This window comes from Colossoma macropomum, unplaced genomic scaffold (assembly GCF_904425465.1).
Source record: "Colossoma macropomum unplaced genomic scaffold, Colossoma_macropomum, whole genome shotgun sequence".
In the NCBI taxonomy this organism is placed as follows: Eukaryota; Metazoa; Chordata; class Actinopteri; order Characiformes; family Serrasalmidae; genus Colossoma; species Colossoma macropomum.
Genome location: NW_023494802.1, coordinates 32526164 through 32598252, shown reverse-complemented (window position 1 = coordinate 32598252; position 72089 = coordinate 32526164). Strand labels below are relative to the sequence as shown.

Below are 72089 nucleotides of genomic sequence, written 5' to 3'. Positions count from 1 at the left end.
AGAGCTCCATTTCAGCACTGATTGAAATTGCAGTAAAGTGCAGCTGATAGTGTAGTGCTGTCTGTCTCGGGGTGTTGGGTGCATAAGGTGCTTTCCTGCCAACGTTTTAGACAGAATTAGTTAAATGAGTCAACAGGTAATGCGGTGATCTGCTGTGTCCCCCAGGGTTCAGTTCTTGGGCCACTTCTATTTCATTTATGCATGCTCCTCCTGGGTCAAATCATACAACACTATAGAGTATTCTCACAGATTTATCTGTCCCTTTCATCTCAAGATGATGGTCCAGTTGGCTCATTATGTCTGTGCCTTGAAAAGTCATTATTATCGAATGAATACAGACAAAACTGAAACGATTTTATTTGGAAACGAAGATGAAAGATGTAGACCTGCTGCTGGACTCTAGAGCCCTAATATTTAAAGAACAGGTTTGCAACCTTCATGTCCTTGTGGACTCTGACCTCTGCTTTAGCAGTCACAGTAGTGCAGTTGTGAAGTCAGGTTTTTATCACCTCGAATATACCAAAAATTTTAGATTTTTGACAAAACAAGACCTTAAGAAACTAAACCCAGAACACTTCAGCTAACTCAAAATGTAGCTGACCTGAACCAAAAAAGGGAACACATTACCACAATTAAATCCCTCCACTGGGGCTTCAAGTCAGTACTTTCCTGATGCCAAAACAGGAAATATTTAATGAACATTGATATATATGGAATGAACTTTGATATATATGGAATTAACATTGATATATATTGAATGAACATTGATGTACATGGATCGAACATCGAGATGAAAAAATGAATAATATAATTCATAAAATGTTTTGTTTAGACAGAGAGGGACTTTTGGGGTTGCGTGTGTTGTAGCCTTGCACCCCAAACTCCACCCATCTGTGTCTTCACATCATATATCAGCCACTCTCAGGTCACTCTGTCCACGGGATCACTGTGTATAGATACTGGTCACTTTATCAGAATTCCCTTCCTTTAAGCTCCACCTGGAGTGCCCATTTATTGATGTACAGTTTTTCTTGGCCATCCTCAACCCTTCAACAGTGACTTTCATTCAATATATATCAATGTTCATTCCATATATATCAATGTTCGTTGTATATATATCAATGTTCATTCCATATATATCAATGTTCATTAAATATTTCCTGTTTGGCTTGCTATAACACACACACACACACACACACACACACACACACATATATATATATATATATATATATATATATATATATATATAAAAGAGATGTCTCTCTTTTTATATATTAAAAAGAGAGACATCCTGTATTTTACTGTATTTGATTTGAAGACACGGATTTAAAAACAAAAAAATGAGACAAGAATAAGTCTTAATATGTAATAAGCCTGGGATTATAAGGGGTTAAACATTAAAAGGTTCTTTACACTCACATTTACCATTTACAAAAATTGTTTTTTAAAGAGCCATTCATTGAATTGTTTTTAGGGAAAAAGTGGTGCTTCTTGCAAAGAATCTTTTAGGCACTATTATTATTAAGAGTATAGTGGCTGTCTTTAGGCTTGTGGAGTTTTATTCTGCCTCCGGTTGGGTCAGGTTTGGGTCAGGTTCCAACAGAATTTTGATGGACTCTATTTTATCCCATAGTAACCTGGTGGCCAGTAGAAATTAAACAGAACTGGAGTTTGAAAAAATTAGAAAGGAAGAAATAAATGTTATGGTATGTGTAATTTAATTAATAAGAAAAACACAACTCATCACTTGATTCTTACTATCCTCATGGTGAAGTATGGTGGGGACAGTATCTTCAAGCATGAGGGTGTGGTGAATGGAGCTTTAGCTAAGGAGAAATGGCAACACATTTAACCAACAGTGAATACTGAACCCATAAGAAACAGACAAAGAAAATAAAGAAAAAAACAAACAATTATGGAGTCCCTGTACCTTCCTGAAACCACTGATTGGACATGACTTTCTTCAGATTAAAAAAGAGATATCCTGTTTTATGGTATTAAGACAAGAATAATTCACTTCCTAAAGAGGATACCATTCCACAAGTGTGAGATGCTGCACTCATAATGTGAGAAAGAGCTCCATTTGAGCACTTTGAAATTGGCTCAAAGTGCAGCTGAAGTGTAGTGCTGTCTGTTTGGGGTGTTGAGGGCATTAAGTGTTTTTGCCAACCTTTCAGACAGAACTAGTTAAATGAGTTAACAGGTAATGCGGTGACCTGCAGTGTCCACTTCTATTTAATGGTCCTCCTGGGTCAGATCATACAATACTATGGATTATCCTACCACAGTTACGCAGGTGATACTTAACCCCAAATGCCATCAGCCTACAGCAGCAATGATTTTATGAATTTCTTCAATAATAAAATTGAATGCAAAAAATTCAAAATGCACAGTTAACCTCTGCAAACCTGCTGCCTTACAAAACCAACCCAGATCTTGAAAATAGTGTAACTGCTACAAAAAGGCTGAAATCGTTTACCTTGCTTCAACAAACTGAGCTAGTTAAAATGATTTCCTCCTCAAAATTGTCCACTTGTATACTATTCCACTTGTGTAGATCCAATTCCTACAAGATTTCCCAAAGAAATTTTGCCAGAAATAACCAAGCCTATTTTGTCAAAAATAAACTCCTCTCTTAGCCTTGGCTATATTCCAACTCTTAAACTAGCAGTAATTAGACTTCTGATTAAAAAACCTAGTTTATAGTACGTTTCAGAACGTTGATAGTAGGGGTGCAGGAAAAAATTGATTCTTAGATGCATCGCGATACAGACGTGGACGATTCTGAATTCGGTTCACAAATGTCAAAAATATTTAATTTATAACGTAATGTTGACGGAATGCAAAGGGCGGAACTTGGAAGTGGGTAAGTGCAGCGCCCAGACACTCTGTGGCGGCACATGACAAAAACACAACTGGATGAGTGAGAAATCCGACCGGCTCCCTCTGCATTAAAGCCAGGTTAGGTCTGTAAAAAGTCTTGGTGTCACGATTGATCCCAGTCTGGCCTTCGATGAGCATATTACCAATATTACCAGAATAGCTTTCCTCCACCTGCGTAACATCGCTAAATTAAGAAATGTACTGTCGCTACAGGATGCAGAAACGTTAGTTCACGCCTTCATCACGTCCAGGTTAGATTACTGTAACGCTCTGCTTTCTGGTTGTTCCAGCCAAAACCTTAACAAGCTTCAGTTAGTCCAGAACGCTGCCGCCAGAGTTCTCAGCAAAACCAGGAAATTTGACCACATTAGCCCAATTTTGTGTACCCTACATTGGTTGCCAGTTAAATTCCGCATTGAGTACAAAATTCTTCTACTGACATATAAAGCTCTGAATGGCCTTGCTCCTCAGTACCTCAGTGACCTTATTTCCTATTATCAACCGACACGCCCACTTAGATCACAAGGTGCGGGCTCATTATTAGTACCCAGAATAAATAAAGTTATGTCAGGGGGAAGAGCCTTTTCATACAAAGCCCCCCAGCTTTGGAATAACCTACCAGTCTGTGTTCGGGACTCAGACACAGCCTCCATCTTTAAGTCTAGGCTAAAAACTTACCTGTTTAGTCGAGCTTTTGGTTAATTTGTTTTTCTAACTATGTCCCTCTCATCCCCCCTCCCCCCTACCCTCCCCCTCTCTTTCCCTGAGCTGAGCGGCTGCCTGTCCTAAGAGGGTCTGACCTGAGATGCGGCCGGCGCACTGCAAAGTGGTGTTAAACTGTATCCACTTATACTGTTTTGTGTCTGTCCTCTTATCCGGTGTCGACCAGAGGAGGATGGGTTCCCCTTTTGAGTCTGGTTCCTCTCAAGGTTTCTTCCTCCTTTTGAGGGAGTTTTTCCTTGCCACTGTCGCCAAGGCTTGCTCACTGGGGGCGTGGACCCAGATTCTTTGTAAAGCTGCTTTGTGACAACATCTGTTGTAAAAGGCGCTATATAAATAAATTTGACTTGACTTGACTTGACTAGGTCAGGAGTCACAACCCAAATGTTAAGAAGAGACATTTGCCTTTCAACAAAAATCAAACCACCTTGGCAGCCACAACATTTATGTCCAGTATGTCTCAATATGTGTTAGTGTCCTAGTTTAGGCTAAACAATATAAACGAAAACACAGACTTACTCTGCTTTAAGCTTCAGCTCAGCTACAGCCGCTTTCCTCCCATCTCCGCTCGAAAACTTTTCCTCAAAAGTTGAATAGTTTCTTGTAAAATGTCTCTCAGCTTTCGGCTGTTTTACGAGGCTGAAGTCGCTTCTCACTTGCCAGCTTCTTGCTGTACTTTCCGGTTCCACCTTAAATTCTGACTGAGACGCCAAATGTAATTGCGGCACCATTTAAGGTGGAACGGGAAAATACGAAAGAGAAGCGACTTCATCTTCGCAACTTTTTAGTTAGTGTGTGACAGTCTCTCGTTGCAGATTTAACGTACCAGGAAACCAAGTGCGCTGCTTATAAATGCGAATAAGTCCATTCATCTCCAAATGTTTGTCTGTCTTTCTCTTTTCCCTTTTCGTTCGCTATTCGCTCGGCGAAACCTCGTTGCTATGTGACCTGCAGTCTTTTGCATGCTTCAGGTAGTCCAGAACGCTGCAGCCAGAGCTCAGTTTTATCAAACCTACACTGGTTGCCATTTATTTCTTATTATGAACCATCAGGACTACATAGATCACAAGGTGCTGGCTTAATATTAGTAACTAGAATTAATAAAGCTATATCGGGGGGAGAGCCTTCTCACAGCCCCCCAACTTTGGGATAATCTTCCATTCAGTGTTAGGGACTCAGACACAGCCTCAGTCTTTAAGTCTAGCCTAAAAACTTACTTGTTTAGTCGAGTCTTGGGTAATTAGTTTTCCCTGTTAGATAAAAGGTGCAGATCTGGGGACTCATGGACGTTGAGTAGTATGGTAAACTGGGAGTGTTGGTGCTGTCGTCCCGCTGCTCACACATGTTCACTCAGGTTTGCTGACTGTGGAGCGGAGGGGCGCTGACATCTCAGGGAGCCCTCATGTCTCTGTTACCTTTCTGGTTTCTCCCTTTTAGTTAGGCTGTAATAACTAGACCTGCTGGAGTCTGTGCTTCACTCTGTTAACACTGTATACTGTAATCAGTCTGTATTAACAGAACTAACTCTGTGTGTTTTCTTTGCCGAGTTGAACAGCTGCCTGATGCTGTTGCTTCTTCTGCCTTGATCGGATGCCCACTGCTCACCTGTCTTCCGGACCAGTTTGACAACCATGTAGCTTCCCGCTGTACAACGATGTGCAAACCTAACCTGCATGCCACCGACGATTACCTGTTTTTCCCCTTTTCTGCATTTTAATATTTTTACTAACATTGAAACCTTATCCTGTGTTCATATTGCTCTTGTGTTACCAGAGGAGTCTTGGTTCCTCTCAAGGTTTCTTCTTCTTGCTCTTAGGGAGTTTTTCCTTGCCACTGTCGCCATTGGTGACGCTCATGGGGGCTTGGACCCGGATTTTTCTGTAAAGGTGCTTTGCAACAATACCTGTTGTAAAAAGTGCTATATAAATAAACTTTGACTTGACTTGACTTGAGGTTTGGAACCTTTGTGTCTTTGTGGACTCATCTTTAGCAGTCACTTTAGTGCAGTCAAGAAGTCAGCTTTTTAATCACCTCAAGAATATACCAAAAATTAGAGATTTTTTGACAAAACAAGACCTTGAGAAACTCATACATGGTTTTATTTCTAGCAGGATGGACCACCGCAATGATATTCTGTCTGAGCTTCCCAAAATGACAGAACATTTCAGCTAATTCAAAATGCAGCTGACCTGAATCAAAAAGGGGAACATATTACCCCAATTCTTAAATCCCTACTCTGGCTTCCAGTATCCTATAATATTGTCATTAAACTGTTATTGCTAGACTATAAATCATTGAATGGTTTGTGACCATCCTATTTATCTAACATGCTTAAGCAATATAAGCTTAGCAGAACACCACCAAACATGGAGAGGCAGCTGCTGGCTTTCTTTTATTTCATTTGTATTTGTGTAATGCACCTTGAGTTGCCTTTGTGTATGAAAAGTGCTATATAGATAGAACTTGAATTTAAACTTGATTGTGGAGACATTGTATTTGTTGTGGTTTGCAGACGTTTCTGCTACAGTGATGTATTGTTTTCAGACGACTCAGTTTTTGAGATGGCACTTTTAGATTTTTAGATCTTGGGAGATGACAGCTGCCATGGGTGCGCTGCTCACTTCCTCATAGTGGTCACAATTTCCTGGCTTTCTGAAGGGCTTGCTAAATATATATATCTTCCGCAGAACTACTGGGACTTGAGAAGCTGACAAGGTAGAGAGACCTTACGACTTGAAGCTTGGCCTTTTTGGCTTTAACTAGGTGAGTGAAACAACATAAGCATTAACAGAATCTCCCATGGTTAGCCAGTAACTTAGCTAGACACGTTAGATTGTATGTTCCTCCAGCACAACTCCTAAATAGTTAGTAAAAGAAGATATGTGGCAAGTTTATCTAAAATGTTTTGCAATGTTTTGTGACAATTTAGATATGGCGCCAACTAGGTTAATGTTAGTTAGTGAGGCAAGCGTTTTCATGGAGCATTAACAGGAAAGTGTTGTACAGCTTGTAACTATTCATCGGTTAAACTTGTCTTTCTAAGTTAGATAGTTGCTGCATCATAAACAAAAGTGTCAGTTCCACCGATGTGAATGTTATAATAAAATTACATTTAGTTGTTTTGATGCTATATGTCCATATCTGATAATTATGATTTCATATTTGGCACTGGCTTACTAACTTTAGCCATCGTTACCTCAGCAACCAACTGTTTTTTCCCTTTACCTAGGTGACCACACAATATTGCTGACCCTGTTGCTGTGTCATTGAACTTGAAAAGTTGACAGATTAAATTACAAAATGACCTTGAAGGCAGACTGCTGCAGTCTGATCATCTTTTTCATGTGTCTCTTGAATGTTGTAAAGATGAGAGGTGAGTTCTTTTTAATCCATAATGTACTATTTTGATGAACTCATTATCTACAACCCCATTTCCAAAAGGGTTGGGACAATGTGTAAAATGTAAATAAATGTAAATTAAAACAGGATGCAATGATTTGCATTCCAGCAATTGGTCTCCTCATTCCCACAGACTGTTGTTAAAAGAAGAGGGGATGCTACTCAATGGTAGACATGGCCCTGTCCCAACTTTTTGGAGATGCGCTGCTGCCATCAAGTTCTAAAAAGTTCATGTTTTTTCATGAAATGGTAAAATGTCTCACTTTCAACATCTGATATGTGTTCTATGTTCTGTTGTGAATAAAATATGTGTCTGTGAGATTTGCAAATCATTGCATTCTGTTTTAATTTACATTTATTTACATTTTACACAGCGTCCCAACGTTTTTGGAATTGAGGTTGCAATATGTGGTGACAGGCCCAGGATTATGTCTAATTTAAAGCCTATTTAGATAGTTCAAGCAGATGTGCATAAATGTGTTGGGCCATATAAGTTAAGGTAAACTTTATTAATTTCTGTAGTTAATTAAAGAACTAAGCTGTTACTCTTGTGTGTTTTCTAAGATGGCTATTCTAAATATGTATTTTTTTCTTTTCCTTTTAAATTTTGCTTACTTTTCTTTCATATTGCAGTAGGACTGAATGACTTTGGGGGAATATATCTAATTGCAGTTTTTCAGAAGAATAATGTGATTGCGATTTAAACTGCTATTATTTTCTATAAATTAAGGTCCAGGCCTTTTTTTTTTCAAGAAGACCCCCAAATCCACTTTTTCTGGGTTAAAGTCAATGTGAATCAGAAAAATAGGCCATTTGTACACGAAAACAGAAGTATGTAAAAACCGGGTAAAACAAATTCCTCCATTGCCTGTTCATATCATCTCAGCTCACCATGGGAAGGTATGTCACTTCATCTTTGTCACAGTTGACAAGATTGAAACAAACTCCTTCTATTGGAGTAGTTACCCAACATCTACATAAAACCACTATAACCAAAAAGCTAGATTAGGCATGTTAGCTGAATATGTTGAACCAGCTTGCTAGCAATAAACTAGTTAGCAAACAGCTAAACATGCATACATTCCCTCAGAGGGAATGCTGTGTTGCCAGTGTAGTGCTACTGTTGACGTTTTTCCACAACTGCCAGTTCCCTGCCAAGCACTTGCTCTCGTAAAAGCCAACAGCTTTTGACAGGGAACATGAAAATTGTTCCACTGAAAGCGGCTAGGAACAGCACCAACAGCACCAAAAGCGTGAACTGCTTGTCAGGAGCGGTGAAATGAACAAAGATCTTCATAGTGCACTACATAGAGAGTAGGGAACCATTTGTGATTCAACCTAAGTGATCATGAAATGAAAAGAAGTTTGTGGTGCAGGCAAGCTGGAGAGATAAGCTGTGAGTGGAATGAGCAGTAAAGATTTATATCTGTGCATGCTTAACGACAGCCTGCAGCACAGAAACATGCTTTAGCACTGAAAGAATCAAAAATGTCACTATAAAAACAGATTGTCTGTTAAGTAGTTTCTCTAGTTTCTTTCATCTAATAAGAGTAATGTAGTAGAAGTTCAATTCACCACTTACTCCTGTACTCATGAGAGTTGATGGTGCAGCTGCAGTTCCAAAACAGAGGCTTAGGGAGCTGAAAGTATGGGTCTGAAAGTGCGGGCCGTAAAGTTGAGGTACTGTAACTCTGCAGATGGATACTAGCACCAGCACTAACCCCACACCAAACATGGGCAGCTGAACAGTTCTGAGAGCGTCCTCTCTACTGGTGCACCAGAGAGAAGAAACTGACCACTGTGTCCTCCTCCTGGGTCCAGCAACTCCTCACAGCTCACAGCATCAAGTCCGGTCTGTATGTTTGAGCTGTCAAAAATGGAAACTGAGCAGAGCAGAATCTTTTGTATAGCTCTCAGCAGAAAAGGACATCAATGGAAATGCCTTAATTTACCTTAAGATTATAGCCTGGTGAATACCAGGAAGAAATCAGTTAAACCCGCATCAATAAGCTACATATTTAATATTGCAGTGTGAAACAAATAAACGTTAATGTTAATCTACATATGAAACTTCCTGAAATAAAAGAGAGGCCTAACTGACTGTAATCTGCCTAGCGACAGTCTCTGATTAGGCACTGTTTACACTGGAATGGAACAGAATGTTTATGAGCAAAGCTGAATTATATTAAACCAAAGAGAGTATACAGGCTTTGAGAAAAATCATGCTCTTTAAAACAGTCCAGCATAAAGCCTCAAGCATTTTCTTTCTTTTTACACAGACAGATAAACTAGTCATCACTGTGAGTCACTACCAGATTTGAAGTTTAACTTTTTTTTAAAGACCTACATAAGACAGCTCAATTTGAGCAACTCACCCTTCCTTAATGGACATACAGTTTTAAAAAGGTTCACATCATCAGAGTCTCACTCTCTCAGGCTGGGATTTTTTTGAACACTGTGACGTCATCAGGCAGGCCTGGCTGCTGGGCTGTCTTTTTGTTCTGCTCAAACTGCAGCTTACACTCTAACAACATTGACAGATCACAACAGGGTGGAGGAAGTAGAATGAGAAAGAAACCGCCTCTCTTACAGCTCCGCTCCTCCAGATCCAAAACAAGTGTCTAGAACCTCAGTCCCTGCACATCAGGCCTTATTTCCACATCGAAGATGTGGCTTAGCTGTAGAAAGAATGGTTATAATGGACTGTGCCATGTTGTTACGTGGTGACACAATAACGTAAAGACAGAGAATGGAGAGGAGGCTTTTTTGAGTGGAGTGAGGGGAAAATCAAATAAAGCTCTCCAAGCTTTATTCTCACAGAAACGCGAAAAGAGGGAAGCAAGCATGCAAAGCTAATTTGTTTTTTTTTTCAGTCAGAACTGAAGAGGCTCAGCAAATCACACATACAGCTAATGTTGCTTTGTTACTCTGTACCTAATTATCTCACCACATTGGCCTCTATTGCATATTCCTTAAAACGAGCTAAATTTTCTGCTGATATGGGAAGATAATTTAACTTAATAAAATTACAAACAAACAAAAATGTCTAGTAGTTACATAATGATATATCTATTTGTTCTTATATTAAAATTGTTATATCAACTAGATTTAAGATTACTTCACTTGACAAGACACTGTTTGCAGTGTAAATAAATGGTCGCATCTCTTGGGTTAACTAATTTACAAATTTGCTTCCAAATTTGCTTTCATAGTCTTTTCCCTAGAGCTCCAGAATCTTCCAAAAACCAAAAATAAATATGATCTTCAATGAGAACAAAAACAACAGGGGTATAAGAAAGCCAGCCATTGTCAGGTTTCAAACTGATTTCCGTAATCACGTAAGCTTCCTTTTATCTATACTGCAACCTTTCAGCTTTCTCTTGGGCCCAATATATCACACTTTTCCTAACTTTGTCGTATTTTATGATTATTAACCAATTGCCACCCGGCTGCAATGTTGCACCACTTCAAATACTTGGAGGGAGAAAATTCACAAGGTAACCTATGTGGCAACTTAACTGAGCCTTTCGCTCCTCACTGATTAATGTGGCTGAAACTGGGCCTTCTGTCCCTTGCTCATTAAGATGACCGAAAACACCAACTTTACTCCTCCCTGTTGACCTCCCATTGCAAGCACATTTTTGTTATTACTGCAAATGAAAGCAGGCCTATCTTACATAGATGATCACAAATGTCCATGAATGACCTCTCCTGTAAACCAAGCTTCGCTAACCAGACGGGAACACCAAAAGCTTTTGGGTAATATAAGGAAAACACTCTATCATAATTTCTGTAATGCAATATAAAATAATCTCAACAGGTTGACAAATTTGCACAAACACACATAACCACACACTCAAAGAAGAAAGAAAAATCAGCAGGCTAAAACTCTGAGAGGAGAGAGAAAGAGAGGGAGGTAGGGGTTGAGAGGCATCATCTGATTCATCATTACAGATCAAAGCTATTATAATGCAGGCATTAATTCAGAAACATTAATGAAAACAGTGTGATTGGTGAGATTCAGTCAACAAAGATAGTGTCCCTCGCGTGCATTCTATTGACATCACTCTCAATCAGGCAGAGGGCTTTGAAGGTTCCCACATGGTCAGCTTTCACCTATATGCTGCTTATATGATGATGATAATGCCCAGTTCCAGCTCCTGTACCTGTGCCATCACCATGTCTGGTAGGACAGATTGGAGCAGGGGTCCAATAACGATAATTGGTGATCCGGGACACCGATAACCAATATTTGAGGCCAGTATTCCTTTATCATAAATTTTGTGTTATAGTATGAAAATTTACAAGAATGTAACTCTTACTCACAACTTACATTATATGAATATTAGAACACTGTAAGAAGTAAAGTGCTTTGAGCTTTAGACACTATAAGTTGCAAAAATATTAACTAACATTTTAAAGCTATCTTGTTTACAAGAAAAATGGAGCTCAAAACAGGAGCTCAAAAACTTCAAATTCCAAACTTTTTACAAATATATTGTATTTACACAATCTTTATACAAAAAACAAATACATAGTATGAGTCACTGACAGCACTGAGAGGGCACAGGAGTGGAGCTTGCCTTTTCAGTATAGGGGTGCAAGCGAGAAAGCCTAAATACAGGCTACAAACTGTATAAAGCCTACACTAACCAAATACATAGAACTGTAAATGTAACCCCAGTAAAAATATTACAGAAAAACATTTGAGCAATCATGCACTAAAAATTGTCCTGTTTTGTAAAAAGCGACAACAGTGAGGGTATAGGAAGGTTAACATGATTATATAATTTTTTTTATTCAACTAAAAATGTACTTTATGCAATAATAACAAGCAGTAGTTGGACATGTTGAATGTATCAGATGTATTCTGATTGGCTCTTACAAATGCGGTGGAATCTTTAGAAGCAGTGAGCCGAGATGTCTGTACTTTTAATGAGCGAAAACAGAAATGAAAATGAGCAGAAATTGTGTATAACTTTTATTAATTTATTATTTATTATTAATTTATTATTTTATTACTTTTATTATTATTTAACATTTATTAAACGTTAAACAATATGCCATGATTTTACAACAATTTACTACTTTCTGGAGGCTTGTCTGCATAGTTGGCCCACTGAAGCTCCACTGTATGCACATATATGTCGAACATGTTCAAAATCCTACAGAAGCGATATGGGCCAATACCCATGTCTGCTCCCACACACAGAAACCTCACCAAACAAATGTGATGTTTCAGGCAGGGCATGTCAGTGATGGGGAGCCGAGTCCAAAATAATCCATTCTTCGACTCCAACACATCTGGGAATCGAGGTTGACTCTTGGCCAATGCAAGTTGAAGTGCTTGGAGTCGACTCAATGTTTTTTCATTGTAATTGGCTCGACTGATATTTAACTTAAGCACGTGTAACTTTAAAGCAGAAAAGTGTTTGAGCAGTATGAGTTCAATTACCCGCCTTTAAACAACACCACCACTTAACTGTACCCTAACTCTGCTATGGAAAACCAAGCTCCTTGTTTTCTTCATGATTAGGATCGTAATGAACAAATATCAGAAATGATGAAATCCAAAAATAAACAACATTTTTTCACTGAACTTTGTGGGAAAGAGGATAAAACTGAAGTTTTAATCCAAATTATTTTGTCCCACCTTAAAAGATGCTGCAGTTACATTCTGGTGCCTGTGCAATTGCTGCGCCTGGAGTAAAAACTTTATTTTAAATCCGGGTTAACCGGTTAGTATTAATTCACTTTCAAAGAATTATGACTGCTCTGAGTTTTCCCTCATCCTCTTGCCTGCTCAAGGTCCCTTCAGCAACCTCATTATGTGAAATAGGCTGATGGTAAGATGTGTTGAAACATTAGTCAACTGTAATCATTTGACAAGCCACCTAACGCTGCTTGGTATGATCTTCGAGCTTTTATCATATTACTATAATCTGTACGTACCCCAAAATACTGGGTAAACTGCATTTAAGATAGTTTAATCTCTGCTCTGGGCTGTCTTGACTAAAATTAAGTGGAGTTGAGGTGTTGACTCCATCGATTCCAGCGGCAGGAGTTGAGAGTCGCAATCAACTCCAGAAAAGTCAGAGTGGTGCATCATTAACCTGTGTCTCTCACAAACACTGAAAAGCACGTTTGATTGAATTTACTTAACACATTTCTGTCAGTACAGTTGTGCTGCAGGCAGGACATAGTGACAGACAACAGAATTCGTTTGGTTGTATTCGATCTGTCATCCACATATCAAGCAATCCAATAACGCTCTGGGCAGAACTTTGGGCCAGACAACAAAAGTGTGTTTCTCTGATCATGGTTTCGTCAGCTACGCACAAAAATAACAAAAATCGTTCTTATCGGCAAGAAGCAAGTTCAAGTGCTGATTCCGATAATCTGAAAAATGCTGAATATCGTCGAGCCAGTAATCGGTTGACCCCTGCATGAACAGGTCCTCATCTCATGGCACAGTGTCCTTCTCAAGAACATACCAAAAACCACAGAACTGTATTCCTAGGTATAAGAAATATATTTAAAAAGATGCTAATTTGATTACAGGAGATAATCTAGATCCTTCATATTCCTGATCCAGCTAAATGTGTACATTTTTTCCCCTTTAGCGGTCAAGTGTCCACCACCTCCTGAGATACCGAATGGACAGCCTGAAGAACCACTTGATTTAAGAATATGAATACAGACAGGTGGTCACATATGTTTGTAATGCAGGTTTTACTCTTTTTGGAGAATCAACAGTATCATGCTCTGAAAATGGAACCTTTCAGCCTTCTCCTCCTCGAAGTACAAGTAAGCGGTGCTGGAGTAAATAGGACATATGTATATTTTTTGCATTAAAGGGGAATTCCTCTGCATAACTCGATTGTTTAGACGTCAACAAAGTCATTCAGAGTTGTCTGATGGAACCAGTGAACCTACATTTGTCTTCTGATTTTTCATATGTAATGTTGATAATAGTAAAATAGTGGTTCATCTGAAAAAATATATTTCCTTTAGGGACTATTTGTTCAATTGAACCCAAAGTATTGATTGATCAAATAACTTCCACATGAACAAAATAAATCTAAAAAACATGACGGAAGTGTCACAAAGCTTTGAGCACTGTATCATAAGACAATGTCTCAGGCATCAGGCAGTGTATTTCATGCAATAGCTTTTTGTGAGGTATTAAACACTTCAGACATCTGGTCCTTATCACCTCCTCTGGGAACAATGCTGATTTGTTAAGTTTCACTAGAATGGCTCATTTCACACCAAACTTCTTTGAATTACTTTGTTAAAAGTTGGGACGCTGGGCAAAATGTAACTAAAAGCAAAATGCAGCGATGTGCAGATCATTTAAACCCTATATTTCATTGAAAACAGTACAAAGACAAGAGATCAAATATTGAAACTGAAATATTTTATTGTTTTTTGAAAAATATATGCCCATTTTGGATCTGATGCCAACAATACGTTTCAAAAAAGTTGGGACGGGGGTATGTTTACTACTGTGTTTCATCACCTCTTCTTTTGACAACACTCGTTTTAACAACTAAGCGTTTAGGAACTGAGGAGACCAATTGCTGTAGTTTTGAAAGTAAATGTTTTCTCGATCTTCTTTGATATAGCTCAACGGTTCGGATTTCATAATGCGCCAAATGTGTTCAGTGAGTGACAGGTATGGACTGCAGGCAGGTCAGTTTAGCACCTGGACTCTTTTAATATGAAGCTATGCTGTGGTAAGACATGCAGAATGTGGTTTGGCTCTGTCTTGCTGAAATAAGAAAAGCCTTCTCTAAAAAAGACATCATTTCGATGGCAGCCTATGTTGCCAAAATCTGTATATATCGTTCAGCACTAGTACCTGGTTTTATTATTACATTACTATGATGTCGATTCAAAGAGTTCAGTCAATTATAGAAGGTAATTCATTCCAGAATCGTTACTTATCAGACTTGTAAAAACTTAGCAGGACATGGCAGATTCATACTGGATTAAAATCGTGAATCTCATTAGTAATCACTCATATTAGAGCTACTCAACAGATAAAACTAATCCAGCTGAATAGGGCTATAGCTAGCTAATGCATGTCAAATAAAACAGCTAGATTTTGATTACTTAACTTACTGTTAAGGTGCATTGCACTCATTTACACTAACAACTACTTCATTCTAAGTAAGTAATTCAGTATGATATCAGACTTGATATCATCAAATACTAAAAAATATGTACTCATACTTTTTCTTGGTCTGACTGAAAAAAATGTTATGGATGCATCCCTAATTGTAACTGCAGCTTTTGCACATGACTCTGCCCAATATACCCAATAAGTTTTCACTTCTTAGTAGGTAATAATCCTGTAACGAAAAGGGTTCATAGGCAGGCTGCATGTGCAGAGTAGTTTTATCATTACTCCTAAAAGGCTCCAGTGATATTCAGAGACAAAGTTTGAGCTTAAATCTTCCAAACTGTACATCCACAGCAAAATATATGTCACTTGAATGTCTGTAACAAACTCCAAATATCTGTGCTTAATTAAGAGAGCTGCTATAAACTGTAAATATACTCCACCATTAGCTTGAGGCTAACACAACTTTGAATCATTCTCAGCACTGTGACAAGGTGATGGCATTAGTTTGTGTTGTGCTGGTATGACTGGATCAGACAGTGCTGCTGGACTTTTTAAACAATGTGTCCACTCACTGTCCACTCTATTAGACACTTCTATCTTGTTGGTCCAAGTCAGAGACAGTAGCTGCAAACTGTTGCACAGTTTGTGTGGGTCATCGTCTAGTTCTTCATTAGTGGTTACAGGACGCTGCCCAAAGGACGCTGTTGGCTGGATACTCTTTGGTTGGTGGACTATTCTCAGTACAGCAGCAACACTGAGGAGTTTAAATTATACAAAGGCTGAATTAACTTCTTTTATGATTTTAATTATTGTTTTGAAAACACCAACAGCAACATCTTCTCTTTTTTCAGAGATCACATGTCCAAAACCTTCCTGTATAAAGAATGGATAACTTAAAGACAACTTAAATAAGTTCTGAATGCACACAAGTTTTAAGTACACTTGAACTCTGTTCAGGTTTTTCTTAGTAAACTCTTCTTTTTATCCAGAAATGATGAACAGCCATTTCAAATGCTGGTAGAATCAAAAATAGCTGTAACATAGCTAGTGGATAGCAAAATGGATGGAATTCACCTCCCTGCTGCTTAGAAAATTAATCAGTGTTCTTGAATGCAAAATAAGCCTCTGCACTCAGTTGAGTTTCTTCTCACTTTCTGCTGCTCTAGAGTCCAGTGGCAGCATGCTTTACGTCACTCAAGCCAACACCTATTATTGTGCATAGTGATCCTAGACTTGTGTGCCTAAATTTCATAAAGCTCCAGACACTCAGTTCTTGTTGCTTCCAGATGCAGTTAGTGATTAACTTTTTATTAACATTGTATAACCCCAATTTCAAAAAAGTTGGTACAGTTTGTGAAATACTAACAAACAGAAAGCAGTGATTCAGTGTGACAAGCATTTAATTAAAAATAGTACAAAAAAACAATATTTGATGTTTTACCTAATAAACTTAATTGTTTTTTTTTGTAAATATACTCTCACTCCAAATTTGATGCCTACCAAATGTTCCAAAAAAGTTGGAACAGGAGCTTGTGTTATATCACCTTTCCTTTTAACAACACCTAATAATTGTTTGGAGACTGAAGACACCAATTGATCCAGTTTTGAAGGCAAAATTTTTCAGCCATTCTTCTGTTTTACAAGTCTTCAGCTGGGCAAACGTACAAGTTCTTCATATTAGAGGAGTATTTAGCCAAGAAAGAGGAGAAGATGGGAAAGGGGAATTAAAGATGGTTTGCTGGGAGTAATGGGCCAAAACTGAATCTCAGTGTTGCAAAAAATCTACTTACTTCTTACCATAGATCATTCAAAACAGTACTTCACAGCAACAGTGTAACAACAAAGTACTTATCAATTTATGGTACCTGAACAATTATTCCTTTTGCCCCTTTTTGTTCATTTTTGTTCATCTACAATGAGTTTTTAAGGTGTATGATTTAGAGATTATTTTTACAGTATTAGTTGAGTAATTTGTCTACATTTCCAATTATTTCACATCAAATTAATATCAACAAAAATGGTTGGGAACACATCTTAGAAGTGTTACCATACACTCAGGATTCGATTCAGTTTGATTCCATTCGCAGTATTGGGTTCACAATTCAATATTTTCATGATATTTTGTGCCAGATTTGAATAAAGAAAAGTGATGACTGTATCCACGATGTTTCATAATCTGCTAACGACGCTAGAGCTGGGAGGCAGGAGGAGTGCTGGAGGGAAGTGTTGATTGGTGCTGGTAGTTTGCCAACTTTAGTGTTCAAACAATACACTTACATAATTTGTATATTATAATTAATAGCATGTCCATCGTCCACAATGCACATCGACCCATTTTTGCATCATGGTATCATGTTTCGATGCATTGTTAGACGCCGAGAATACGTATGGTCACAGGCTGAGTTTATCACCACCATTCTCAATGACCATATCCCTTACTTCTCCCCTCCACTGAGACAGCCAATAAGAGTAGTGGTCAATAGCATACAACCAAAACCCAGAAATCAACTTTTTCTTCAAAGATGATACAACTTATACAAAGGGCTGAATTAAGAATTTTCTTTTTGTCCTCTTTACAGTTGTCATTCACAGAGCATACACAACTATGTTAAATTCCAAGAAAAGCTGTAAAATGTCTCTTTTAACAAATCTTATGGTCTCCACTGCCTCCACATGGATGGGCAAGTCATGTTAGGCCCAGTTAGCTACAGAATAGCATGGCATTGTACCGTTACAATGTGGAAAAAAAACTTCAGCTGCGCATTTCATGTTTCCTTTTAAAACAGCTGAAAATACACAATGCAAGACAGATTTTTAAATTTTTTAAAAATTATTGTTAAAAACTTCCAGCAGATTCCCAGAGATCATTTACAAACTTCTTTATATTAGAATAGGAAATATTAGGCCCTAGTCAGCCTCAATAAATGCTCCTGTCCATCCTGCCTTGACTCAAGACCAGACCTTTGTTAAAAATGTAGAGTGTGAGTTGATCAGTTTTATTAAGCTCAAGGCAAACAAGAGAGCTACGTACACCATAAATAAGAATAGAAATGACCTGAGAAAGGAGAGAAAACAAACTGCACACAGGTGGAAACAGTAATGAGGAGCTACATGAGAGGAGACAGGAGAGGGTGTAACCAGGAACAGGACACTGTGACTTCACTTTATATTAGAAGCTGCAAAAATAACCTTGTCATTTGTAAACTTAAGGCTTATATGTGTCTTACACAGTAATGTTAACATATTAATTAATGAAGAATTACTCTAAATATCTCATTAGTTCATGATTAATCAACAATGAATTAACAGCTAAAAAATGTCTTATAAACTGTCATTATTATAAAGTGTTGCTATTGATTATATTGTGCATATATGAATATAATTTAACCCCATTTTACCACTCGCCACTCAGTCCAAGAAATGGTTCAGTCTTTCTTCTAAAGCATCCATGTTTCTTTTTACAATTTGGAAAATGTTTCATATCTGCGGCAGAGTCACCGATATGCACACAAGGAGACCAAATAGGGCAAATAGCAACCATCAAATTCTTTTTCCCAATGTAAGGTGACTGTGACTACAGAAATGTGTATCTGGTGTTTGGTGAGAAACACTGAGTAATTCAGCCTGTAATTTTCTCAACATGGCTGATCCAGATGGTAATAAATCACTGTGGAGCGCCTATAAATAAGGAAGTACCCCAGGACACCATGTAAATCCCACCTAAACAAGGCTTTTCAATCAAATACATATAGACCAATCATTCTTTTTCACAGTGCAAACTACACAGTGGAAAAGAAACTGCAATGTGTCCATTTTTTTGTGGGACAAAATACTTTATAATGTCATTGCTTCAGCATAATCTCAGATTTGTTATGGTTTGATTAGGGTACAGTTCATATATCAGCTCAGATATTGTGAGTATTTATCTTATTCCTCAGGAACTCCTTTCCTCTGCGAGCCCAATGAGTTTAAGTGCCAGAACGGCCGCTGCGCCTTGAAACTCTGGCGCTGCGATGGAGACAACGACTGCCAAGACAACTCTGACGAGATGGATTGCCGTGAGTTAGACTGCCTTTATTTTTTTCGATCACTAGTTTTAGACTGATCACTTTGTAAAGAGTTACGCAGCCCTTTGTGATTTAGTCCTTCAGTAGTGTCCTCTGAAACACCTAAATTTGTTTTGCTCATGGAAAAAGTTTGTGGAAACAACTACATTTGCAGTGTCTGCAAAGATTTTCAGTCCAGACAGATCAAATTTTGCCTTTTGAATAAACTGGTTAATCATCTGAGTGAATATACATGTATAAATTATTGAGTTGCATGTGTCCAAAAGACACTTGAGTCCACATTGTGGATTTAGCCCTTTGTGTCTGTTTGTTTTTGTCTCTCTAATGTCTTCAATCCACATTGTGGAATGCTGTTCATAGACTTCAGTTCAGCATTCAACACCATCATCCCTCAGCAGCTGATTGGGAAACTGAGCCTGCTGGGCCTGAACACCTCCCTCTGTAAATGGGTCCTGGATTTTCTAACTGAGATACCTCAGTTAGTCAGGATCAGTAATAACATCTCCAGCACCACCATACTGGGCTCCACAACCGTCAGGGCTGTGTGCTTAGTCCACTGCTGTTCACTCTGCTGACTCACAACTGTACTGCAAAGTACAGCTCAAACCACATCATCAAGGTTGCTGATGACACGACTGTGGTGGGTCTGATCAGCAAGAATAATGAGTCAGCATACAGAGAGAAGGTGCAGCAGCTAACAGACTGGTGCGGAACCAACAACTTGCCTCTGAATGTGGACAAAACTAAGGAGATGGTTGTTGACTTCAGAAGAGTGCAAGGTGACCACCCCCCACTGAACATCACTGGCTCTGCTGTGGAAATCATCAGGAGCACCAAGTTCCTCAGTGTCCACATCACAGAGAACCTCAACTGGTCCCTCAACACCAACTCCATAGCCAAGCTTCTATTTCCTGCGGAGAACGAAGCAAGCTCATCTCCCCCCTCCCATTCTCGCCATGTTCTACAGGTGGACTTGGAGAGCATCTTGAGCGGCTACATCATTGCCTGGTTGGAGAATTGCACTGTCTCCGACTGCAAGACCCTACAGCGTATAGTGAAGACAGCTGAGAATCATCGGGGTCTCTCTCCCCTCCATCATGGACATCTACACCAAATACTGCATCCGCAAAGCCACCAGCATAGTGGACAACCCCATCCATCCCTCACACTGACTTTTCTCACTGCTGCCGTCTGGCAGAAGGTACCCCCTCACACACATACTCTACACTCACACACACACACACACACACACACACACACAGCCACACTCCTCTTTTGATGCTCTACTTGCACTATGTGGAACATTGCTGCTAAGACTGTGTGTACACTTTGTTTATTCTGCATATACTCACAGATAACAGCATGTTAAATATTCTTTGCACCTTATTCCACTACCTCATGTCCAGAAATGAGTGCTGTGTTGGCACTGCACTGTCCTGTCTGTTTACTTTGTCCAATGTCTGTTTTATCATATTTATTGTCTTGTTTCTAGTTTAATGTTTGCACACTTACGTGTGCACTGTCTTTTTTGTTCCATGTTGCACCTTGTTGTTCCTGGAGGAATGTAATTTCACTCCACTGTGTACTTGTACATAGATGGAATGACAATAAAAGCCTCTTGACTTGACTTGATGTCTTTTTACAGTTTTGACCAGTAAGATTTGGCAGTCCTGGTTATTGTACACTGAGGAGCCAAAACATTTTGACCACTCACAGATAAAGGAGATAGCGTTGAAATACTTCTTAACAACAGAGCATGTCAAGGTCTGGGATATATTAGCCTCTAAGCAAACAGTCAGTGCATGAAATGGGCATGCATGAAGACCTGAGCAACTTTTAGAAGGGCCAAATTATTATGGTCAGATGACTGGGTCAGTGCATCTCCAGAATGGCAAGGCTTGTGGAGTGCTCCTGGTCAGCAGTTATGTGTGCCTACCGACAGTGGTCGGAGGGAGATAAACCATGAATCGGTGACAAGATGTTGGGCGCCCAAGGCTCATTAATGCACAAGGGCAACAAAGACTGTCCTTCCTGGTCTGAACCAACAGAAGAACTTGAATTGCGATAGGCTGCATAGCTGCAGACTGATCAGCATGCCCATGCTAACCCCTGTCCACTACTGAAACTGAACCTTGGAGCAATGGAAGAAAGTCCTCCTGGTCTGATGAGTCCTGTTTTCTTTTATATCACATGGACGACTGAGTACATGTGCACTGTTTACTTGGGGAAGTGATGGCACCAGGATGCATCGGAGCAACGTTCTGCTGGGATACCCTGGGTCCAGGCATTTATGTGGATGTCGGTTTGACCCGTACTACCTTCCTAAATATCGTTAAGGACCAGGTACACCCCCCCTTCATGGTGAAGGTGTTCCCCTATGACAGTGGCCTCTTCCAGCAGGATAATGTGCACTACCACACTGCACACATTATTCAGGAATGGTTTGTGAAACATGATGAGGAGTTCAAGGTGTTGTCCTGGCTTCTAAATTCCCCAGATCTTAATCCGATAGAGGATCTGTGGGATGTGTTGAAACAAAAAGTCTTATCCCTGGCGGGTCCACCTTGCAACTTACTGGATCTAAAGGATCTTAGTGCCAGATATGGCAGGGCACCTACAAGGTCTTGTAGAGTTCATGCCTTGGCAGGTCAGAGCTGTTTTGGCAGCACACAGAGGTGTGATGTTTTTGTTTTTCATGATGTTTTGGCTGATCTGTGTATTTGCTGATGTGTAGTAAAAATTCTTTATCTGTTTGTAGCTTCTAAAAGGCCCGGGGACGCGTGTGCTCCAGAGCAGTTTTTGTGTCTGAGTGACCGTGCTTGCATTCCTGCCAGCTACCAGTGTGACGAGGAGCCTGACTGTGCTGACCGCTCAGATGAGTACGGCTGTGGTAAGGCACTGGCCTTAAGTCACCACTTACCGGTAGATGCTGTAATCTCAAAGAATACAATAGCCAAATATATCTGTCACACACCACCGGTTTGGGATCAAGAGGAGCTCTGAGTCTGAGTGGGTATAGGCCTTTGAGTTTGTGTGTGTGTGTGTGTGTGTGTGGGAGAGACAGTGAGAGAGTGTAGGTAACACTTTACAATAATGTTTGATAGTTAACAAGTAATTAATCAGGAACTAAGAAGAGATGAATAAGTAGTGCTGCAACACATAAGTAACTACTCTTAACTGCCAACGACTACTAGTTAACTACTACTAATGATTAGGGTAGTTCACTATTAACTAAACAATAACAAGCCAGTCTCTTTGAGAATTACTTAGTAACTATGGTTTCTTAGAGTAATTACTTATAAATTACTGATCAATTCAACATTAATTGCTCAATAGCTGAATCTTACAAGGCTCCGGGTGAACTGCTGTAGTGTACTCCAATACTTTTAGAAGTATTGGAGGAAGATTGACATACACTACATAGTGTGCAGTCTCTACAATATAAAATACAGGTATCCTCAAGAGATAGCGGGAGGCATCACACCACACTGCACTGACAGGTGTCCCTTCTGTGTTTGCTTTGATCAGAAACCTTATTCATCCTGTCAAACTGTATTGTAAAGTGTTTCCAGAGTGTGTATTTGTGGTTGTGAGTGTGCTGGGCAGCTGCTCATGGGAAAAGTATTGATTGTTCTTCTCATTATCTTTAAGCCCCTCCCACTGTGACCAGCCCCCCAGAAGAGTCTGTTACGGCAGTGCGGGGGCAGACGGTGAACTTCACTTGTACAGCTGTTGGCGTGCCCACCCCCATCATTACTTGGAGGCTTAAATGGGGACACATTCCAGTCAGTAGCAGGTACACTGTTAGATGACCTTGCCCTGTCTGACCCACATGGAAGACAGAATGACTTTCTAGTTCTGTTTGACTTCATTGTAGGGGTGCGGAAAAAAATCGATTCTTAGATGCATTGTGATGCGGACGTGAACGATTCTGAATCGATTCACAAATGTCAAAAATCGATTTTCTAAATATTTAATTTATAAAGTAATGTTGACGGGACGCAAAAGGCGGAACTTGGAAGTGCGGAATTGTAGCGCCCGGACAGTCTGTGGCGGCACATAACAAAAACACAACTGGATGAGCGAGAAATCCGACCGGCTCCCTCTGCATTAAAAGCCAGCTTGGGTCAGGAGTCACAACCCAAATGATAAGAAGAGCCATTTTGTCCTTTCAACAAAAATCAAACCACCTTGGGAGCCGCAACATTTATTTAATGTCCAGTATGTGTCAGTATGTGATAATTTCCTAGTTTAGGCTAAACAATATAAACGAGAGCGCACTTACTTTGCTCTGCTTTAAGCTATAGCCGCTTTCCTCCCCTTTCCGACAGGAAACGTTTATTCAAAACTAGAGCAACTAGAGCAAAATATCTCTCAGTGTTCGATTGTTTTACGAGGCTGAAGTCGCTTCTTAATCTGCAGCTTCTTGTTCAAATTTACCCGTTCCACCTTAAATTCTGACTGAGGTGCCGAATGTAAATGCGACACAATTCAAGGTGGAATGGGAAAATTCGAAAGAGAATCGACTTCATCTTCGCAACTATTTAGTGTTTGACAGTCTCTCGTTGCAGATTTAACGTACCAGGAAACCAACTGCGCTGCTTATAAATGTGAATAACGTATTGCTGCTATGTGACCTGCAGTCTGCACAGCAATTCTCAGTCGTTGCGAAACAGGGCTTTCGCTCTATGTTGCGCACATCCCTGTCTGCGTGGACATCCACTGTCAGTGGATCTTTTGTCACTGTTACTGTGCATTTTATCACAGATGAGTGGAAGCAGCATCTCGTGCTCTAAACAAAAGCAGTGAATGAGAGCCTTCCAGTTCACTTGCCACATCACTCCCATTTGATTTATTAATAAGAGATATTGGAAGTAAATTCATTATTGATCATTACAAATACTTTGCTTTAAAAGTACCAAGTCACTTTAAATAACAAAACTGAGTCACTTAGTCACTTTAAAATGTATATGGTCTCTATATTCTGTGTATATTCTGTGTATATTTTGTGTATATTTAATATATTTCAGTTGTTTTTTCTTGTATTTTTATTTTTACTTATTTACTTATTTTCTGTAGAGTGATTAGCTGAGCCTCACCACAAGCATTTCAATGCATAAATGTCCTGACATGTTGTGCAAATGACAAATAAACTTGAAACTTGAACTCGAAACTTGAGCTCACACAGTGAGAAAATAGAAATGCTGTACAGAAAAAAAAAGATGCATCGAGATGCATCGATAATCGTTTTATAATCGCATCGCAGCCCTCTGAATCGTAATCGAATCGTGAGGTGCCTAGAGATTCCCACCCCTACTTCATTGTGATATACAGTACCAGTCTACCATTCCATGATCTAAGACAGGGGTGCGCAACCTGAACTGAACAAAAAGACAAAATATTATACAAATAAATAATGTAAGTAGTTTCAATTTTTTTTTAAGTAAAAAAATATTTTTCCACACTTTCAAAGTTCAGTGTTGGAAGTTGGTTGCATTTTCTGCTTCTCTCTATTTAGGTAATCCCATCACACGGTAGGTAAAGGTGATGGGGTTAGGGTAACTAGGCCTGTATACACCTTGTATTAATATGTTTTTGGTGATCGGATCATGTTCTGCATAAAAAACAGATGTAGATACCCTCAGGGTGCCCTGTGAATGGATTACAGTCAGATCAGTCAAACACTGATGAAGGTAGTCAGAGACGGATCCTGACGCATTTAACATGTCACATAAGTGTAAACGGAATGCGCTTTCGCTATTCGTATACAATTACATGAGCGAGCAAAAGTAAAACGGAAACAATGTATGTGCTGACATGCTTTTTATGAGGGATGCACTTTAGGGAAGAGTGCAAATGGAATCCGGCCGAAGTTTATCCAGATATGATCCGCACATGAAACACATGTTAATGCAAGCTGTGAACAGTCTGTTTCTGGCAGGCCAAATCAAGCGCCCTCATGGGCCAACTTTGGCATGCAGGCCCATTTTGGGCAGCCCTGATCTAAAACCTTATGGTTCAGTCCTGAAGATTTACTTCCAAAACATACATTTTAAAAAACATTTCTTTAAATGCATACTCAAAAGTAGTTTTTATTTTGAACTGTAGAGAAACTGAGTTACATTTGGAAGATGTTGAACCACAACTGTTCGATCATTTAGCATTAAATCCAGCATCTGAGGTTAAATCTAGCTGTTCATTCATGTTGTCAGTGAATTCAATGAAGTGAGTAAAAAATTGTATTTCTTCATGGGATATATACTTACACAGCTGTATGTTATGTTTTTGCTGACTAATAAGTTAATATATTTTCTACAGAGACCTCACCTCTGCACATTTTGATGAACAGTTATTGTGTATTTGCTGAATTTAACACAAAAAAATAAAACATGAAAGGTGATCTGTACAAAAGTTATGGCACATACTTTTAGAATAAATAAATAGCCTTAAAGAGATGTTGTATGTATTTATTTATATTTACAAAATATCTTTACAAGCTAAAATTTATTAGGAACAGTATGAACTCTGTTTATCACAGTAGACTTTCAGTCCATGTCCCTGACTGAACAAGTTGGGCAAAAAGTTAATGAACGTTGCGTGTAAATTGTATTTTTTGTTGAACTGTTTCTTTAAAAGTACAGCTAACAGTGAAACTGTGAGGACATGGATGCATGGTCATTTTGTTACATGACTCTGCTCTGACAGCCCTTTGCTCATCTCTCTGTATGAGTAATAAACACCACGTGGGTCTAAATGAAATCTGGAGAGAGCATTCAGCATTTGGCATGGTTTAACTGAAGCATCTGTACAATTAGAACCAGACAGTGAAGATTTTTGGGCAGGAGTGCTCTGGAGTTGTCCCATCACTTCATCCCAAAAAAAGGAAACGCTCTTGGCCTGCTGCTTTGGGCTGATTATTTATTAACAGCCCTGCTTTATTTGTTCTCTAAAATGTCCTCACCTTGTTTATAATAACTCAAAGCCTTAAGGATTTCTGACACACTCCTAACCTCCATTCGCAGCTCTTTATTTTCCACATTCCTTGTCTGTGTTGCGTGATTGAAAAAATGCAGAGAGGAAAAAAAATCCTTCAGTGTTTCTGCTCTTCTGCAATCCAAATAAACAATCAGTCCAATTTCCAGCCACTGAGAAATGGCAGTTTTATTCCAGAAAAGATGTGGTTGGACAAACTGAGCCATGCGAGCAGATCCAAAACAGTGCCTCTCTCTTGTAGGATCTCGATGACCAGCGAGAATGGCCAGGGGACGTTGACCATCCGGAATGTGAAGGAGGGAGATCAGGGGGCGTACACCTGTGAAGCCATCAACGCTAAAGGCCTGGTGTTTGCGATTCCAGATGGAGTCTTGACCCTTTCTCATGTTCCAAGTACGCTACCACAATCCAACTCTTACACTAGCATCTTCACTTTCAGCCTTTAATCCTCAAAAGTCTAGAGTTATTATTGAGGTTTTACAATCCATTCCAGTTACATGACATAATTAATATATATATAACCTCTACTTACAAACACAAATATTCTACAGAATCCAAAGATTTGACAGGATTTGTATGCTTGCTTTAGTTATGAGTGAGAATTATTAAGTTGGCTTGAAAAAGCCAACTTACTGTTCTTCGTAATCTTCTTCTTATTATTATTCTACGCTCAAATTTTTCACGGCCCGCAGTTTTTGACCAACAACCACCAAATTTTGCACAAACGTTCCTCATATACGGGAATAGTGCGCTTGTGCTTTTTGGACCGATCCGACGTACGGTTTCTGGAAAATTAACGTTCAAAGCCGATATTTTTTCCCATAGGGAATGAATGGGCGGAATGTTGGCAGCATGCCAAACATGATGTCACAATGGCCACCTCTCTCACACACACATACAAACTCACGCACGGAGCGCTTAGTCTCACATGCTCTCAGCCTAATGCTCAGCAGTATCAGCACACATAATGATTTTTTAAGGTGGAACTGCTTTTAAGGTGGAATTGCACTTAGGAGCACTGAATTTTAAGGTGGAACGTCTTTTAAGGTAGCACTGAGTTTACACTGACACTGAAATTAAAGTGGAACTGCATTTAACAATCACTATATTTTAGTTGGAATAGAAATTAAGGTGGAATTATCATTCCACAGCATTACATTTAAGGTGGAACTGCTATTGACATATCACTAAATTTAAGGTGGAACACAATTTAAGTTGGAATTACCATTACATAGCATTAAATTTAAGGTGGAACTTCAATTAACATAGCAATAAATTCAACATGGCACAGAATTAAAATATCACTAAATTTATAATGGCACAGAATTTAAGGTGGAACTGCAATTACCATAGCACTAAATTTAAGGTGGCACAGAATTAAAGGTGGAACTGGAATTAACATAGTACCAAATTTAAGGTGGCACAGCATTTAAGGTGGAACTGGAATTAACATAGCACTAAATTTAAGGTGGCACAGAATTTAAGGTGGAACTTCTTTTAAGGTGGCACAGAATTTATGTTGGAACTGTCTTTAAGGTAGCACTGAAATTAAGGTGGCACAGAATTTACGGTGGAACTTCAATTAACATAGCACTAAATTTAAGGTGGAACTCTTCTTAAGGTGGCACTAAATTTAAGGTGGAACTGCAATTTACATAGCAGTAAATTAAGCTAGCACAGAATTTGAGGAGGAACTTTATTTAAGGTGGCACAGAATTTAAGGTGTAACTGCAATTACCATAGCACTAAATTTAAGGTTGCACAGAGTTTAAGGTGGAACTCTCTTTAAGGTAGCACTAAAATTAAGGTGGCACAGAATTTAAGGTGGAACGTTTTTTAAGGTGGCACTGAATTCAAGAAGGAACTGCAATTAACATAGCACTAAATCTAAGGCAGCACAGAATTTAAGGTGTAACTTAGTTTAACGTAGCACTAAATTTAAGGTTTAACTTGATTCACAGTAGCACCTTGCAACGAATTACCATCCCCGACAGATACTTCAGTTTCTGCTTAGCAACATTTTGGCAACATTTTAACAACTATCAACAGTTTTCAAATATTTTAACGTTTTAACGTAATTAACTGGCTTTTTCAAGCCAACTTAAAGTTCGTTCACAAACTTTCCCTTTCTAGTTTTATTTATTATTTCAGCATGCTTTTGTTACTGCTGGTAAGAAGTATGATTTCTAAGCATTAAAGCAGGACTGGAGGAAAACTGAGGACTCAGGACTAGTGGAAGAAACATCGTTAACCTTTCATATGCACTCATAATAGAAAATGTGGAAGACCTGAAGGGCCTTTTAAGAAAGTTCAAAGATCAGAGTGTTAAAGAAGGGACTTCAGCTCAATATGAAGAAGACTAATGTTATGACAACAGGAAAGGCCGCTAAATTTACCATTGATGGAGAAGATGTGGAATGGTGGACAGCCGTTGCCGACTCTGATCAAGATAATGAAGGATAGTGTAATGGTTTTTAAACAGTGACTGGGGAGAAAAATAAACTGATGTTTAAGAAAGACGTGGAGAGCATCATGATTTGAAACGTAGTATTGCATTGCATTCCAAGGCCTGCAGGACGTCTACACTGGAAAGGTCAAGTGCGTGTCAGGTCAAAACGTAAACAAACCACAGACCTTTCAAAAGAAGCTGCTTTACTGACAGAGCTGTCCAGCTCTGGTTTGGGCATGTCTTTAATAGAGCTTATAATGGGTTAGGTTTTATCTAGAGCTTACCACAGTGTGCTGTGTCAAGTCCAGCACAGCAAGGGGGGGCAGCAACGGTAGTGCTCATACCGGCCCTTCCACTCTCACTGCCACCCACTGCGCCAACCTCGCTGTCTTGAATGCTGCTCATGCACTCTGGGGCTATGTCTCCGCCACTGGTGACTGACCAGAGCCGGGCAATGGTCGTCTTCCAGTTGTGTGATGTGCCCACTCAGTGCATGAGCATGCTGATCGCAGTAAAGTTATCGACAAGGTTGTGGTAGCTTACGCAAAGAGGCATCTGTAGTCCACACTGCACTTGAACCACCACTCGTGGCTGCCACTGAACCTTTTCGCCAACGTCTGTCTACCTGCCAGCCCAGGCGTACGGCGTCGACCAGCATGACATCCTATTTCGTCACCGTCATTACGATCTATTGGCAGGCTATACTTCTTGCCGTCTGCCTTCAAGTTCTGACTTGCCTCATTCTCCTTCAGCCTACTGAGGGGTACTATTCCACTTCTGACACTAGTGTGGTATCAGTAGAATTAGAAACACAGGGTAGCCATGATCTGCTGCAAGAAGTGCTATTTATTGATCGCGCAGCAAGAAAAGGCAGAACTCAAAAGGCAGTGTCATTCACCTCATCCCAACATACCTGTCGTCACAACAGTGAACAGGTGGACCAGCAGAGAAATTGAAAAGCTACGGGCTGCTTTGAATCCACAAAATGGACAGTTTTTGAGGAGGTGACAGGTAAGATATACACCTAGACCAATATGACACCAGGACATTATACATCACTTTCTGTGAGGACAGCTGCATTTCAACTACACACAGGTGAAATACAGCAGTGATAAACAATGGCAGCATTCAGGAGTGGGGGCAGAATTCTCTATAAAGAGGCCAAATACAAGCTGGAGAAAGGCATTAAAGCAGCAAAGAAAAAATACTCAGAACAGCTGAAAAGCCACATTGCTACTAAAACCCAGCTTCAGATTGGAAAGGCCTTCAATATATCACCAGCTACAAGGTGAGAAAAATCCCCCTTCCACTGAATGACTACCAACTCACTAATGACTTGAATGAGTTTTCCTGCAGATTTGAATGTGCAAATGACAATTTTTAGTATTGCTCTCCTGCTCATCCCCCTGGCACTCTCACCTGTACCCCCTGCTCATCTCATTATCAATATGCAGGATGTCAACAGTGGACAAGTGGTGAGAAAAGCTCTAAGACTTATGAACTTAGTCTCTCCGTCTGCCCTAAAGCACTGCTCAGGTCCAGTAGCACCGATTCTCACAAACAAATCACTGGAGCATTAATGAACATTACAGGGCTAAATAACTACAGGCCAGTAACCCTGACCTCTGTAGTCACATAGGTCTTTGAACACCTGATCCTAGCCCACCTGAAGACCATTACAAACCCTCTGCTGGATCCTCTGCAGTGTGCATACAGAGCTTATAAGTTTGTTGATGATGCGCTTCATGCTACAGCATCTCAATAGGCCTGGAATCTATGCTAGATTTCTGTTTGTGGAATTCAGCGCCATAGTGCCAGAGCTGCTGCAGATCAGACTGTCCTAGCTGTCTGTGCCAGATCCCTTCTGCCGGTGGATTGCAGATTTCCACAAGGTTGTGTGCTTTCACCTCTTCTCTTCAGTCTCTATACCAACGACTCTTCAAGGAACCAGCTGTGAAGATCCTCATGTTTGGTGGATCATGGTGGTCAAGCAGCAGCAACCACCTGCTGCTGAACTCATAAAAGACTGCAGAGATGGTGGACTTCAGGCACAATCTATCCCTCCCTTAACATCAGTGATGATCTGTGGTTTCCACTGTAGAGTCAATCAAGTTCCTGGGAACAATCATATCCAGGAACTTGAAGTGGAAGTGCAAAAAGGTCTCCAAGACACCACAGTAGAGAATGTTCTTCCTGAGACAACTGAAGAACGTCATCCATAACCATCTGATGTTGTTTTTCCACCTCACAAGAACAAACCATATTCCAGCGCACGGAGTATGTGGAGAGAATCGAAGGATGTAGTCTACCAACACTTCAGGACATCTACAGCAGGGTGATGAAGTGTGCTAGCAAAATTACAGCTGACCCCTCTCATCCTGGACATCACCTCTTCCAGCCACTTCCCCCTGCTAGAAGATTCAGCGCCATCAAAACCAGTATAATCAGACCTGCTAACAGCTTTTTCCCTGCATAGCATATGGGATCAGACAATGTCAGAGGCTCTCAAAGCTATGTGACCATTACTGGAAAAATGAAAGTAGGGCTGAAAAGTGCCACATCTGGTATTTACCTCAAAAGCCCACCAATAATCAACAGCTCAGTCAAAATGTAAAATAATGCATGTTAACAAGAGCTGGGAAGTGAAAATGTGCAGGATTATGCCTCAGCTAGCTTTACATTGGCTATATATTCAGGATTAACATAAAAAGAGTGTAGTCTTGCCGTTTAATATTCTCAGCAGTCTGTCACACTTTGATTTTTATGTCAAAGAATTCTTACAGTCTTGAACCTTGGAATGATTGCATTTCTTTGCATTTTCATTTGTCATGTAAACGATGATTTAAACTTTTACACTATAAAGGTGTATATACAGTAAATAAAAGATCCATCTGTTGACATGCCATCTGTCAGCTACCCTCTATAGTACAAGTGTATCAGCTCCACACATACTACTATGTTAGTGTCACTGTTGACCAGATATTACTTGGGTAAGTCCATTCTCAACACAGCAGTAACATGATACCATGTGTGGAGCTGGTACAAGTGTATCAGGCACAGCAGTTCTGCTGGAGCTTTTATATGTGTTAGTGTCACTGCTAGTTCAGTCCACCACACAAAATGTCCAGCTAGCAGCTTTCTGAAATGAACCACTGATTAAGGGCTGAAGGAGGACCACCACAAATTATGCATTAACAGATGGGCTACAATCTGTAACTGTACACCACCAAGGTGGTGCAAGAAAGTAGGTATTTCTAATAAAGTGGCCACTAAGTGTGCCAGCAACATTCAGGAGCTGTTTGATACATGATTGTAGAATATTTGTTTTAAATACAATAGTTTTTTTTTTTGTTTTTTTTTGAAAACCTTACTGTTCCTAACATTAAAAACTGACTTTGAGATTAAAACATACTTATACTGGTCCAGGTTTTCACATCTGAGCTATCTTGTTGTCATTGACTACATCTTAGACTCTTACATCTAGACCACAAAGGCCTGACAGCTGCTAAAAAGTAATTGTTTAGTGCTGGCTTCTACATTACTCTCTTACAATTACACACTGGGTGCAGTGCTTATTAGAGACCCTTTAATTAGAATTATCTTTGGCTACAGTTAACAGAACAAATCCAGCTACAATAGTTGAATGGAATTGAAGAAGTGAAGAGTTTTGTCAGGAGGGTTTATAAGTATGTGTGTATGTATATACACACAAAGGGGTTGTACAATATATTTGTTGATTGTTATTCTATGTATGTTTTACCTGGAAACTCAAAAACAAAATTACTAAACATTTTCTGAAACACTATTTTGAAAATGTTCCATCATGATGCTGTTGTCTTCTCTTTTTAGGTTTTGAAAGCTGTAAGACAACTACACCATCACCCATCACAACCACCATCACCACAGTGGCAGTCCTGAGCTCTAAGTATATGTATATTGTGTATATATATATATATATATATATATATATATATATATATATATATAATATGTATATATTGTAATTTATTATAATTATAAAAGACTGGAAGTCTGGATAACATAAATGCTTCAGGTTAAAACCAACATCGATTGCAGAAAGAATGCTCTATAAATGTGTATATGATCACTGTTATATCAAATTCTCTTTATTAACTTTGATGAAGTTTCTTCATTTTTTATATTCTTACACTATTTGAAAACAGTACATTGTGTGAATATTTTATAATGAATGTAAATTATGGTACATTAATACACATTCAATTCAAGCATGTTTCTTACGTCTTCTACAAAGTTACCATTTGTAAGATGTTTCGGCAGTTTTGATAAATGAAGAATGTACAGTATAGTTTGTTAATGATATTACGAAGAAGATGATCAAATGTCTGTTTTTCTCAGGTCGTGGTCAGGAGTGCCGCTGTGGTATGACATTGTTCGCTGGACTCTCTTCACTATTATGATGGTCACCCCTGGTCTAGTGCACGTGTGCACACGGGCCAGAGCCAGTGGATAAGACTTACTCACAAACACCAAAAACACATCTGACTGTGGAAAAGACTTTGCTTTGCTTTCGTTTTTGACTTCGTGCTTTAGTTTGATGTCTGTGCCTTAATGTTATTGTGTCTTTTTAAACATGGTTTAATCCATAGATATACACACCTAGATGTTGGGTCCAGTCAGGCCCGTCAACAGCGCCACCATTTTAGGGCGGTCAACATCGCTGCTGGACTACATTCAGTACCATTACAGAGTGACAATTTAAGTAAGATACCGGCAAAAATGATAGTATTTTAAGAATATTGCACTCAGAAAGTGTGATAGGATTATATAACGGAGGGAACGCAGCGATCCACGCTCATGTTTGTGTGAAGCGTATTGTTTGTGTTATGTTTATGTGTAGATATGACCGTGTGGTTAATGAGGCACAGAGAATCTGTTGATGTGATTGTTTTTCCTCTGGTTTTATATTCATTTAATTGCATTATTTCAGTTAAGTCTATTCGTTGGATCTTAACTTGATGTAGTAGTTATATATTTACAATGATTGTTATTAGCTAGGTGAATTATAGCATTTCTTAATCCGTGTAGATATTCATAATAGATTAATGCTGGCACCTTCTTACACGAACCTTAAGTTAGCTTCCTATTCGCCAGCTTCTTGTTCCCATTCCACCTTAAATGGTGCAGTTTCAGGCACCAGAAAGTGACTGCTGCGCCATTTAAGGTGGAACGGGAAAACTCGAACAAGAAGCTGGCGAATAGGAAGCCGACTTCAGCTTCGTCCTTCTTACTGTGTTTTGGGGGTTTGTTTTATTTTTATGTGTATTAAGATTAGAAGTGATTCACACATTGATGGATTTGCTGATGTGTGTGAGTTTGTGTTTTTACTCACACTCAGTTTTTAACATCAGGTGCAGACTTCTTTTCTGCTGGTCCGGATGGCTAATTAGCGCAATCAGTTATTAAAGAAATGAAAGCTACTGAGAGCAGTCTGTGCAGCCTAGATTAATTTATGTCTGAGGATTATAACAAAACAAATTTGGTGAAAATCAGTTCAGTAATAAGGACGTTATGAGAACTCGTCATCTCTCAATACAAGTAAATTTTTTAACAAGCGGACCTTAACCGCACCAACATGGCGGACGCGCAGACGTATCGCCTCAGATAGAGAACAACAGGCAACGTGGCATCTAAATATATATATCTATGGTTTAATCTGCAGCCAAGTGCGCTATATTACAGTTAAATAAACAGTTTCTTTAGGCCATGTTTAAATTGAGTTCTATGTTACAGTCAGGGCTTCACATTAGGCTTTTTCGTGGATTTATGAAATCCACAGAAAAAAGGTCAGTAGCGTTTGCAAATGACTGCTGTATTTCATAAGTTTATTAAAATGTTACAACTCACACTGAACATGTAAAAGGTGCGAGAGAGAAATATAATTCAGTTATCATCCTCTTACAGCTGCTCTGATTCAGGGGAGAAAGAGAGAGAGAGAGATGTTCACCACTCAATTTAAATGATGTCACTTTTTCTAGTTTTTTTACAGTCATCTTGTCACTAAGCCTCATTCAGTTTTATTATTATCCCTTTCTCTCTCTCTCTCTCACACACACACGCTTCCTCTCTCTGTCTCTCCCCTGACTCGTTCAGTAGTTCAGTCGATTTTCTAAGCTAAATCAGGTGATTTGCACACCCGCTGTGGCAGTACGCTTTAGCTAGGATGCTTGTCGGTTTGGGTTTTTCAGCGGGTTTTGTTGCTGCGTTTTTCCATCTTTATTATGTACATTTCAGCTGTCTGATTTGAATTTGTCTGCTTCATTGGAGTAAATGTTGTGCTTGTGAAGAGAGGACACGTTTTTAAGGACGTGTTGCACTGATTGTTGGGTTTATGTTAACATGCTCTCATTAATCTGTGTGATTAGAAAAAAATATGAGCTTATAACAGTGACATGCCCAACACTGTGGTTAGTGTACTGCCATCATGCTGTTGCATAGACCTTGTGATATCATCTGCTGTGATATAAAAATTCACTGACCACCCAAAAAATGTACCCAACAAACATTTGTACCCAGGCAGTCACTTGAGGATCTGAGCCCGCTGATTTGTCATCCACTTGTCCCACACAAACTTGTCAGTGTTAATGTTGAGTCCTGATACTCAATATACTTAGCCATGGGCTGCACACAACACTTTGAGAAGATAAATGTAGGAATAAACTGTATTTATGCAGTATCTTTTCTTTTCCTCTTTTATTGGTGCATGTTATATGCAAAAGCAATGCATCTGAACCTTTTCTCCTTTGCCTTGCTCTAATAATTACAGAGCCCCTAAGCTGACATAGTGATTATTTTTTAATAAGGTGTGGCCACAAATTAATATATTGAGGCCACAAATTAATACAGTCAGGGCTTTGTTTAAACAAAAAAAAAATTGTGGCCATGAGAAACTTCTCAAAATAATAATTTGTGGCCCCGCCTTACTAAAAATTGTACCATGCCAACAAAAGTCAGACGCTCGCGGATTGACAACACAACACAGTTTTTACTAACACAATCAAAGTCCAGAATCTTAGTCAAAAAAACAGGCGTGGGTCAGATCCAAAAGGCACAGCAAAAAGACAATGGTAAGCATAACACAATGCTAACCAACACAAAGGGGCAGGCAAAAGATGTAGTCGTGGAAACAAGCAAAAAGGGTCAAAAACACGAATCAGAAAATTCCAGCGAACAGTCCAAAGGGCAGATCAAAAGACAGAGTCAAAATAACAAAGCAATGGTCAAAAACAGGATACAAACGATAGAATAAACGCTCAGTAGATTCACAGTGGAAATAATACCTCACAACTGTCTCTTCCTAAAGCCCGGGCTTTTAAACTAAACTATGAAAGTCATATGACCAATAACACAGGTGACACACATCAATATTCTGGAGATCTAGAGTGCTGATAGGAGTGCGAGACAAGGTCAGGAGTCATCTGATCCCCAGACGATTCTGGAAGATGAAGTCTGAGTGAGACTCAGAGTGTGAGGGAAGCTCTGCAGTCATGTGATCTCCCACAGGATTCTGGGAGATGGAGTCCGGGTTCCTCTGAGAGCTTGACGGATGCGTGACAAAAATAATTACCATGTCACCAAATAACGAACGGCTAAGAGCAAACTTGTTCAGAGCAAGTTTGTTGTTCATGCAGGTCAATTCAGGACAGGTTTTTTGACATTACTAGCAGATTTGAGTCACTCATCTACGCGAATGTGAACCTTGAAGTTAGAAAGATCAGACCTGAGCAAACAAGGTAATTGAGCAATGAGGCTTGTAATGTAAACTTAGCCTTCTTCAGGTGATGTTGATTTTTTGGTGACACTTTATTTTGAGTGGTCCAACAGCCCCCAGTAACATGTCAAGAACATATGAGGGTTAGGGTTAGGTTTTGGGTTGAGGTTAAGGTCAGAGTGAGGATAAGGGCCAGGGTTAGGGTTAGGTTTTGGGTTGAGGTTAAGGTCAGAGTGAGGATAAGGGCCAGGGTTAGGGTTAGGTTTTGGGTTGAGGTTAAGGTCAGAGTGAGGATAAGGGCCAGGGCTAGGGTTAGGTTTTGGGTAATGTTGGGTGAGGTTAGGTTTTGCTTAATGGAACATATTAAAAACACATCGACATAATAAGTATCAACAGCACATCTTCAAAATATTTACTTCAATGTGTTCAGATGCTGTCCATACAATCCAAATAAAGTGTTACTGATTTTTTTGTGACATTATGTTGGGTCACGACACTGTGAAATTACACTGACTCTGTAGCTCAGTATGTGTCATAATGCTGATAAAACGGCGCAGCTTGCCAAGTCAGGTTGGTTGAGCCTTTTCTGTGGTGACTAGGTTTCATTTTCATTTCATTTATAAGATTCCACATCATCAGCATTGTGATGTACACAGAGCTACAATGTCAGCTGTTCTAACATGCTTTGTCACCTCACCCAGAAAAGTGTCATGATGTCACAAAAATGATCAGTCATCTGACACAAGTGTTTAGTCACATTGACATCAAAGTCGATAAAAGCAGCTTTTAGGACAGACGACACCTGTTAGAATAAGCCTTTATGAATGTTCATGCAGTCCCATGTCAGTTGTCATGACGAGCTTATGGAGATGTCCTGTAGTCTTATGAACATGACCTACAGTAAAGCATTCTCAAAATATGTGTAGCCTATTCAGAAAATTCTGTGCATTTGTAAGCAGCACTTACTCCAAAAAGGCAGGATGTTACTGATGTAGCCTGAGGCTGCGGACGACGGTGAAATTAACTGAAAACCACAGTCCGTCTCTGTCTTACATCCTGTTTCTGATGATTGTGTGCAAAAGGACACAAGACATTTTCAACCACGAGGGTCCTATATGTGGTGCTGATTTCCTAAGGTAAAGTAATATAACAAACACCCTTACAATGTTGAGCTGAATACTTTCCTTCCAGTGCAGTACCTTTTAATGTTAGCATCTGAGGAGCTGAGAGATGAAGTGTTTTCTTATTTCAACTGAGTAAACAAAGTAAAAATGTCTAATAAAAATATGAAAAATAAAAGGAAAAAAGTATTGGGCAAAAAGACTCATCAAGTACTGAGTTGCCTATTAAAATGCAGTGGAACTTCACCATTTGTCACCATAGAAACAGCATAGAATCTGCACTTTTATCATCCTTTTGGTCTAAAATCAAATAGTAAAGTACAACATTGAGAGTTGTGAGTAACAGCAAAGTCGTTCACGTTCTAAACCAACAGAACAGGAGGAAATTAAATCCAGAAGAAAGAAATTAATGTGAACAAAGTGTGGATGACTGAAAAAGAACTAACACGAGTAAAAGTGTTATCATTTCAAAATACTACACTTACAAGGGAACTCCATTTTGTCAAATTTCTATATAACTCAATAGTTCAGAGTGGTTTGATGTAAAAGCTTCATTATAGAGAAACTTACCAACTCAGACTGCTTTACAGTGGTGCTGATAGGAACCAGGGGTCACCATGTTTACAACACAAATTAACCTACATTTCTTCTGAGTTTTGTATGTTGTGTGGATAATGATAAAACTGATAATGGAAAAACCAAAAAAATAAGTTGTCTTTTGGGACTAATCTGCCTTACAACTCCTTGCATGTACCCCTCCGCTATGAATGGCTTTTTAAAAATAGGTTTTAGGTCAAAACCTTTTCTCAAAACCATTGTGAATCTGTGTGCATCAAGCAAGATATTTGTAACTACTTCTTGTAATGTCTGTCTGTGAGGGAGCTTGTAGAGGCATTAAACCTTTCAGATGAATGGTTTCTATCACCACCACCATGAACAATTCTTTCAGTTTCTCTAGAATGAAGAATTTCAGACCAATCCTTCCTGAATGAATTTGTTTGCATCTAAACCAATGAGTAATGCAAAAATGATTGATGGAGTTACTGTTACTAATGTGGAGCACAGGAAACTTGTGTAGTTGGTAAGAAATGCAACCTGTCTGAGGTATGGCATGATGTGGTTTTCAGGAAATACAAGCTACATGGGTTTATCCTAAGAGGCAACTGAGAGGAACTGTAACTCTTTATGTACATATAAATGAATACAAACCTACATGAAGCAGTTTATTAGTAAATTCTATAGGCAGTCATTATCTGTGACTGCTGCTGCCATTGTGAGTAGCATGAGAAAAGCAGGTCACAGATGTGTTTAGAAGACATTAATTATATAACGATAGTTTATAATTCATATCAATCCCTCTGTAGCCTACCTTCTGCGGTTCTTGGAAAATAGAAGGATAATAAATAGAATTTAGCAGTAAAATGTGTTTTGCTGTGTATTCACGTTAAGGCTTTGGTTTTGATCCACCCTGACAGCTGATCTGACTGGCTTGCTTTCTCTCGATGGAACCTAGCTGAGCCCTGCTTGGAGCTTTCTGTTTAGCTGTCCTGGCATTTTGTCTGTACATACTGTAATTAAAACTTTACATTTTTAGAAAATGTGTGTACATCTTTATTGCCAACACTTTTCCTGTGTTAACAAAAATATTTCAGATACAAATATAAAAAAGAACGTAGTTCCTCACCAGGGATTGATGTTTTCAAGGCTCGGCCCAAGGCCTAGTATAACTGGACTGTGTTTATTATCTTTTCTTTGTGATGTCATGTGGTTAGTTGGAATTCTGCTGTTTGTCCTGTAGATGGCAGTATTTTCAAAAGCAATTTACACGGACATACTGTGGAACAGTGACACCAACTCTCCTCCTAGAGATCTACCTTTACCTTATATGTATATCTTTTAGCCACTGTGGATTCATCCACTAACATGAATCTACTTATTCCTAATATTGGATTAAATATGTAATTTTCTAGTGCATGGCTGGTATCTGGCAACAAAAAAGGAATCCATAATTACACTTTTAGGTTTAATATTGCTACCCACTAAGCTTAATCTAACACAGGTGCTTCTTTACACTGTGGTTTTTAAGCTAGTAGCAGTTAGTGAACCTGAAGTTGACTCCGACTCTCGACTCCTGCCAATGGAGTTGACTCGACCTCTTTCAATTTTAACCAAGACAGCACCAGACTCACAGATAAAGGGATAAAACGTAGTTGCTACAGATCATAGTTGATAACATGAATGTTGTGCATCCCATCATTTTCTGAAAGTCCTATTTGCCTAAATATGTGATGAGTGCAGTCTCCTTTCTAACTCACCTCTTTGCTAGTAGTTCCTGCCTACTCACTGTCTTTCTGACCTCCTCCTGCCTCTTGTCATTCTTACCTCCCTCTGCTTCCTTAATACAACAGCACATAAATGTAAAATTCACCATCACCCATACTGTCCTGTATTAAGCCTGCAGGACAACCACATAAAATACAGGCTGGGTTATCGTTCATTAGCTAGCAAGCCAATGTTAAGGCAAACGTTAGCTTTAGCTAGCAAACGTTAGTTAGCTAAACTGTATATTCAGGCAGAAGATAGAAACTAACTAACGTTAGCATTCATCAATAAACTCCTGACACAATCAAATTCAGAAACTCAGAAGGTAAGAAAGTAAAAGTTAATTAAACAAGCTAGACAGATACGTTAGAGACGTACATTAACACAGAGAGGTTGACTGTGGGCCAGTGACTCGAAGAGTCGAAATGGTTGGAGTCGACTCTTTGACTCTGTCGACTCCATGTTTTTTCAACGTAATCGGCTCGAGGGACGTTACGAGGGAACATTATATGTTTTTTGTTTTTTTGTTTTTTTGGTTTTTTTACATTTTTTTTCAAGGAGATTTTCTCAGAATATTGTGGATGAAGCTGAGATTTGAGCCTTTTTGTCCGATTTTTATTCAAATTTCCGTTCCACCTTAAATGGTGCTGCAGTTAGGTTCTATTGTAGCGCAGGTGCAACATTAAGGTAACTGCTACATCACTTAAGGTAGACCGGAAAATCGAATAAGAAGCTGGTGAATACAAAGCCAAACCAGATACCAGGCAGTTCTGGGCCGATTCTGGCTTACATCCGCGAGTGTTGGTTGACTTCTGGATAGATAAGGCATGGGGGCCAGAATTGGGCCAGATGCTGGACAGCTGTGTGAGGTTTTGATTTGCGTTCATGTGCCAATTCTGGCGTGAATGTAGTGTGACAGCAGTAGCACGTCCTCTCATTTGCACACACATCACCCATCAGTAAAGGTCAGTAGAGCTAGAAAACAGTTTAAAACGGGTGCTGTGGTTGTTAAACTGAGGCGATATTTCCTGGTTCATATGAGGGTTTGTTGTTAGGAGTGCTGTACATTAGTTCGACCTGTAAGTAGTGTAAATTAGATACTGGGTTTCTTAATGTTTGTTAGAACAAAAACTTTCTTGTTGTTTACAGAGTTTGTAGCTGTGGAGTTTGACAGTTTGACACAAACACTGTGATATCTGGAAATCAGTTAAAGAAGTGGCAAAATGGCACCTGAATGCTTTTCCTTTTTCCTCAGGCATCAGGAAGTGGAAAGGTTTTGACTGATTTGACTGAAAACTTTTATGATTATTATTATTATTATTATTATTATTATTATTATTATTATTGAGTAACTGTCACTGTCTAGTATTTTAGTTAGATCTTTGAAAAACAAATTACTTCAAACTTATGTTACTTATTATATAAGATACTAGGTTATGTAATTAACAAAAAACATATTATTATTATTATTATATTACTTAAATTAAGCCCTACTTCTAATTTTTCAGATGAGGTTCATCTACAATAGACCAAAACATTTCTGTTTGTCTGTTTGCTTTTGTGCATTAATAATTGTTCCATTTTGAACATATATATAATTGTGATGCACAATAAAGAATCTGACTACATTCTAAATGTTTTTGCTTTTTGTTCTGTCTAAAGGATTCTGCACTGGTGAAAATCAACATATGCAAAACAAAGCATTATGATCATAATATACCCATGTAAGCTCATGATGGAAACAGTTAAAAGTCTCTGTATAACTTCTAAGGTTACTACCACCATAGGTAGGTTTGAAAAGCCACCTCTTGCCCAAGTGGGATCCAATGCATATCTCAGAAAGGGCCTATGTTTAACATAATATAGGATAAAATTTATTTATTGTATTATTTATTTATTATTTAGTTAAATGTATTTATTTACGGTAACAAAAAATCCTCTAGTAGTTAAACTAATTATCACATACAGAATCAGAAAACGTAGCTGTTTATCAAGTTAAATTGCAAAACAGTGTCTTATACACAGTTAGCTTGATCTCTCCTATTTTATAAAGGCACACTGACTGGGTTTACACCTGTACTTCAGGGACATACACAACTATCAAACTAATAACTAAAAAAACTAACAAATCTGGCCCAGTTCTACTCACTTTACTCATTTTTTGAGGGCCAGAGCTGGGCCACATCCACTGGTTGTCATTTTACAGTGTGTGGGCCTCATTTGGGCCACATCCATTAGTTCCTCTCATTTTAGAGTATATGGGACACATCTGTGCTGATGACCCAACCAGAACTGGGCCAGAACTAAACCAAGGATGTGGCCCACAAATGGGCCAGATACAATTGGCTAACTGGGAACTTCAGCTTCGCGAAAAGATGAACAAGATAACATCCTACTTTTTTAAAAGCACTGAAAAAAGAATTTGAAAATGGTCCACTTAGAGCTTCGTTTACAAACAACACCTCACTATTTTATACCCACCAAAGTAATTTAAGAATGAGTACTGAGTAACGGAGTGCACAGCACCTTGTGCTTGCAGTGCCTTTGCTGTTTGTGTTTATGTAGATGTGTGAACTGTTTCTGACCATTCTGTCATGTCTGCACTGACATGTCTACATGCATCGGCTGCTCATTTCCTCAGAGCAGTGTGTCATAATTTCCTGGCTTTTTTTTAAGAGCTTGCTAAGTATAAATAGCTTCCACAGAACCACTGGGACCTGACATGGTAGAGAAGTCTTAGGACTTCGTTGTTGACCTTTGTGGCTCTGTCTAGGTGAGTGTAACAACGTAAGCAAGGAGGTTAGCACAATCTCTCCTGTTTAGCCACTAAGTTAGCTAGCGAGATTCTTGAGACTCCTTAAATTTGTTCGTACTAAATAGTTAGCAAAACAAGATATGTGCAATTTAATCTAAAATGTATGGCAATGTTTTGTGGTAATTTATATAAAGATTGATAAATTATTTTGATAATTTAGCTTGTATAGTGGTATCTGGGTTAACATTAGCTAAGCAGGCAGGTGTTGTCATTGTGCATTAGAAGGAAGGTTTGAAGGTTTGTAGAGCTAATAACTAATTCATCAGTTAAACCTTTCGGTAACACTTTACTGTAGGGTGTATAGCGAATTACACCTTTTGGAATATGCATTTATAGAAATTCATTTTAGTTGTTGAGTTTTAATGCTTTTTGCTGTGTACCTGATAAGCTTGTTATGCTTGTTGGCTAACTAGCTAGCGTTAACTCAGCAACCAACTCTCTGTTTTTCTTGCTTACCTGTGTGACCAGACAATATCACTGACCCTCACTGGATTTGAGAAGTTGGCAGATCAAATCAAAAAATGATGTCAAACTGCTGCAGTCAAATCATCTTTCTCATGTGTCTCCTGAATGTTGTAAAGATCAGAGGTGAGTTCTTTTTAATTTACTTTAACTTACCATTTTGATGAAGATCAGTAAGTAGAGACAGACCTAGGCCTTTTTTATCTTGCTTTAAAGCATTGAGGTGTGCCTGTTTTCAAGGAGGGGGTTCCATGTGCCATATTTACACCACAAACAAATGTTACATTATATTTAGAGGTTGGTCATGATAGCACATCCATCCTTTTTTCCCTATATCTTTCTATAAACCCCTGGCTTAGGCTTCCATTGTGGTCTTTGTGAGGATGATGTCTAATCTAACGCTTATGGGTAAATCATGCAGATGTGCATAAATGTGTCAGGCCACTTTTTAGGGCTTAAAGTCAACATGAATTGGAAATCAGGACGCATTTTATGGGCAAGACATGATTGTATTCCTCAGGATTTGATTGGAGCGTGAATATGGGCGTTCCGAAGTCAGACTCTGACGGTCAGCAGAATCTGTCTGTTTTGTAAAAGAAAGAAAAAACAAGCCAAATACAAAAAATGATAATAGTAAACAGATTTTGTCAAAAATTCAGTACTACAATATTTTGGTTGTGGATTTTCTGTACTTTCTGAAACATCATTCTTTATTTGTTAAAAGATTGGTGTGTATTTTTTAAACTTGTGAAGAAGTAACATTAGATGAGGTTAGTAAACTAGTCTTAGCATCCATTTTGCTTTTCTTACACTTTCATAGGAAATAATTTCATGGCAAATTTAATTACACCTGGTGTAGCATGATATTACACCTTTTATTAAACAGTCAAGCTCAATGCACTTTTAAGAAATATTTGAAGACATATTTGACTTAGCATTTAAATTAAAATTCGATGTCTCTTTGGTGTTTACCTTTTTTAATTTGATCTATGTCATCACCTCATATGATGTTAATTGAATACTCATAATTTCTTCTATTACTGTTCAGTTTTATCACCTGTCTGTAAAGCACTTTGAGCTGCCATGAAAAATGATCTATTAGTAAAGATGATAATGATGATGATGATGATTATTATTATTGTTATTGCTTGACAATAATAATTGTTATCCAAGGCTATTATCAGCACTGTTGCATCTTTAAGACCTGTGATAGGTGGTGTTGAGCCCAGTGATTTAAAGCAGAATGACTAAATTCAGATTTCTAGTAATTGGTTTCTGCTCTACATTCAACTCTATTTTTTGTCTTCTCAGCCCAGTGTGAGGTACCCAGAGCAGGGGATCAACGAATTTTGACTCCTGAATCAATCAAACTGACTTACTCAGATGGAGACACTGCAACATTCCAGTGTTCAGTTGGTTATAAGCCTGCATCTTTGAGAGGTTCCAGAACTATTACCTGCTCTGGAAACAAGTGGGACTACAGTAAACTGAAATTTCAGTGCACAAGTAATTCTCCAACAGAACTCTCTTCATTACTCATAGATTTCCATTTTATTTGTCTGAATGTGTGTACTTAAGATCTTTTGCATATAATTTGCAATGTATGCATTTTAATTTCTGTGCAATGGTTCTGGAATAAATGCAGGATCTGATTTAATAATATTTTGTATGTTTTAGAAAAAAGTTGTAGACCTCTTCCAGACTTTGCCAATGGGAGATATACTTATTCTCCAGAAGGAGCTGAAGGAGTTTTATTTGGTGCGACAGCCACAGCACAGTGTAAAGAAGGGTGAGTGAAATATGTTTTGATGTATTTCTGGTCAGTCCTTTTGTTGATTAGTATTAAATGTAGTTGTGTTTATATACTCATACAGTTCCTCTCTGCTTTGCAGCTTTCGGCTTCTTCGATACACAGCTAGACGTTGTCTAGATGCTGGTTGGGATGGGAGAGAGCCTGTCTGTGAAGGTTTGTCATTTCCTAAACGTAAAAATTTAGAGTGAATTATACATACATACATAATCTAAACTGCTTATCCTTCTGGGTCGCGGTGGGGTGCTGGAGCCTATCCCAGCTGTCATTGGGCAGAAGGCAGGAAACACCCTGGACAGGTCACCAGTCCATTGCAGGGCAGACAGACAGACATACACATTCACACACATACTCACACCTAGGGGCAATTTTAGCACGTCCAATTGGCCTGACTGCATGTTTTTGGACTGTGGGAGGAACCCGGAGGAAACCCACGCAGACACAGGGAGAACATGCAAACTCCACACAGAAATGACCCTGGTCGCCCGGCCAGGAATTGAACCCAGGCCATTCTTGCTGTGAGGCGACAGCGCTACCCACTGCGCCACTGTGCCGCCCTTAGAGTGAATTATTATTTAACAAAATGGTTTGAAACAATATTTTATTTAAACATGTTTTTCCCTTTAGTGATCAAGTGTCCTCCACCTCCTGAGATACTGAATGGACAGTCTGAGGAGACGCTTCTAGACGAGTATGACTATGAACAGGCTGTCACTTACGTTTGTAATGCAGGTTATACTCTTTTTGGAGATTCAACAGTATCATGCTCTAAAAATGGAATCTTTGAACCTTCTCCTCCTGAATGTATAAGTAAGTAGTGCTGGAATAAATATGCCATATATATATATATATATATATATATATATATATATATATATATATATATATTTGTGCATCAAAGGGGAATTTCACAGCATAATTTGAATGTTTAGATGTCAACAGAGTCAATCAGAGTAGTTTGATGGAACAAGTGAACCTACACTTGTCTTCTGATTTTTCATATGTTATTTTAATAATAGTAATATAGCAGTTAATCTGACTGAGGGGGAGAATTTTGCCCTATAACACCCTACATGTACCTCTCCACCATAAATTAATATTTGAATGATTATTTGAATTTGCTTGAAATTCAGTGGTTTTATTTTATAAAACCAGATATTTGTGCTGTGTTGACTTCAAGATTTTCTGTCTCAGTGTGATTCCTATCGAGCCTGTATTTCATTGGGTTCAGGAAATTTGCAGGTTACAGCTTGTAATGGTTCAATGTGTTGCATACTAGATGATGTCATCTACAAATCAAACCATTACAAGCTGTAACTAGCAAATTTCCTGAAACCATTGAAACACTCAATAGGTATTACATAGAGACAGACACATAGACAGTCAACATAATACACATAGCTACCTGTAAAATTAAACACTAAATGTAATATTGCAGCCGGTGAAAAGTAAGAAAAAATAGCTATTTTCAATAAATTATTAATGATGGATTAATATAACATCTTTAAATGTTTTATATATCTGCAATGAATTTCAACACCTTCAAGCAAATTCAAATAATAATTTCTGGGAAAATATATAGTCAAAATATCTCAAACAGTGGGTTTTCAGCTCTGAAGCTATATTTAGTAAGATCTGTGGCACTCAATTTTTTATGGAGGACCAAATAACTTATAGATGTTATAGAACTTTATTAATATTACACAGAATCAAAATCTGGTTGCAAGAAAGTGAAAAAATATTAAGGTAAAAAAATATATTTTTATTGATAATTTGATTACTGTTAAACATTCAGCAATAACTATTTACATGAATACATGTGGCAAATTATTAGGGATTCTTGGATGTTCAGCACAAATTTTATCTCAATCCAGCAAAAAAAAGCAATAGGTGAGGTCTAGATGCACATACAAAGAATCACAAAAATGATGAAAAGGACCAAACTTCAAACAATTAGAACTAAAAAGTACTCAGAGTCATCGCATGAATTTAATTCAAGTTTTCACATGATTTTTAAAAAAAAAATCCATGACATGAACTGGGAGGGTTAGGTGAGATGGTATGTTATGACCCGATGTTTCAAGCATCAGGAATGGTATTTAATAGAATTGGATCAAACGGTGGCACATATGAGAGTAACATGGTGCTTTTATCCCTGCTGAGTTTCTAGCCAATAAACAAGCACTCACATGTATACCTTGGTGCTTTTTTTAGCCATTGCAGTGTGAAACCAACCAAACTGAATGGAAAAAGATACCATGTCACAAAAACCCAAACTCTGGTTCTGACTTTAGTAAACAAACTAGGTGAAATACATCAGATGTCTGATTCCTATCACCACCACTGTGCACAACTTATTTCACAGCAAACCACTCTGAATTACTTTGTTTACATCTCAAAGAATTAATTATGCAGAATTTTTTCCGCTTTAACGTTTAGAATTGGATGTTTAGAGTTAAGTAGGGAAATCACCAAACGGTGCATTATTCCAGGAGTTCAAACCCAGACATTAATATTTCTCATTTTTGTATATGGATCATTCTATCGAATTGGTTCAGACTTTTGCTTTGAGTTTCTCTACACCTCAATTATGTTTATTGTATTGAAATAAATGATTGAGCTTTCCATTTTGTCACTACCAAAACAAACACTACTGAAATTTTACCAGATGTTTCAGTATTGACTGTTTCAGTGATTAAAATTTTTGCTAATTTTGGGCATAGCTCACAAACACTAGCTAGTACATGGCGTTTTGGGATTGACAATTCTTTAGGATTTTCAGATTTTTGGACACATTTAGTTCAAAACAATGGGATTTAACTGCTCACCATTTGGCAATGAGGGACAGGGATGCAGTCACAAGTTGAAATTTAAGTGTTAAAATTTAGGGCAGAAAGTACCCTATAAATAATGATTTTGTGTATATATTTAGCTTATTACCGTCCTAGTTAATGTATTGGGTTTAAATGGATCATAACTTAAAATACGGTCACTCATCACAACTGGCTTTCATGCCTGATCATCACAGCAAGCTAAACGTGTTCATAATCTACTGTAAGTACTATGGTAAATGTCTAAGATCTGAATACTTGTTTTTTACAGAGCTTTTTTGAATGTGGGGCTGCGGTTTGAGCTAATTAGGTAGAATGATCCATATATATATATATATATATATATGTAATGTTGACGGAACGCAAAAGGCGGAACTTGGAAGTGGGTAAGTGCAGCGCCCGGACAGTTTGTGGCGGCACATAACAAAAACACAGCTGGATGAGCGAGAAATCCGACCGGCTCCCTCTGCATTAAAGCCAGGTTAGATCAGGAGCCACAACACAAATGATAAGAAGAGCCATTTTGACCTTTCAACAAAAATCAAACCAGCTTGGGAGCCACAACATTTAATGTCCAGTATGTGTCAGTATGTGATAATTTCCTAGTACAGGCTAAACAATATAAATGAGAGCGCAGATTTACTTCACTCTGCTTTAAGCTTCGCCTACAGCTGCTTTCCTCCCATCTCCGCCAGAAAACGTTTCCTCAAAAGTTGATCAGTTAAATGTCTCTCAACGACTGTTTTACGAGGCTGAAGTCGCTTCTTATTCTCCAGCTTCTTGTTCGAATTTACCCGTTCCACCTTAAATTCTAACTGAGGCGCCGAATGTAAATGCGGCACCATTTAAGGTGGAACGGGAGAATTTGAAAGAGAAGCTGACTTCATCTTCGCCACTTTTTAGTGTGTGACAGTCTCTCGTTGCAGATTTAACGTACCAGGAAACCAACTGCGCTGCTTATAAATGCGAATAACGCATCGCTGCTATGTGACCTGCAGTCTGCACACCGGTTCTCAGTCGCTGCGAAGCGATGTTGCACACGTCCCGTCTCGAAGATATTTTACTGACCCAGCGATCCCCCCCGTCTCTACAACGAGACCAAAACCAAAGTTATAAAATCACTAAAGAAAACGGGTAGAATAGCTGTAACGTGCTGCGTGGTCATCCACTGCGCATTTTATCACAGATGAGTAGCAGCAGCTTCTCGTGCTCCAAACAAGAGCACTGAATGAGAGCCTTCTAGTTCACTTGCCACATCACTTCCATTTGATTTATTAAAAAAGATATTTGAAGTGAATACATTATGGATCATTACAAATACTTTGCTATAAAGCACCAAGTCACTTTAAATACACTGAGTCACTTAGTCACTTTAAAATGTATATTGTCTCTATATTCTGTGTATATTCTGTGTATATTTTGTGTATATTTAATATATTTCAGTTGGTTTTTCTTGTATTTTTGTTTTTACTTATTTACTTACTGTAGAGTGATTAGCTGAGCCTCACCACAAGCATTTCAATGCATAAATGTCCTGACATGTTGTGCAAGTGACAAATAAACTTGAAACTTGAACTTGAAACTTGAGCTCACACAGTGAGAAAATATAAATGCTATATAGAAAAAAAGATGCATCGATAATCGTTTTATAATCGCATCGCAGCCCTCCGAATCCTAATCGAATAGAATGGTGAGGTGCCTAGAGATTCCCACCCCTAATATACATATATATATATATATATACACATATATATATTATATTGTGTATGTTAAAAAAATTGTGTTCTTGGTTATAACAATGGATGTGTTTTCATTTTCAGAATGAGGCATATTCAGCATTTTCTTCATTCACATTTCTCTTCATTGTTCTTTTTATCCAGAGGTGTCCTGTGATCCACCCTCCCTTCCGAATGGCAAAAGAGTTCATGGAAGACCACCCTATAGATTTAAAAGCACTATAGAGTTTGCTTGTAATCCTGGCTTTAAGATGGTGGGATCTCCTTCCCTAGTGTGTGAGAGAAATGGATGGAACTCACCTCCTCCAAACTGCACTGGTGAGAGTTTGGGCATTTTTAGCATCTACAGTGTTCACTTGTTTGGATATAAAAGGAAATTGGCCCAGCTCAAAAATATCTACTTGTTTAAGTGATACAGCTCTGCGCTTAAAGCAGTTGCATGTGCACATTTTATAAAGTTAGCCACTGCTGGGAGTGGGTGACTCTAGATGATGACCAGAATGATGTGCAGTGAAATGTGATGTGTTTAAAAAGTGACTTAAATCTGTCAGGAAAAGATCAGATTTTTGTGTTTAAAAGGCTGAAAAAATCACACAGTTAAGGTGAGCTCTCAAGCCTGTTGGTTTATGCAAAGTCACTTTAAAGAGAAGTGGTGATGCAGTGAAATCACAGTGGCTCAGTGTAGTTACATGCAGGGAATCACTTTCTTACAACAGAGCTATCTGTGCCATTACTAATTCTTAACTAATTTCTAATACCACTATTAATATTAATAACCATTTACTAGTTTACTAGTACCTTTTATTTTTATTTTTTTACACTTAAAGGACCTGCAGGACTGAATATATGGCCAAAACTAAAAGATGACCATTTTTTCCATGTATTTGTACCGGTCTAGCACCTTAGCTCTCAGATTACGCAGCCAGAGAAGTCGGCAGTGTTTCTAGATGCTGTTGATACATGACTTCCGCTGTGCACAGTACAGTCTTAACCTGCATTTGTGTACTGTTTACTGACCAGGGTTTGTCAAAGTATTCCCGAGCTCATGTTGTGAAATCCATCATGGATGCTTGCCGTTTTTAATGCAGTGCTGTCTGAGGGATCGAAGGTCATCATTCAGTTGTGGGTTTAGGCCTTGGCCTTTACACACAGAGATTTCTTCTGGTTGCCTGAATCTGTCGTTGACATTATGCAGCATAGAGTGAAAGACCTAAAATCCTTGCAATCGCTCAATGAGTTTGTTTTAAACTGTTAGATTTTTGGCTGATGCATTTTTGGCAAAGTGGAGAACCTCAATGCATCTTTGCTCATGAAGTACTTAGACTTCCCTGGGTGCTCCTTTTATATCCAAGGACGATTGCGCCGTCTGCTTTTTGAACATTTCACAATGTTCCTTTCTTAAATTGCCCCCATTCCCAACCCTTTCTGAACATGTTGCTGGCATCCACCAGAGACTAGAATTCTTGCGCTTGAGTTTATCTGTTTCAGTTGCATTTTGCTTAGCGTTCTTTGCCAGACTGAAACTCTGTGAACCAGTGTTCTTTTGGTTATAAGTAGATCCAAAAGCTTCCAGAACTATTCCCTACTCCGGGAAACAAGTGGGACTACAGTACACTGGCACTTCAGTGCACAAGTAATTTTCCAACAGAACTCTCTTCATTACACATAGATTTCCATTGAATCTGTCTGAATGTGTGTACCTAAGATGTTTTGCATATAATTTGTAATGTATTTAATTTCTGTGCAATGGTTCTGGAATAAATGCAGGATCTGATTTAGTAATATTTTGTATGTTTTAGTAAAAAGCTGTGGAGCTCTTCCAGACTTTGCCAATGGGAGATATACTTATTCTCCAGAAGGAGCTAAAGGAGTTTTATTTGGTGCGACAGCCACAGCACAGTGTGATGAAGGGTGAGTGAAATGTGTTTTTAATGTATGTCTGGTCAGTCCTTTTGTTGATTAGTAATGAATGTAGTTGTATTTATATACTCATACAGTTCCTCTCTGCTTTGCAGCTTTCGGCTTCTTCAATACCCAGTTAGACATTGTCTAGATGCTGGTTGGGATGGGAGAGAGCCTGTCTGTGAAGGTTTGTCATTTTCTAAATGTAGAAGTTCACAATGAATTATTTTTTAACAAAATAGTTTGAAACAACATTTTATCTAAACATTTTTTCACCTTTAGTGATCAAGTGTCCTCCACCTCCTGAGATACCGAATGGACAGCCTGAGGAGCCACGTCTATACGAGTATGACTATGAACAGAAAGTCACTTACGTTTGTAATGCAGGTTATACTCTTTTTGGAGATTCAACAGTATCATGCTCTAACAGTGGAACTTTTGAACCTTCTCCTCCTGAATGTATAAGTAAGTAGTGCTGGAATAAATATGCCATATATATATTTGTGCATCAAAGGGGAATTTCACAGCATAATTTGATTGTTTAGATGTCAACAGAGTCAATCAGAGTGGTTTGATGGAACAAGTGAACCTACACTTGTCTTCTGATTTTTCATATGTAATTTTAATAATGGTAATATAGCAGTTAATCTAAAAAAAAACTGGGTGGGTGTATTTTGCCCTACAACACCCTACATGTACCTCTCCACCATGAACTATTATTTGAATGATTATTTGAATTTGCTTGAAACTTTTATTATTGGAAGGTGTTAATATTCATTGCAGATATCTATAAAATTTAAAGACGTTATATTAATTTTTCATCATTTTAGACATTTTTCAAAATAGCAAATTTTTCAATACTTTTTACTGGCTGTAATTTCACATTCAGCGTTTTTTTCATAAAACCAGATATTTGTACTGTGTTGACTTCAAGATTTTCTGTCTCAGTGTGATTCCTATCGAGCCTGTATTTCATTGGGTTCAGGAAATTTGCAGGTTACAGCTTGTAATGGCTTGATTTGTTGCATACTAGATGACGTCATCTACAAATCAAACCATTACAGGGAATCACTTTCTTACAACAGAGATATCTGTGCCATTACTAATTCTTAACAAATTTTTCATACCACTACCAATATTCGTAACCATACAGATTACTAATACCTTTTATTTTAATTTTTCACACTTGTAGGACCTGCAGGACTGAATATTTAGCCAAAATTTAAAGATGACCATGTATATATATATATATATATATATATATATATATACAAGTCACATACAAAGTCACTCTAAACACCTATGGTGATGCAGTGGGATGCAGTCCAGAAGTTATCCACACTGCATGATGAAGGTTCAACATATCAGTTTTCCACAAATGCCACTTCTTGTTTAGTTCCCAGGTTGTATATACACTGGTCTGCACCAAGTGCCCCTACCTGTACACATGCTCAGTTTTTAGTTCCTTGTTGTTCCCTCTGTGAAGACCAGTGAAAAAAGAGTCTTTTCATGTCCCTCACTCCTTAAGGTACCAGATGAAATACTTATGTACAAAACCAATCCCAAAAAGGTTAGGACAGTATGTGAGAAGTTAATAAAAACAGAAAGCAGTGATAAGTAAATTCTGTTTGACCTGTATTAAATTCCAAAGAGTACAAAAAAACAATACTTGATGTTTTACCTTGTGAACGTCATTGCTTTTGTAAAAATATGCTCATTCCAAATTTGATGCCTGTGACGTGTTACAGAAAAGTTGGGACAGGAGCATGTTTACTACTCTGTTAAATCACCTTTCCTTTTGACAAAACTTAATTGTTTGGGGGCAACAACTGATCCAGTTTTGAAAACAGAATCTTTTGCCATTTTTCTGAGACATTTTTCTGTCTCAATCAGTTCACATTACCAAGATGGCGGCGCATGCACAGCTGTGGCTTCTCTCTCTCCTGACAAAATGGTGTTTTCATGTTTTTTGTCCTGCGAGTCGCAGTGTTTTCCTGCTCGACATTGGCAGAACCTCATTTTTAGAGTTAAACTCGCAGCGAAGAAGAGCTATGAGTCTGTGGTTTGCTTAGGAGTCTGGCACCAACACCGCCCCCACTCCTGCATCTCGCCCAAAATGGAGGCGCTATAAGTGGCATGAGTGGAAGCAGAAGAGGGGTAAGCGCGGAGGTATCCGAGCTAGGCTAATGGCTAGCCCACACAAGCCGGCCATCCCCACCATGGTACTGGCCAACGTACGCTCACTGGACAACAAACTGGACTATAGACGCCTGCTACGCACAACCCAAAAGTCTGTGAGAGACTGTTGTGTGTTTGTGTTCACGGAAACATGGCTCAGTAACAACGTCCCGGACCACGCCATCCAGCTTGAGTGGCTAACATGGTATTGAGCAGACAGAGCTCTCGTTGAAGGAAGTAAGACCCGCGGCGGGGGGCTTTGTGGTTACATTAATGATGCCTGGTGTCACGACGCTGCTGTGGTCTGCAAACACTGCTCACCGTTAGTGGGGTTTATGGCTTTTAAGTGCAGGCCATTCTACATCTAGAGGGAATTTACTGCCGTTATAATCATCGCTGTTTATATTCCTCCAAGCTCCAATAACAACAATAGGAGTGAGGCACTGAATGAGCTGTATCGACACATCAGTGAGCAGCAGACAGCCCACCCTTTTCTCATCTTGGCTGGAGATTTCAATCATGCAGACCCAAAGAGTGTGTTTCCAAAAATATATCAACACATAAACTTTCCAACACTGGGAAAAAAACACACTGGACCATGTTTACACCACCCAGAAAGAAGCTTACAAAGCCATTCCCCTCCCCCACCTTGGCGCCTCTGACCACATCACTGTTATGCTAATGCCAGTATACAGACCACTGGTTAAAGTCACCAAACCAGTTCAGAAGCAGGTACGAGTGTGGCCGGAAGGGTCTTCAGAGACACTTCAAGACTGTTTTAACACCACAGACTGGAATGTGTTTAAACAAGCGGCGACCTACAACAACACCACAGATCTCCAGGAGTATACTGACACAGTCACTGGCTACATCTCCAAGTGCATGGAGGATGTAACTGTTCTCATGACCATCATGGTTTGGGCCAATCAGAAGCCATGGCTGACAGGGGAGGTCTACAGGCTACTGAAAGCTAGGAATGCTGCCTTCTCAGCAGGAGACAAGGTGGGCCTGAGGGCAGCTAGGACCAACCTGTCCCGCGGCATCAGAAAGGCAAAGAGGCAGTACTCCAGGAGGATAGCCCATCGCTTCAGCGACAGCAGAGATACACAGAGCCTGTGGCGGGGGATACAGACCATCACAGACTACAAGCCCCCACCGCAGACCTGTGACAGCTCCACCTCTCTGCTGAATGAGCTTAACAACTTCTTTGCCTGGTTTGAGACAGACAACAACATGCCTGCACAGAAGATCCCACCAACTCCTGGAGACCAGGTGCTGACGCTGTGCCCAGTCAGTGTGAGGAGATCATTCAGCAGGATCAACGTTCGGAAAGCTCCTGGTCCTGACAACATACCCGGTCGTGTGCTGAGGGACTGTGCTGGGGAGCTCACAGATGTCTTTACAGATATCTTTAACATCTCACTGAGTCAGGCTGTTGTCCCCACATGCCTGAAAGCCACCACCATCATCCCTGTCCCGAAGAAAGCGTCACCCTCCTGTTTCAATGACTACCGTCCAGTTGCACTCACTCCTATCCTCATGAAGTGCTTTGAACGGCTGGTCATGCAACACATCAAGTCTGTCCTTCCCCCCTCCCTGGACCCCTTCCAGTTTGCATATTGGCCTAATCGCTCTGTTGATGATGCCATCTCCACCGCCCTCCACTCAGCCCTCACACATCTGGACAAAAAAGACTCTTATGTCAGAATGCTTTTCATAGATTTCAGCTCCGCATTTAACACCATCATCCCCCAGCAGCTCATTCTCAAACTGGACAGGCTGGGGCTGAACACTTCACTGCGCAACTGGCTGTTAGACTTCCTGACTGGGAGACCACAGGCAGTACGGGCTGGCAACAACACATCCTGCACCATCACACTGAACATGGGGGCCCCCCAAGGATGTGTACTGAGCCCCCTCCTATTCACTCTGATGTCCCACGACTTCACACCGTTGCACAGCTCCAACCTCTTCATCAAGTTCACGGACAACACGACTGTGGTGGGTCTCATCAGCAACAACGATGAGACAAACTACAGGAGTGAGGTGAGCCACCTGGCCTTGTGGTGTAGACACAACAATCTCCATCTGAACAATGAGAAGACAAAGGAGATTGTTGTGGACTTGAGGAGAACGTGCACCCAGCATGCTCCTCTGACCATCAATGGTGCTGCTGTGGAGAGGGTGAACAGCACCAAGTTCCTGGGCGTGCACGTCACAGAGGACCTCTCCTGGGCCACCAACACAGCATCACTGGCCAGAAGGGCTCATCAGCGCCTCTACTTCCTCCGCAAACTGAGAAGAGCCAGAGCCCCAGCCCCCATCATGTGCACCTTCTACAGAGGTACCATTGAGAGCATCCTGACCAGCTGCATCACCGTGTGGTATGGCGCATCGTGTCCTGCCGCAAGACACTCCAGCGCATCATGAGAGCAGCTGAGAAGATCGTTGGCACCTCCCTCCCCTCCCTCCAAGAGATATACAGCTCCCGTCTCACCCGAAAAGCCCTCTGCATGGCAGGTGATCCCACTCACTCACTACACAGCTTCTTCAGCCTGCTGCCATCAGGGAGGAGACTGCGGAGTCTCCAGGCCAGGGACTGGGGGACAGCTTCATCCACCAGGCTGTCAGGATGCTGAACTCTCTCCCTACTTTGCCAATGTCTATTTAAATACACATTTTTCCGGGTTACTTTTTATTTAATGTTATTGCTACACCATGGGGTCTGAGAGTAACGCAATTTCAATACTCTGTATGTCCTGTACATATTGTAGTATTGACAATAAAGCTGACTTGACTTGACTTGACTTTTACAGCTGTCTTCAGCTGTACAACCATGTGGGTCCTTCATTGTTGTGTTTTACACGTTTTCAAAGGGAGAAAGGTGGACTGCATGAAGGCCGATCTGGCACCTGAGCTCTCAGATTACACAACCATGCTGTTTTAACAATCTGAATAGTTCTTTTCTTCTTTGGCCCAGAGAACACGACCTCCATTGTGTCCATAAAAGTTCTGAGAGATTGACTTCTCACATCACTAAACACGTTTCCACTGTGCATCAGTCCATTTCAGATGAGCTCAAGCCCAGAGAAGTCGGCAGTGTTTCTTGACGCTGTTGATACATGACTTCCGCTGTGCACAGTACAGTCTTAACCTGCATTTGTGTACTGTTTACTAACAAGGGTTTGTCCAAGCATTTCTAAGCTCATGTGGTGAGATCCATCAGCCAGTTTTTAATGCAGTGCTGTCTGAGGGATCGAAGGTCATCATTCAGTTGTGGGTTTAGGCCTTGGCCTTTACATACAGAGATTTCTCCTGGTTGCCTGAATCTGTCATTGATATTATGCAACATAGAGGGTGAAAGACCTAAAATCCTTGCAATCGCTCAATGTCTTTGTTTTAAACTGTTAGATTTTTGGCTGATGCATTTTTGGCAAAGTGGAGAACCTCAATGCATCTTTGCTCATGAAGTACTTAGACTTTCCTGGGTGCTCCTTTTATATCCAAGGACGATTGCGTCATCTGTTTTTTGAACATTTCACAATGTTCCTTTCTTAAATTGCCCCCATTCCCAACCCTTTCTGAACATGTTGCTGGCATCCACTAGAAGACTAGAATTCTTGTGCTGGAGTTTATCTGTTTCAGTTGCATTTTGCTTAGCGTTTTTTGCCAGACTGAAACTCTGTGAAGCAGTGTTCTGTTGGTTATAAGCCTGTAGATCCAAACGCTTCCAGAACTATTACCTACTCTGGAAACAAGTGGGACTACAGTTCACTGAAACTTCAGTGCAGAAGTAATTCTCCAACAGAACTCTCTTCATTACTCATAGATTTCCATTTTATCTGTCTGAATGCATGCACTTAAGATGTTTTGCATATAATTTGTAATGTATTTAATTTCTGTGCAATGGTTCTGGAATAAATGCAGGATCTGATTTAGTAATATTCTGTATGTTTTAGAAAAAAGTTGTGGACCTCTTCCAGACTTTGCCAATGGGAGATATACTTATTCTCCAGAAGGAGATGAAGGAATTTTATTTGGTGCGACAGCCACAGCACAGTGTGATGAAGGGTGAGTGAAATGTGTTTTTGATGTATTTCTGGTCAGTCCTTTTGTTTACTAGTAATAAATGTAGTTGTATTTATATACTCATACAGTTCCTCTCTGCTTTGCAGCTTTCGGCTTCCTCAATACACAGCTAGACATTGTCTAGATGCTGGTTGGGATGGGAGAGAGCCTGTCTGTGAAGGTTTGTCATTTCCTAAATGTAGAAGTTCACAACGAATTATTATTTAACAAAATAGTTTGAAACAACATTTTATCTAAACATTTTTTCACCTTTAGTGATCAAGTGTCCTCCACCTCCTGAGATACCGAATGGACAGCCTGAGGAGATGCTTCTAGACGAGTATGACTATGGACAGAAAGTCACTTACGTTTGTATGCAGGTTATACTCTTTCTGGAGATTCAACAGTATCATGCTCTAACAGTGGAACTTTTGAACCTTCTCCTCTTGAATGTATAAGTAAGTAGTGCTGGAATAAATATGCCATATATATATTTGTGCATCAAAGGGGAATTTCTCAGCATAATTTGATTGTTTAGATGTCAACAGAGTCAATCAGAGTGATGGCACAGAGATATCTGTGCCATTACTAATTCTTAACAAATGTTTCATACCACTACTAATATAGTAATATTACTAATACCTTTTATTTTTATTTTTCACACTTGTAGGACCTGCAGGACTGAATATTTAGCCAAAATTTAAAGATGACCATTTATATATATATATATATATATATGTACAGTGTTGTGAAAAAGTGTTTGCCCGTTCCTGATTTCTTATTCTTTTGCATGTTTGTCACACTTAAATATTTCAGATCACCAAACAAATTTGAATATCAGACAAAGATAACACAAGTAAACACAAAATGCAGTTTATAAATGAAGGTCTTTATTATTGAGGGAAAAAGAAATGCAAACCTACAGGGCCCTGTGTGAAAAAGTGATTGCCCCCTCCATTAAAACATAAATTAACTGTGGTTTATCACATCTTTGGAAAGCTGAGTTCAATTTCACCCAGGCCTGATTACTGCCACACCTGTTCTCAATCAAGAAATCACTTAAGTAGGACCTGCCTGACAAAGTGAAGTAGACCAAAAGATCCTCAAAAGCTAAAGACATCATGCTGCGATCCAAAGAAATTCAGGAACAAATGAGAAACAAAGTGTTTGAGAGCTATCAGCCTGGAAAAGGTTATACAGCCATTTCTAAAGCTTTGGGACTCCAGCAACACACAGTGAGAGCCATTATCCACAAATGGCAAAAATACGGAACAGTGGTAAACCTTCCCAGGAGTAGCCAGCCGACTAAAATTACCCCAAGAGCGCAGCGACGACTCATCCAAGAGGCCACAAAAGACCCCACCTCATCCAAAGAACTGCAGGCCTCACTTGCCTCAGTTAAGGTCAGTGTTCATGACTCCACCATAAGAAAGATACTGGGCAAAAATGGCCTGCATGGCAGAGTTCCAAGACGAAAACCACTGCTGAGCAAAAAGAACATAAAGGCTTGTCTCAGTTTTGCCAGAAAACATCTTGATGATCCCCAAGACTTTTGGGAGAATACTCTGTGGACTGACGAGACAAAAGTTGAACTTTTTGGAAGGTATATGTCCCATTACATCTGGTGTAGAAGTATCACAGCATTTCAGAAAAGGAACATCATACCAACAGTAAAATATGGTGGTGGTAGTGTGATGGTCTGGGGCTGTTTTGCTTGCTGTGGTAAATGGAACCATGAATTCTACCTGTCTACCAAAAATCCTGAAGGAGAATGTCCGGCCATCTGTTCGTGACCTCAAGCTGAAACACACTTGGGTTCTGCAGCAGGACAATGATCCAAAACACACCAGCAAGTCCACCTCTGAATGGCTTAAGAAAAAACAAAATTAAGACTTTGGAGTGGCCTAGTCAAAGTCCTGACCTGAATCTGATTGAGATGCTGTGGCATGACCTTAAAAAGGCGGTTCAGGCTCAGAAACCTTCCAATGTGGCTGAATTACAACAATTCTGCAAAATGAGTGGGCCAAAATTCCTGCACAGCGCTGTAAAAGACTCATTGCCAGTTATCACAAACGCTTGATTGCAGTTGTTGCTGCTAAGGGTGGCCCAACCAGTTATTACGTTTAGGGGGCAATCACTTTTTCACAAAGGGCCCTGTAGGTTTGGATTTCTTTTTCCGTTAATAATAAAGATCTTTGTTTATAAACTGCATTTTGTGTTTACTTGTTATCTTTGTCTAATATTTAAATTTGTTTGGTGATCTGAAACATTTAAGTGTGACAAACATGCAAAAGAATAAGAAATCAAAAAGGGGCAAACACTTTTTCACACCACTGTATGTGAGAAGTTAATAAAAACAGAAAGCAGTGATAAGTAAATTCTGTTTGACCTGTATTAAATTCCAAACGGTACAAAAATATCATTTTATATCCGAGGACGATCGCATCATCTGTTTTTTGAACATTTCACAATTGCGCCCCATTCCCAACCCTTTCTGAACATGTTGCTGGCATCCACCAGAGACTAGAATTCTTGTGCTGGAGTTTATCTGTTTCAGTTGCATTTTGCTTAGCGTTCTTTGCCAGACTGAAACTGAAACTGGTTATAAGCCTGTAGATCAAAACGCTTCCAGAACTATTCCCTACTCTGGAACTTCAGTGCACAAGTAATTCTCCAACAGAACTCTCTTCATTACTCACAGATTTCCAGTTTATCTGTCTGAATGTGTGTACGTAAGATGTTTTGCATATAATTTGTAATGTATGTATTTAATTTCTGTGCAATGGTTCTGGAATAAATGCAGGATCTGATTTAGTAATATTTTGTATGTTTTAGAAAAAAGCTGTGGAGCTCTTCCAGACTTTGCCAATGGGAGATATACTTATTCTCCAGAAGGAGCTGAAGGAGTTTTATTTGGTGCAACAGCCACAGCACAGTGTGATGAAGGGTGAGTGAAATGTGTTTTTGATGAATTTGTGTTTTGATGTATATAATGTAGTTGTATTTATATACTCATACAGTTCCTCTCTGCTTTGCAGCTTTCGGCTTCTTCAATTCACAGCTAGACATTGTCTAGATGCTGGTTGGGATGGGAGAGAGCCTGTCTGTGAAGGTTTGTCATTTTCCAAACATAAAAGTTTAGAGTGAATTATTATTTAACAAAATGGTTTGCAACAATATTTTACCTCTACCAATAAAACAAGAAATTTAACATCTTTTCCTGTGTATAACTGATATATATATACATATATATATGTGTGTGTGTGTGTGTGTGTGTGTGTGTGTGTGTGTGTGGACATACAAGTATATACTTGTATATACTCCAAATGATCTATATATGTATGTTTGTATATGTGTGCAATTTTTTGTTCTTGGTTATAACAATGGATCTGTTCACATTTTCAGAATGAGACATATAGATCATCTTCTTCAGCACACTCAGATACTGTCACCCAGTCTTTTAACATGAAATCATTGTAACTGCAGCTCTTGCACATCACTTCGCCTAATATATCTAATTAACTCTGACTAGGCCAACCTTTCCACTAGTCTTCCGCTAAGTTTCTAATGCAGTGCCGTCTGAGGTACTAAGGTCATCATTTGGTTGTGGGTTTAGGCCTTGTCCTTTACACAGGTTTCTCCTGGTTCCCTGAATCGGTTGTTGATCTTATGCAACATAGAGGGTGAAAGACCTAAAATCCTTGCAATCCTTTTTGGAACAGGTTGCTGTCTTTTCTGTTGTGTAAATGTTTTAAACTAACCATAGATAAGAATGCTTGTACATGTCCAATTAATATGAAGCAATGTAAAAAATCACATGGCATGTGCAAGAGAACAAAAGCAGATCATTACTTATTTAATTGATTGTGATATTTGATATCACCGGTTATCACCTATGGCTAGTGCATATCCTGTTATCAGCATTGTTTTAATGTGAACAACTTCACGAGCAGAGAGCATAGTAATTTGATACAAGATGGCCCATAATTTGTTACTGCACTACATTCAACTTGTATGTGTGTGTGTGTGGGTGTGGGTGTGGGTGGGTGTATTTTTGTCTTCTCAGCTCAGTGTGAGAAACCCAGTGCAGGGCATAACAGAGTTTTGACTCCTGAATCAAACAAATCGACTTACTCAGATGGAGACATTGCAACATTCCAGTGTTCACCTGGTTATGAGCCTGCAGATCCAGAAGTTTCCACAACTATTACCTGCTCTGGAAACAAGTGGGATTACAGTTCACTGAAACTTCAATGCACATGTAATTCTCCTACAGAACTCTTTGCATTGAAAAGATTATTTTCATTAATCCTAATTTGCTCTAGGCTTCAATGTTTTCTTATATGTATGCATCTATTTATTTATAATTGATGTAGTGCCTTGAAAATGATACATTACTACATAAGCTACAAATAAGTTACATTGGTTACAGAATATATCTGTGTCTGTTTTTAATGTACAGGCGAAAAACTGAAAGTCACCTTAAGCCTAACTGCACAAATGCTAGAGATCGAGAGGGAGAAGCTGGAGTTGTACAGGGAGAGACTGGCAGTTGAGAAGGAGAGGCTGCAGCTGGACAGAGACAGACTGGAAGTGGAAAAGTCTTCACTGGCGTTGTGCAAAAAAGCAGAGTGAGGAAATGTAGAACATTATTTGATTCTCTGCTTCATATATATATATATATACACACACACACACACACACACACACACAAACACTAATATGCAATTCTAACAACACGCAACATGCTACCTTGTGTTGAAAATGAAAGCTTCATGAGTGGAGCCAGGCCATATATATGGCCACCAAAAGCCTTATTATATATCTCCGATTGATGATCTCCAATCACCTGGACATTGATTGCGTGGTACCCCTTTTGGCACACATATGCTGGTTTTTCCTCTCCACTGGGGGCTTTAATTGGAAACAAAGAACTGTGACCAGTCCAATCACCACCAGCATACAAGATGACTGGAAGAATGCTCTTTTGATATCTGAGAGCTCTCCTCCCCGGGGAAACTGAATATACGTAGGAGCCAAATTACTGATTGCCATTGCAACCTCTCTGAGATTACAGTGCACGTCATTCTCCTACAAAACTCTTTGCATTAAAAAGATTATTTTTATTAATCCTAATTTGCTCTACGCTTCAATGTTTTCTTATATGCATGCATTTATTTATTTATAATTGGTGTAGTGCCTTGAAAACAATACATTACTACATAAGCTACATTGGTTACAAATAAGTTACATTGGTTACAGAGTATATCTGTGTCTGTTTTTAATGTACAGGCAAAAAACTGAAAGTCACCTCAAGCCCAACTGCACAACTGCTGGAGATCGAGAGGGAGAAGCTGGAGTTGTACAGGAAGAGACTGGCAGTTGAGAAGGAGAGGCTGCAGCTGGACAGAGACAGACTGGAAGTGGAAAAGTCTTCACTGACGTTGTGCAAAAAAGCACAGTGAGGAATTTAAAACATTTTAATGTTTGATTTTATGGATCTTATTTTTTATTCTCTGCTTTATTGATTATTATCTGATCATCATTATACATGGCTGTTTAATGATTACCACTGAATAACTGAATGAGCTATATCAATTAAACACTTATTTACTTATTTCATGTCCCTGTGTAATTTATAAGTTGATTCCAGGCCTACTACCTTTATTTTTCTAATCTGTAAAATTTGTTGAATGAGCTGATTTCTCAAGCTGAGCCCTGGGTTAGTCCTGACCTGTGGTATTCCAAGCTGTCATTTATTGAAATAATGTTTAATTTATTAGTTAGTTACAACACGCTTCCTTGTGTTGAAAATATAAAAAAATATATATATATATATATATATATATATATATATATATTGCCACCAAAAGCCTTATTATCAATATTATCTCCAATTCATGATCTCCAATCACCTGGACATTGATTGCATGGTACCCCTTTCGGCACACATATGCTGGTTTTTCCTCTCCACTGGGGGCTTTAATTGGAAACAAAGAACCGTGACCAGTCCTATCACCACCAGCATACAAGATGACTGGAAGAATGCTCTTTTGATATCTGTGAGCTCTTCTCCCCGGGGAAACTGAATATAGGTAGGAGCCAAAATACTGATTGCCATTGCAACCTCTCTGAGATTACATTACGTAGCTTGCTTTATCATCAACTTCACTTTGAAAATCACCTTTGGCAAAAAAAATGTAGCATGTTAGCTGCACCATGACCAGGAGAGCCCTGTGACACCACGTTGGCCGCTCCAAATCTGCAACTGCTCGACTAACTGCAGTATTATGGCCCGTGGGAGACGGTAGTTGCTAATAAGTATTTTTTCGTTGAAATGCAACACTTCGTTTGGGTCTGGCAAAACTCTTTAAATCATTTTACATCTGTAGTCATCATTTTGTATGATGAATAAATGTAAAGCCATTATGCTAGCAAATGCTAAGGTTGTTCTATCACAGCTACCTATAAACAACCTATTCTATTTCCAGCTGAACATTTTTACAGTAAAAACTGAAGATTTCAGCAGAAGTTAAGACACCTCTGGGGTTGTCTTAAAGTTAAAACAATATTTAAAATACTTTGGCAGCTTAGGATGTTGCTGTAATACCGTTTTCTTATCTGGAAATAAGACAAGATTATGGACTTAAGAACTGTTGTTCTGTTTATGTTTCAGCTGTGCGTATGGTTAGTTGCTAGGTAACAGGCATGACAGTTGATTGTCGACTTCGATCGAGTAAGTTAACATTTCCTAACTTAAGATAAGATGATGTAAGATAAGATTCCTAAAGTAAGATAACATTTGTTTCTGTCATACAAATTTATGAATAACTTATCTTGACCCTTCAGATCTTAAGTTAAGACAAAAAGATTGGACGTTTCTGTAATATGGCCCCTGAATGGCAGCCACACTATAGACATCTGGGACCATATTACAGAAACTTCCTATCTTTGTTTAAGTTTTACCTAGCAAACGACCATACGTGCACAGCTGAAACATAAATATGTAATCAAAATAATCAAATAACCATTACTGGGGTAAAAAAAAGGTCAAACAAAACTAAAGTGAGATAAACTCTAAGTTAAGAATATTGTGACCGTGCTTTGAGCTGTTTATCAGAGAGTTGCAGCTCCCAAGTTTCAAGTTTCCAATGTCTCAAAGTTCCCAAACCACGGTAATGTTATTGCTCCTAATAAACAGCATCACATTCAGCTCTGTCTCCTCATTACTCACCACAATCACTGTAATATTTTATCTGATGAGTTTTCATCAACATTAACACACAAAGGTAATAAGAGGGGATTGTTTTACGCATCTGTCACTGCTTAAATTATAGAAACAGATGGTTAAAACAGAAGTTAAAACACTTCTGGGGTTGTCTTAAAGTTAGAACAGTATTTAGGAAATTCTGTCTAGTTAGGGTGTTTCTATAATACTGTTTTCGTATCTGGAGTTAATGGATAAGAATATCATAAGAATTGTTGTTCTGTAGCTTCTGTTCTTAATTCAGTCCTAACTGAAGTTGTCATGGTGACTAAACAGATAAGATTTCAGACTTTAGAAGTTTGGCCCCAGGTTTCCACACTTCCTGAATTTTGTTTCTGCCTGATAGTCCTAAGGTACACCAGCTGATTTACCTCAACCGGTGGACAGTGCACTTTCACGTGTCGAATTTCACGAGTCCCAGTACTTTCCTGAAACCACTGTATATTGGGAATGACTTTCTTCAGATTAAAAAAGAGATATTCTGTTTTAAGGCTAATTGTGGAACTGTGTTTGAGGAATAAGAATAGTGCTGACTGCAAATTAGGGAAAAGTTTCAGTTCCTTCTGCAAGTGTGAGATGGTGCACTCATAAAGTGAGGAAGAGCTCCATTTCAGCACTGATTGAAATTGCAGAAATTGTAAAGTGCAGCTGATAGTGTAGTGCTGTCTGTCTCGGGCTGTTGGGTGCATAAGGTGCTTTTCTGCCAACGTTTTAGACAGAACTAGTTAAATGAGTTAACAGGTAATGCGGTGATCTGCGGTGTCCCCCAGGGTTCAGTTCTTGGGCCACTTCTATTTCATTTATGCATGCTCCTCCTAGGTCAAATCATACAAGACTATGGAGTATCCTACCATAGTTATGTAGGTGATACCCAGATTTATCTGTCCCTTTTGTCTCAAAATGATGGTCCAATTGTCTCATTATGTCTGTGCCTTGAAAAATCATTATTATCGAATGAATACAGACAAAACTGAAATGATTTTATTTGGAAACAAAGATGAAAGATGTAGACTTGCTGCTTGTCTTGACTCTAGAGCCCTAATATTTAAAGAACAGGTTTGCAACCTTTGTGTCCTTGTGGACTCTGACCTCAGCTTTAGCAGTCACAGTAGTGCAGTTGTGAAGTCAGCTTTTTATCACCTCAAGAATATACCAAAAATTTTAGATTTTTGACAAAACAAGACCTTGAGAAACTAAACTCAAAAAACAGAACACTTCAGCTAATTCAAAATGTAGCTGACCTGAACCAAACAAGGGAACACATTATCCCAATTCTTAGAGCACTACACTGGCTTCAGGTATCTTAATAATAAAATTGTCTATAAAGTGATATTACTAGTCTATAAATCATTGAATGGTTTGGGACCATCCTATTTATCTAACATGCTTAACCTATAAAAGCCTAGCAGGACATCAGAAACTACTCATCACATGGAGAGGCATATCTTAAAATCAAGACTAAAACTGTAGCTTTTCGTTCAAGATTTTAACTTGTTCTTCATGCACAGTCTGCACTCTGCACTTTAACATACTCTAGCACTTTATTGCTATTGTCTTATATTTTCAATGAATGAATGAATTTTTATCTCCTGTAATCTAAATGTAATGTTTTTATTTTTTGTTATGTTTGTATTTTTCTGTCCTGTCTTTCTTTTATTTTATTTTACTATTTGTGTAAAGCACCTTGAGTTGCATCTATGCATGAAAAGTGCTATGTAGATAAACTTAAAATGTAAACTTGAATGCTGAGAAAGTGTGTTTGTGGAAGATTCCAGACATTTCTGCTACAGTGATGTATTGTTTTGAGATGAGTTAGTTTTTGAGGTGGCTCTTTTAGATTTTTAGATATGATGAGGTTCGTTCATCTGTGTCTTTGAGGAAATTATTTTAAGGGCCCATTTGATACATTTTTCTTGTAATTTTTTTAATACCTGAGCTCCACCTATGATGTTAAAAATGTAAAAGTTTAAAGAAACTTCACAAAATGCACAGGCCCTATATCAGTTTCAGAGTTCTTCTTAGGACCTTTACAACACCGCTTATAACTAGGTTCATACTAGGGGTGGGCAATATGGCAAAAATATCATTTCACGATTTTTTTTTTTTGCAGGATCACGTTCATGATTTTATTACGATTCTTTTTCATGTTGGTTTTTAATACCATTTTGCAAGTTACTAAACAATACAACCAAACTAATCTCCCCATTTAAAAATATAGCACTAAAAGAAAAAAGAATAACAGAACGAAATGAAAAAGTACCTTTTTGAACAGATTTTAATCTGTGTGTGCAATTTTGTCAAAAAATTAACATTGGTTTTAAAAGGTAAACAACACGACCAATCAGGTAAAGTGCAATCTGCATAACAGCCAGCATCACCTGTTGTTGAAAAAAAATGACATTTTGAACTTTGTTTTTCATCTTGGCACGACATTCAGTGTACATTGGTGGAATGGCGGTGTTGGAAAAGAATTTGCGGCTGGGTAACTCATACCACGAATCAACTACTTTGAGGAGTCTTTGAACCCCTCGTTTTCCACAGTTTTGATAGGAACCATATCCTTTGCTGGATTAATTGTTACTGCTTCTGTTACCTCTTTCCATCGTTTACTTGTCTTCTCATATGGAGCGCCTTTCTCAAATGCTTGTGTTACCGTTGTTTGTTTTGGTCTTGCTATAACGTTAATGTTAGCCTCTGCTGGCTGCAGTGTAGCGGACCTCCTCAGTGCTTGACTTTCTGCGTACTGTTTGGGATGTTGTTGCTTTAAATGGTTAAAAAAGTTAAAGTTGTTGTGTTGCTGTCCAATGTGAGAATCTTCTCTGTGCAAACTTTGCAAATCACCACGGTTTGTGTCACGTCAGTTTGGGAAAATCCAAACCAGTTTCATATTACTGATGTTGACTTTTTTGGGGGGGGACTAACTCTTCGCCAGTGTTTTCATTCATGGCTTCCCCTTGTGAAAAATGGGAGGGAAAAGCGAGGCATGATGGTATGCTATGATTGTAACACGATCCAACAATCTCCCTGTGATGGCGTATCGTGGACATATTGTAATCCTTCACGATCTGATATCGTCATATCGCACACCCCTAGTTCAAACTATCCTTACGGTGACATATGGTGGTGGCAGCATCACAGAAATGTTTCTTTAAAGCAGGAAGCAGGAGACCGGTCAAGACTGAGGAAGCAGTGAATGGCGCATTAGCCAAGGAACCAAAAGGAACACATTAAACTAACAGTGGATATTGAACCTATGAAAAACAAACAAACTAATTAAAGAACGATAGAAACAGTTAAAGAGTCTAAGTACTTTCCCGAAACCACTGAAAATGACCTTCTTCAGATTAAAAAAGAGATCCTAGTTTTAGGGTAATTGTGGAACTGTGTTTCAAACAAGAATAAGGCTGACTATGCAAGTTAGGACAAAGTTTCAGTTCCTTCAGAGTATGAATTCCATGAGTGTCAGATGCTGAACTCATAATGTGAGAAGGAGCTCCATTTTAGCACTGACTGAAATTGGCTTAAAGTGCAACTGATAGTGTAGTACTGTCTGTTTGGGGTGTTAGGTACATTAAGTGTTTTTTTTTGCCAACCTTTTAGATAAAACCAGTCAAATGAGTTACCATGTAATGTTGTGACTTACGGTGTACCCCACAGTTCAGTTCTTGGGCCGCTTCTATTTAATTTATATATGCTCCCCTTGGTCAAATCATACAAGACTATGAAATATTCTAATGATTATCCTATGCAATTTATTTGTCCCTTTCATTTCAAGACTATGGTCTAACTAACTCATTATGTCTGTGCCTGGAAAATATAGTTGAGTGTAAATGTTTGCACCCCCTTAGTTTGAAATGACAAAAGGAGTAGGACAAAGAAAGGTTTTTAATGAACTCAATATTCAATGAAAGATCAGATTTCCCAAATGTCCTTTTATCATCAAACATAAGAAATATGGTCAAAAAATATATATAAATACAAAATGATATCACTTCAAAAGTTTGCCTTAAAACATTTAAAACCATTAAAACCCTATGAGCAACCTTTCATCCTCTCAGGTGTAATTTTAGTCCATTTTTGCTGGCATATTTGCTCCAGTTCTACCAGATTGATGGGCTGTCTGATTTGTACTGCATTCTTCAATCTATCCTTAAGGTTTTCTGTTAAATTCAGGTCTGAATGTTTGGTTTGAAGCATTCATGTGGTCAACAGTATCAGCCAAACACACACACCTTTTAAGCTGCTTATCCCTCTGGGTCGTGGGGGGAGCTGGAGCATATCCCAGCACTCATTGGGTGGAAGGCAGGATACACCCTGGACAGGTCACCAGTCCATTGCAGGGCATATACATTCACACACACACTCAAACATAGGGGCAATTTAGCACATCCAATTAGCCTGACTGCATGTCTTTGGACTGCGGGAGGAAACCCACGCAGAAAGGACCCTGGTCGCCCAGCCAAGGAACCAAACCCAGGCCCTTCTTGCTGTGAGGCGACAGCGCTACCCACTGCGCCACCGTGCTGCCCTATATCAGCCAAACAATTAAAATAAAATGAAGTGTCCAAACCATCAACTCTAGGATGGGCCAAAACATGTGTAGGCAAATTTAAAGTGTCTGAAGAAGCTCTAAAAAAATCACTAGCTGTGGACAAACTAATACACCTAGACCAGGGGTGTCCAATCTTATCCGCAAAGGACCTGGCTGGCTGCAGGTTTTCTCCAGTTATTTAACTGCAGAGCATAGCAGCCCACAGGAAAACTAAAATTAGCTTTTTAAAATACAACTTTCTTTTGCAATTTTCAAGTACTGACATCGAAAACCTGAGAATTAGGGCCTGAAAAAGATGAGATCGTCCAGTTTGGTTCATATGAGGACAATATGAGGTTTATTTAACATTATGTAACATTACGTGACGGTTCTTTAACCCTTTAAAAGGTTCTTTACACTTACACAATTCATTTACAAAAATGTTTCTTTAAAGAAGTATCTATTGAATAGTTTTAGGGAACCAAAAATGGTGCTTCTTGCAAAGAATCTTATAGTCACCTTGATTAAGTTCTTCTTCAGATTAAAAAAAGAGACATCCTGTTTTTGGGATAAGTGTGAAACAAGAATAAGGCTGACTATGCAAGTCAGGAAAATGTTTCACTTCCTCCAGAGGATACAATTCCACAAGTGTGAGATGCTGCACTCACAATGTCAGAAAAATTCACTTTCAGCACGGATTAAAATGGGCTCAATGTTGTAATGCTGTTTCGTTGTGTTTGGTGCATTAACTGTTTTTTTTTTCCAACCCTTCAGACAGAACGAGCTAAAAGAGTTATCAGGTACTGTGATGACCTGCGGTGTCCCCCAGGGTTCGGTCCTTGGTCCACTTTTATTTAATTTATGCATAATAATTATAGCCACAATGTCAAATCTCATTAGACCCCATAGCATATTCATAATAAAATATTAAATATAGTATGCTCTGTATGCAGCAGTTTATTGGATAGTATTGATGCAAAATCTCATTCCAGAGTATTGTTTTAACCCAGTGAACCCATGACGTTGAAGTAAGTCTGGTTTATTGAGTTAACCTGTTTCGTGAGAACAGACAAGGAGGTGCAAGATGGCGACGTAATGTGGTCTGAGACAAAGGTCTCTCCTATGTAGTTGCAGCAATTACTAGGTGTGCATCAACACCGATACCTGTATTGAGCATCTGCCCAATACTGCACTCATTTATTTGTGCTTGTACTCATAAGATTGCATCGATACCAACAATCAATACCATCTGATACCATGTGACACAAGCCTAGAGTACACTGCCACACTAAAGAACAAACCTCTGTATTCAAGGGACAAGGCTGAAAACCAACACTGGCTGACCGTGATCTTTGGGCCCTCAGGCAGCACTACATTAAAGCAGACAAGACTCTGTAGTGGAAATCACTGCATGGGCTCAGAAACACTTCCCAAAAAACACTTCCCCACTTCACTGTCTGTGAACACAGTTCGTTGCTGCATCCACAAATGCAAGTTCTTTTTGGAAATCATGGCTGCTGCATTCTCTGGGCTAAAGAGAAGAGGGACCATCTGACTTGTTATCAGTGCACAGTTTAAAAGCCAGTATTCATGATGGTATAGGAGTGCATTAGTGCACAGAGCATGGGTGACGTGCACATCTTTGAAGGCACCGTTAATGCTGAATGATATACTCAGGCTTAGAAGCAACATATGGTGCCATCCAGACGACGTCTTTTTCAGGGAAGGCCTTGTTTATTTCGGCATGACAAAGTCAAACCACATTCTGTATGTATTACAACAGCATGGCTCTATATTAAAAGAGCCCTGGTGCTAAACTTGCCTGCCTGCAGTCCAGATCTGTCACCCACTGACAACATTTGGCACATTATGCAACAAAAACTATTGACAAAAGAGACCCCAAACTGTTGAGCAGCTAAAATGCTACAGCAAGCAAGAATGGGAGAACATTTGGCTTTCGAAACAACAGCAATTGGTCTTTTCCATTGTCATATGGATACAGTGTTGTTAAAAGGAGAGGTGATGCAACACAGCAACTTTTTTTTAAAAAATGTTACTGGCAATAAATTTAAAATGGGCATAGATTTTTCAAAAAACAATAATTATTTGATTAAATTTAGGGTTCAAATGATTTGCAAATAATTGCATTCTGTTTTTATTTACATTTTGCACCCCAACTTCTTTGGAAATGGGGTTGTAGTACTGAAATAATTCAGAAGTTGTTTGGTGAAAACATTTTTTTAAAATGCAGTGTAATATCACTGGTGCAGTTTATTGTTTGTGTTACAGGTCTCTGGCAAAAGATGCTGCAGACAGATATATCCTGTGTAAACAGGAGAAATAAAGATACAGGGAAAAGGTGGTTGTGTTGCGTTTGGTGATTCTTTTCGAATGATTCAATCTTCCTTACAGGAGTACAGTACATTTGATACATATACATGTATACGGATTTGCATATCTTGTTTTTTTTAAATAAAATATTACAACTGACATCTCTTGTCTTTATTTCTTTAGTGCCATACACAGTATTATGGCATTAATAGAGACTGCCATATTATACGTATGTTCACTAAAACAACATTGTTTCTTTAACAATTACTGCTGTAAGTCTCTAAATGCAGTTTATGTGGTCATTTAACTCTTAAAATTCA

At 39.0% G+C, this 72089-nt stretch overlaps 2 protein-coding genes across 7 annotated transcripts; both read left to right on the top strand.

Moving 5' to 3' along the window:
• The first annotated feature begins 21435 nt into the window (after positions 1–21435).
• On the top strand, positions 21436–33273 carry LOC118822889 (hemicentin-2-like). The gene is made up of 6 exons (XM_036592216.1): positions 21436–21850; positions 21962–22093; positions 22855–22999; positions 26438–26589; positions 32495–32570; positions 33023–33273. The coding sequence occupies exons 1-6, from the start codon at positions 21436–21438 to the stop codon at positions 33135–33137; spliced, it is 1035 nt and encodes a 344-aa protein (XP_036448109.1). The 3' UTR covers positions 33138–33273.
• A 9213-nt stretch (positions 33274–42486) lies between these two features.
• Positions 42487–63257, top strand: LOC118822350 (complement receptor type 2-like). 6 transcript variants are annotated; one of them, XR_005008452.1, is made up of 17 exons: positions 42487–42611; positions 43122–43241; positions 44427–44621; positions 44793–44904; positions 45008–45081; positions 45553–45735; positions 49637–49810; positions 51292–51403; positions 51508–51581; positions 51677–51859; positions 57532–57643; positions 57748–57821; positions 57917–58098; positions 60476–60587; positions 60679–60752; positions 61707–61901; positions 62103–62121. XR_005008452.1 is itself a non-coding variant. In XM_036591347.1 (15 exons), the coding sequence occupies exons 2-15, from the start codon at positions 43175–43177 to the stop codon at positions 63024–63026; spliced, it is 1818 nt and encodes a 605-aa protein (XP_036447240.1). In that variant the 5' UTR covers positions 42487–42611; positions 43122–43174; the 3' UTR covers positions 63027–63257. The 6 variants fall into 6 exon arrangements, 5 of the variants coding, with proteins under 5 accessions (XP_036447240.1, XP_036447241.1, XP_036447243.1 ...); XM_036591347.1 differs by lacking the exons at positions 57532–57643; positions 57748–57821; positions 57917–58098 and adding an exon at positions 62933–63257 and having other exon boundaries at positions 62103–62271; XM_036591348.1 differs by lacking the exons at positions 57917–58098; positions 60476–60587; positions 60679–60752 and adding an exon at positions 62933–63257 and having other exon boundaries at positions 62103–62271.
• The last annotated feature ends 8832 nt before the right edge of the window (positions 63258–72089 follow it).

Coding starts and splice junctions, on each gene's coding strand:
- LOC118822350 (XM_036591347.1), top strand. CDS start 43,175: ATGATGTCAAACTGCTGCAGTCAAATCATCTTTCTCATGTGTCTCCTG. Junction 51,860..60,475: donor TTCTCCTCCTGAATGTATAA/GTAAGTAGTGCT, acceptor TGTATGTTTTAG/AAAAAAGCTGTGGAGCTCTT. Junction 61,902..62,102: donor ACTGAAACTTCAATGCACAT/GTAATTCTCCTA, acceptor TTTAATGTACAG/GCGAAAAACTGAAAGTCACC.
- LOC118822889 (XM_036592216.1), top strand. CDS start 21,436: ATGGCACCAGGATGCATCGGAGCAACGTTCTGCTGGGATACCCTGGGT. Junction 21,851..21,961: donor TAGAGTTCATGCCTTGGCAG/GTCAGAGCTGTT, acceptor ATCTGTTTGTAG/CTTCTAAAAGGCCCGGGGAC. Junction 23,000..26,437: donor CACATTCCAGTCAGTAGCAG/GTACACTGTTAG, acceptor TCTCTCTTGTAG/GATCTCGATGACCAGCGAGA.